This window comes from Poecilia mexicana, unplaced genomic scaffold (assembly GCF_051168715.1).
Source record: "Poecilia mexicana isolate PSO_F unplaced genomic scaffold, ASM5116871v1 scaffold_13, whole genome shotgun sequence".
NCBI lineage: Eukaryota > Metazoa > Chordata > Actinopteri > Cyprinodontiformes > Poeciliidae > Poecilia > Poecilia mexicana.
This window is the reverse complement of record NW_028263382.1, coordinates 14,801,340-14,872,365: the sequence shown is the minus strand read 5'-3', so window position 1 is coordinate 14,872,365 and position 71,026 is coordinate 14,801,340. Positions and strand designations below refer to the sequence as shown.

Here is a 71,026-nt window from a genome sequence, read left to right as displayed (position 1 = left end):
TGGGTTTTGGAAATCTTTCTGGGGGTTTTTTTTCTTCCCCATTTCTGTTCCAACAGCTCAGGAGAAGAAGTCAAGCAGAACTAAAGAAAAATAATAATAATAATAATAAAAAAAGAGCTAAAGTTTAAAACTGAAACCACCAAACACAAGCTCCAAAACAAACATGGGGGAGGAGATTTTCCACTAGCTGTACATGGATTATTATCATCATCCAGCACTATGCAGAAGTTAAATGTGAGCCAGTGGTTTGGCTTTAAAATCTGGGATCACAAGTCAAAAACACTGTCAGAGGGATTTGCTACCAAAGTGGATCTAGTGCTATGTTACTGCAAGCCCTAATTTAGTGCTATTTCTTGTATCTATAAAAATCACTGCTTTAGGCCCTGAAACACTCACACAAAAGGAACTGAGATGATGAACACCAGGGGTTAAAAATACCAATATAATGTGGCATCGAGCTAGCTTTAATACATTTTTGTCAAATCAGAAGAAGAAAACAATGAAGTGAAATGTTTAACTTTTGCCAATCATTATCTCTGCCCTATGTGTAGCACTAAGGTATTGCAGAAAGTGTCCACAAGTTATCTGGAGAAATCCAGAATACACAGAAGCAAAGTTGAAATGTTAACATTTTAAGACGTCAAATAATACACCAACCTATGCATATTTAGCAAAAAATATTAGAGCCACGATGGATAACTGAAATTAGTTTTACAAATATCTTTAGATGACATTTAGCTCCTAATACGTTCTGGGATTTTCTGGGATCATCAACAGATTAGTGTGACAGCTACTAATGCCAAGTTCACATGGCAAGACTCTTATGCTAGTTTCTGTAGACAACATTTGTGGAACAAATTTTTAAGTTTGTACTTTGTCTTTCCTATTATATGTGCAAAAAGTAAATTTTTTCAGACAAACTATGAAACAATAAACACATCATCAGCCCGAAATAATTACCAAATGCTGGTCTTTATTCATACACCTCGGTCAGCCAAATCATATCCTGACATGTAACAGCAAGCCTAGAGACATAATATCACAGGTAAGGAGAAGTCAAAGATGAATACAGTTAGATTAGATCATCATTAAATTATCTTCATGTACGTTGAAGCCATTGTTCTGAGAACTGTTTCCTGCATCCAGAGATTACAGCTGTGTGTTTCAGTTTATTTAATGTGGTGCCGGCCCTGACTTGCCTTCTGTCTAACAAACCAACTGACTGTCTTAATATCTCTGGATAAAGTTGCTGCGTTCAGAAAGAAATTGTGCAAATGGCAAATTCTTGATTGTCATGTTTGTGGAAACTTGCCTTGAAATGGAGGATGTTCTTAGTTTGTGGTTCTTGTTCTGTCTATTCCTAATTTCACTAAAAAGCTTAACTTTAAGCTCAAAATAAGCCTAACCATGTTCACACAGATAGAAATATAACCCTTACATAGTCATCAGAAAGCTCACTTACCTTTTTAATTGGGAAAGTTGAGTGATATTTGGGATTTTATGCTTTTGTCAAGGCCATATTAATTCATTCCTTTATGTTCGGTTATTTGGTGTTCTCTTTCTTGTACATAGGAATTTATTTTTCTTCGATTATTGTCAGCATTTATCTCCCTTTGGTTTCCTGAGTCGGGCTGCACAGTGAAGCAGTTCGAATCCCAGCCTGGGGTTTTCTGCATCGAACCTCACCGTACTAGCATCCGACAGGGTCCTGTTACTTTGTGACAGAGAATAACCAAAGCAGTTATCAATATGTCTATTTTGTCACTCTTTGCATCAGCCAGAGCTCTTTTCAATTTCAGAAGGCAATGACATGGAAGAAATTATTGAAGCGGTTTGATTGAAAGCTTGGTATCTTTGAACGTCTTGAAAAGAATAAGCTTCCCACAGATCTCTACGTCCACTTTTGTCATCCCCACGTTTTCCAAGAGAGCTGCAAGCCAGACAAATATAACGGGAGGCACGAGGTTCACTCACCCCAATGAAACACCTAAAGTTCTTGTCAAGATCCTGACCAAATGTTTCCACCTTTGGTTAGTTCCTTTTAGGACTGTTGTAAACAAATATTTTAGTAATTGAGTAATCCATCGATTATTCTTACGATTGAGTAATTGGATAAAAAAAATTATAAAATAAAACATTGGAAAATCTAACATAACAGCAGTGTTAATATTGGATATAAACATCAGTTCAAATTTTCATAGTTGAGCTTCCCTAACAGTTACTTTTAACCTGTAGCAATATTAGCTAATTTCTAAGTTAACCTTAAGAAAAGTTATACAAAACTCTGAAATTATATTCAAATAAATAAGGAGGCAGGCACACAAATATGCTTGTAAAAACATGTCTATATTCCAGCTATTAGTCAGTTTAATAGATGAACACTCACTTTGCCCAGCCATTTATAGCTTTTGTGTTCATGTTAGCGACTGAATTTGCCATTTTAGCTCGTTACACACAAAAACACATCTACATGTGCTATATAACGTCACAATCCGCTCCGTCACCTATTTGTTGAGACCGGGTTGATAAGAAATTAATTTTCTGGTTCATCCGTAAAGCTGTGCATCTAAAGCACAGCCGCAGTGTTCAGTGTATCCGCTCACCTGTGTAGATAATCCCGCTGCGCTCTTCCCGCCGTTCGCTCTGAACCAGAAGCTCCAGGAGAAACGCTGACGTACTCCAGGCATCGCACCAGTAAATTTAACGATGCTTATTCATTCCCCGAAAAACGACAAAAACCCGGACATTATAATCATCAATCTGGGCAGATAAATTTTCCTCGAGGAATTTTAATAATTGAGGTACTCCAATCACTTGAGGAATCGTTACATTCCCCTTATGTGCTCAGCCCAAGGAGAAAGTGTGCATTGCAATGCAGAAACTGGAGGGATTAATCTGTATTTAGGATCTCCTGTCTCTTTTTGTCAAATTTCTGGTCAAAAGATTTCATCACTGAAGCTCTGCCATTCATTAGACGGATCATGTATTTTTAGCATCAGGTGGTTGTTTCCCTCAGCGTTTTTTAGGCTGATAGAAAGCTTAAAAAGCTTTACATGCAACAGCTAACAGTGTATCTGCATCCTAAGTTGGCAGTAGGGTGAATCCCAGACTCACTGATTTGCCTGTCTCCACTGTGATTTGGGGGCCCAAATACTTCCTGTAATCTTTCATGATACCTACACTGTGAAGGTCATCGCTGCGAAGTGGTGTAGAGGCCAAGCCAATGCTGACGTGGTACACCGGGGTAGAGTTGACATGCTGATTACCTTGCCAGCTGAGCCGTCTTTGATCGTTGTGCAGATCATCCATTTATTTTCTTTGCCTCTCGTCAATGACCAGTGAAGCCAAAAACACTTTTTACAACAATTCCATCCACTGTTGACAGCATCTAGTATTCAGTGGTCAAAAAACTGTTTCCTCGTTCCGGGTGGATCACCTTCCTTCACCAAGAAAGGTTCCTAAAGACCGCTGATGAACCATGTGTCCCAATACCCACTTTTACCCACATAAAGACGTCTTTATGACATCTGTTGTATAATGACCACCATTTTTAGTTTTGATTTCTTCATCTTTCCCGCAGTCAAGTTAAATAATTTTTATTTTTTGTTGCAAAGTCATCTTAACATTTTTGAATCTTTGCGCTGAAAGTTTACAATTAGACAACACATTAGAGAGTTGGGTTTGTAAAAACTTTGATTTGATGTTCGAGGTCCTCTTCCTTATGCGGTAGTCTCCTGTACCAGTTAGACTGGCGACAAAACCTGAGTTCTTGATCTTTGGCAACAAGACCAAGTGTCATTGACATGACATGTGACTTTGGGTCAGAAGATTGAGGTTTCAAGTCCCTTTGTGGTTCCTTAGTATAAAGATGAATGTCTAGATGGCATTTCTTTCTTTGCAAGTTAAAAACTTGTTCAAACTACCCTTCATGACCAAGATGCCTGTCTACACAGTTTTCTATGCTTTTTAAGGGTTGCTGTTGAATTATCAAACATGGTATAAGCATGATTGTCTTGATGTAAATTTATTAAATAAGTGCCACAAACAATGACAAAACAGAGAAGTTTGGAAATACCACCAAAGTAAAGAATAAGCCAAGGAAATAACATACAACACAAATTAAAGAGAAATAATGTTATTGGCAAACATTTATCCCATAAATTTTCTTTTTTGTTATGGTAACGAATGTTCATGTCATTCCACACGTCAGAACACATTCGCTGCTGTACTATTTATGTTAATTTTTCCAGCCTCAAAATAGGTGCTTATTTTGTTTTCTGGGACATTTTAGTCTACAAGACAATCTTTTAATGCTTCTGACTCCTCTCCAAAACCACCTTGGTCATTTGTCATATTCCTCAAACTGTCATATTTCCTGTCCTGGCAGTGATTTCACAGCTGTTGTCCTCCTTTGAGCTTGCTACAAGATCAGGGCACTTTTTAGTTCAAAAACAATGGAAAACGTACCGTTTAGCGATGTCTTCTTAGTCAAATCGATATCTGTCCCTCAGAGATAACTTCCCCATCCAGGTTAGTTTGTCTTTGGGAACACAGCCGTCTTGGCTGTAGTTTCACAGCTATTCTTGTCCTTTAAGCTAGCTTCCTGGCCCAGAGTACTTTTCCATTCGAAAACAATGGAAAAATGGGAAGTGATGGGCTTTCTCAGCGTGGTTCACCTTCAGTTCTTGAACACGATAAAGCGTACTTTCTGGTGATGTCTTCTTTGCCTTAGCGATATCTGTGGTTTCAGAGTCAACTTTTCCTTCCTCAGAGAAAACTTTCCTGTCCGGGATAGTTTTTTTATTTGGGAACACTGGAAAAATTGTTCCTAATGTGGTAATGTGACCTCGGTTTTCCTTTTTTTTGGAGTTCTATCTATGTTTTCTTTTATATTTGTTTTGATTGCTTATATTTTGAAGTTATGTATTTTCTTAGGTTTAGTTGAGTTAAACTTTTGAGTTATATTTTTGCATGTTTTTCTGATTGGTTGTTTTTGAGGTCACGTGCCCGGATACCCAGAGAGGCCCACTGCACCGGCGCAGGTGTTATACATCTGCTTAATTAGCGTGGAGATTGTCGTGACAATTGAAAAGGACACAAGCAGAGAGGACGCACAGAAAAAGGAACGGAGGAGAAGACGGAGCGGCGGCGATTGCGTGGCAGGAGCGGGGAGGCGGTGTATCCAGACAGGCGGATTGTACGGAAAGACTGGTCGCCGTCGAGGAGCGGCGGCTGGGTCGCTGACGGGGTTCGCCAGGAACGGGAGGACTGGATGTGGTGGAGGACCGCGCCCTTCCTTTGCTCAGATAAGGACAAACTATAGACTGGCTTATGGATTGATTGTCATGGACTGTCCGCACCTCCTTCGCTTCTGACATTGTTTTAAAATAAATGTCATTTTTACGGATTTTGTTTCATAACTGTTCACAACTCCTGCAGTTATTTAGTTGGTACACCACTCGGGTGCCACAGAATCTGGCGTTGTTGGCAGGGTAGAGCAGGATTGTGAGCAGTGTTTTAATAGATTTTATTTTTCTTTTTTTTTTTTAGAAAAACGGGATTTTTAAATCTTTTTAAAAATGATGATGCCTATTTATCCTGGTGCCCCATGGATCCCTAAATTTGAAGGGCAAAATGACGATGCCAAGTATAGTGAATGGAAGGAGCAGATACAAGGTCTTTTAGATGCAAATGATTTGGCTGAATCGCACAAAGTAAAGATTTTGATTGGTGCCTTGTCTGGTTTACCCAGACGCCAAATTAATGTGCTCAGTGATGATGAACGTGATAGGGTGACAAAAATATTTTCCATCCTTGATGACTTGTATACAAAGAAGGTTCCTGTGTCTGTTTTACGGTCACAATTTTTTGGTTGTGTGCAGAAACCAGGCGAGTCTGTCCAGGCGTATGGGCTCCGGTTGAGAGAGCTGTACCAAAAATTACAAAAACATGATGAAACAGAAGCACCCACTGATACTCACCTTAGGGACCAATTCCTGCTTGGCCTGGAGGATGGTGCCATACTTCAGATGTTAAAGCGAGTTGTGCGCCTAGACCCTGACACAACCTTTAGAGCTGTGCAACAGGAGGCTCTTCTGTTGGAAGAAGAACAAAGTCCCAGACGGCCTGAAGTAACATGTGCTGCGGTAAGGAACCCTAATACTGTTCAATCTCACCAACAGAGTGACGTGTGGAAACAGGAGCTGAAAAGGGAACTCATGGAGGAGGTGAAGGCTCAGATGAAGGACCTTGCCTGTGAACTAATCAAAGACAAGAGATCGATGGGCCCCATGCGAACCTCAACACGCCCCAGGACCACCGCTCCACATCCCCAGGTGAAACCACACCAGAACCGCCACACCAGTTACCAATGGGATGAAGACGGTAGGCCCATTTGTAGGGTGTGCAAACAACTGGGTCATATCGCCCGATTTTGTACAGCGTCCTCAGTAAACCAGCCAGCTTTAAACTAGTGCACCCTACTGTAGAGGCCCATGCAGTGGGGTTAGGTCAACAAGACCAGAGGGCCACTACTAATTTAGTGGGGAACTGCCCCTATGTGGATGTGTTCGTGGGAGGAATTAAGTTAGAGGGACTTTTGGATACTGGCTCACAAGTGACTCTTATGCAACAGAGCCTTTTTTTCCAACACTTCCCTGACTGTCATGTTAATAATGCTCCTACTTACATCCAGCTTAAGGCAGCGAATGGCCTGAAGATCCCCTGCATAGGCTACGCCCTAATGGACTTTAAGATTGAGGGTGTTGATATTAACCAAAAAGGTGTTTTTGTCGTGACTGATGAATGCTCCACCAGTCCCCTCATCATCGGCATGAATATAATCAGACCATGTTGGCATGTGGTTTTTAATAACCCGGGGAAGCCTTTGTCCTTTTGCTGTCAGAGCCCGCGGTCCCAGCGGGCGTGGCGAGAAGCTTTTTCCCTTTGTCAGAGGACAGCTGTCACCATGGAGGATGAGTTTAAGGGATATGTCTGGCCAGCTCAGCGACGAGGGGTCAAGATCCCCGCAAGAAGTGAGGTGGTGATCTGGGGACGAGCTCGAGCAGGACCAGCAGGGACAAACTACTGCGGCCTGGTGGAAGCCCTGGAGGAGCTCAACACTGTCACAGTGGCCCGCACCCTTGCTATCGTCAGAAATGGTAGGCTCCCTGTTCGTCTAAAAAATTGGAATAATTTTCCAGTTACTCTAGGGCGCTACCAGAAGATTGGCCGCCTCTACCAAGTCGACGACGTGGATGTCCATGGAGGTCGAGATGTGGACCTGGCTGTTGATGACAGTGGTGTATTGCAGGTCGGCCTGGTGGAAGCTGTGGACACCTCAGGGGAGGGCAACGGCTTCAGCCTAGAAAGACTAGTGGAACGACCAGGTTTAACACCTGCTGAAGCTGGTAAGCTGACCACCTTACTGCAAAAATGGGGGAAAGTGTTTTCCAAGCACGACGAGGACTTTGGTCGGACGGATGCCGTCAAGCACACCATTCCAACGGGAGATGCATGCCCTACAAGGGAGAGATTCAGACCACTGCCGCCACTCTTGTATAAAGAAATGAGGTCCCTATTAGCGGATATGTTGGACAAAGGTGTGATAACTGAAAGTTCCAGCCCCTGGGCTGCACCCATTGTTATGGTCAAGAAAAAAGATGGGAGCTGGAGGTTCTGTGTCGATTACAGAAAACTGAACTCTGTTACTCACAAAGATGCTTTCCCTCTCCCTAGGATTGAAGAGACTCTAACCTCCCTTTCCAAGGCAGAGTGGTTTTCCACTTTGGACCTGGCCAGTGGATATTGGCAAGTTGAAGTGGATCCTAAGGATAGAGAAAAGACTGCCTTCACTACACCTTTGGGCCTTTTTGAATTCCAGCGCATGCCGTTTGGTCTTTGCAATGCACCTGCAACGTTTCAGAGACTAATGCAACAATGTCTGAGTGGTCATATTGCTGAGTCCCTGCTGGTATATTTGGATGACATAATTGTCTATTCACCTGATTTTGATACCCACCTGCAGCATCTGGAAGAAGTCTTCATGTGTCTGTGGAAGCATGGCCTGAAGCTGAGACCCGACAAGTGCAACCTGTTCCAGAGAGAGGTGAGATTTCTGGGTCATGTGGTCAACCAGAGGGGAGTTATGCCTGATCCAGACAAGGTGGCTGCAGTTACAGAGTGGGCTGCTCCAAAGTGCATTAAAGAAGTGAGGGCATTCCTGGGCTTGGCAGGCTATTACAGACGTTTCATACAGGGGTTCTCCAAAATTGCACGGCCACTTAATTCTCTTTTAACAGGCATCCCTACTGACAAGAAGCATGGTGCCAAATTAATTGACTGGACATCAGACTGTCAAGCTGCATTTGACAAACTAAAGGAGGCATTAACTCAAGCGCCGATACTAGCTTATGCAGACTATACTCAGCCTTTCAGTCTGTACACTGATGCCAGTTATCATGGATTGGGTGCAGTCCTGGCTCAAAATCAAGAGGGAGAAGAGCGAGTAATCGCTTACGCCAGTCGCAGTCTACACCCTGCAGAGCGAAATGATGCAAACTACAGCTCATTTAAATTGGAGCTCTTGGCACTGAAATGGGCAATCACTGAAAAATTTAAGGATTATTTAACTGGCGCTAAGTTTACAGTGTTTACTGACAATAATCCAGTTGCCCATCTACAGACTGCTAAACTTGGGGCTGTGGAACAAAGGTGGGTTGCACAGTTGGCCTCATTTGATTTTGAGGTGAAGTATCGAGCTGGAAAAGAAAATGTGAATGCAGATGCATTGTCCAGATTCCCCAAGGTTACGACCAATATTGGCTGCGCTGTGGCAGCTGTAATGGATGCAGATGCAGAAGACACAGCTTCACTCAAACTGGGGGAGGACTGGCAGGCCCTACAGGGGGCAGATCCAGACGTACATCAAATACGAGTGTATGTGGAAAAGGGGAAAGCCCCGACTAAGACTGAGCAGGCAGCTCTAAGTGAACCAGCCAAAAAGCTGCTGAAACATTGGAAAAGACTCTGTATACACAAAGGGATTCTCTGCAGACATGTGTTTGATTCCTATGTATGTGAGCCCCGTTTCCAGATTGTGTGCCCAGATTCTAAGCGTCAGGAGGTCTGGAGGAAATGTCATGAAGCTACAGCCCACACAGGAGTGGAGAGGACCCTCACTCACCTGAGGCGCCATTTCTTCTGGCCAGGCATGGAAAAGGGGGTACAGTGTTTTCAGAATGGGTGTGTTGTTTGTAGTCTACAAAAAAATCGTGTAGAACAACGAGCACCTCTTAAGCCGATAGTGGTGTCTTACCCGTTAGAGGTAGTAGCCCTTGATTTTCTCTCGTTGCGCCGACCGAGTGACACTTATCAAAGTATTTTAGTAATGACTGATATGTTCACCCGTTACTCGTGGGCTGTCCCTACACGTGACCAAACTGCTCAAACTACTGTTCGTGCAATTTGGTCTCATGTCATTCAACCGTTTGGCTGCCCAGCACGTTTCCATTCGGATCAGGGACCAAATTTTGAATCGGAACTTATGAAAGAACTGTGTAGCTTGTACGGCGTTTCTAAAAGTCGCACTACCCCATATCACCCAGCAGGTAACGGGAGAGTAGAAAGGATGAATCAAACATTATTAAACATGCTTCGTTCACTTGAGGTTGAAAAGCAGAGTAGGTGGCCAGAGCACTTACCAGAGTTGTTGCATGCTTATAACAATGTTGTTCACAGTGCTACTGGTTTCGCTCCATCTTACCTCATGTTTGGTCGTCATCTTAGACTCCCGGTTGATTTGAGTTTGGGTGTATTAGATACACAACCCCGCAGGGACTTGCAGGGATGGGTTTTAGAACACCATCAGAAGTTGTCTCATGCTTATGAGGTAGCCCGGAATAAGATGAGTAGTGCAGCAAACAATGAAAAACGGTGTTATGATAAGAAAGCCAAAGCCAGTGCGCTTCTCCCTGGGGAACGCGTGTGGGTCCGTGACAGGAACAGACAGGGACAGGGTAAACTACACAGTTGGTGGGACCCAGAGCCATTTGTAGTTGTAGGTGTTGTTGGGGACACAGGTTTGGTCTACCGTGTTAGGCCAGAGAAGGGTGGGAAGGAACGAACCTTGCACAGAAATGCTCTAAGGATCTGTATTGCTCCTTCCACAGAAGTGTTGAGAGAACAACCTCCTGTTGAAACACATGAACCGCCTTTAATGCTCTATTACCCTGTAATTAACCAAGAACCAGAACAAGTACTGCGCCGCTCTACACGCACTACGAGAGGACAATGTCCTTCTCGCTATAGAGAGTAAATATCGGCCGGGACTGGCCTTGTTAAAGTGTGGGGGGGTGTGGTAATGTGACCTCGGTTTTCCTTTTTTTTGGAGTTCTATCTATGTTTTCTTTTATATTTGTTTTGATTGCTTATATTTTGAAGTTATGTATTTTCTTAGGTTTAGTTGAGTTAAACTTTTGAGTTATATTTTTGCATGTTTTTCTGATTGGTTGTTTTTGAGGTCACGTGCCCGGATACCCAGAGAGGCCCACTGCACCGGCGCAGGTGTTATACATCTGCTTAATTAGCGTGGAGATTGTCATGACAATTGAAAAGGACACAAGCAGAGAGGACGCACAGAAAAAGGAACGGAGGAGAAGACGGAGCGGCGGCGATTGCGTGGCAGGAGCGGGGAGGCGGTGTATCCAGACAGGCGGATTGTACGGAAAGACTGGTCGCCGTCGAGGAGCGGCGGCTGGGTCGCTGACGGGGTTCGCCAGGAACGGGAGGACTGGATGTGGTGGAGGACCGCGCCCTTCCTTTGCTCAGATAAGGACAAACTATAGACTGGCTTATGGATTGATTGTCATGGACTGTCCGCACCTCCTTCGCTTCTGACATTGTTTTAAAATAAATGTCATTTTTACAGATTTTGTTTCATAACTGTTCACAACTCCTGCAGTTATTTAGTTGGTACACCACTCGGGTGCCACACTAATGACTGTGCTCTCATCCTGAGTTAGCTTTGACCAAATCATTTTCAGGAAAGTAGGTTTCGAGGATTGTTTTCATTTTTATCATTAGGGTTAAGGATTTGAAAAAACCTTTACTTACTTACCCCTTTAAGATTTAGGTATTTTTCAAGAGATCTCTAAAGCATCTCTAGGTTATACGTGATTCCTGAAATTCTTTTTTCTTAAAAAGGCTCATAAAACATATTTGATATTACTATAGATGTAATAGTTTGATTCGATTACTGTTTTAAATCCTCTTAGACCTACTACCTTTAATACGAATTGTTCACTGGTATGGGTCGCTGAAGACTTGTGTCTGGACCTGTGAGTGTCAAGAGAATCGCTCACACAAGTACATGAAGTTTGCCCTTGTCCCTACCATTAAAGGTGCCGCTGCCACACAAAACGCTTTGGCCAATACGCTCGCTACAGTATCTCTACAGTGACACCATTGTGTTTTCTACACAAGCAAAACACTTTTAGGTTTGCTAGCTCTTCACATAGCAGATCACATACAAGTCGCATGCAGTGGCGCAAAAAGTGGGTATGCAGCGCATGCAACGCATAGGGGCGCTGCACCAGAGGGGGCATCAAAATCCCGTCTGGAGGGGGCGGCGCCCCGATGATGCCTTCACATACACTTCACTGCGCCCTTCCGCTCCTTCACCTCGCGCACATGTAAATGTAAATGTAGCGAGTTCTACCTTTCACGTGTCTTCGTCTGGGGGGTGTTAAACATACGGTCGCTCATACGGATAGAGCGACCGTATGTTTTCTACGCTCCTGCACCCTTACGTACCTTCCTTTGGAGTGGCTGGGGCGGGGGCGATTTATGTTTTCGCATTGACCTGAATAATATGTAGTTGCTCCCCTGGTCGCATGTATTTGGAAATGTGGACAACCACTCAAAATAAATCAGATTTCACAGATAATTAGAATTGAGCATTAAAGCCTGCAGTGTGAATGTAGCCATATTGTTCTTTTGGCACAATTCTCCAACACACCAAATAAATGGTTTGTTTATGCAGAGCTGAGTGACATGCCGATTAGGGAAATCAGCCAGTTGATTCAGGTGTGTTGGTGAAGAGATGCCTCTAAAAGTTGCAGAATAGTAGCTCTTGGTGACTGGATTTGAGAGATCTTGTTTTAGGGGTTCACACCAAGCAGAAATTGTATTTGTTGAATCTGAGAGAATTTTTATTTTGCGGTGTAATGTGAACTGGGTGCTGTTTTGGGACTTTTCCACATTTCCTTCCTCCCTGTGTTTCTGAAAGTGCATATTTCCTAAAATAGCACTACAAAGAGTAGATAATGTGTTAAAACTGTTTAGAGATCTCTATTTCAATGCTATAAACCCGTTCAGCCAAAAATTAGTAATAATAATTAATGCCCATGATTTTCTGAAAATCCAAACCTCACAAGGACAAACCTGGTTAGCTCTGAGTCTGCTGTCAATCACCAAGAAAAGGTCAAAGATGAATTACTCTAAAATTGGATCATTTTCCAGGAAATATATATTTAGCCAGGTCATTCTGCTTCCCGTCATATTTCTTCAAATTTACTGCAGACTGGCAGCAGCCAACAGTGAGACACATTACCCATGGTGTTGTGACTCAAAGTCAATTGTGTGCTTCTCTAGCTTGACAGACTCTGTACCTGCTGGCTTTATTCCCAGAAAACTGACACATTGTTCTGTTCCTGCCTACGTGTTAACATCAGACATCACATTTCACCAGAAAACCTGCCAAAAGCGTCCGACACCCTAAGTTAGTGACATAATAGTTTCACTGGGAATCTGTCTTGTCTAAACTGGCTCGCGGTTTGCAGCCAGGTTATGATGTAATTGACACCTCAGAAGGTGACTTTTAACAAGTTGCATGTGGAGCATGGAGAGGCAGAGCAAAAGAGAAACAATGTGAGGCTTTTGGTGGATATTTTTTTATAAGTGTGTGAAAACTGTGCTATGTTTCCTCATAAAGTACGGTGTTTTGGGAGATATAACTGCAATAAAGCCCACACCAAAAGGGAAGATATTTTATTTGCTGTTGGTGTTGTGTTTCAAACATGTCAGGACATTTAGAACCTTTTACATGCCAATGTTTTTTAAGAATTTGAAAAGGTTAATTAAAGATTATTCTAATAAATCCTTTTGAAGTTAGAAAAGAAATGTCAACATGATCAATCAGTACCAAGTTCAGAAACTGAGCACATATTGGTTGAAAATGTATTATTGCCTACAATCTAAGCTAAGTGGTTTATGCAGGAGTGGAGCTACATGAGGGAGAGGAGAAGGGACTGTCCACTGCTGTAGAGACTTGCCGCTCCCAAATCTTATGTTCTTAAAACCGTACTTATAAAAACCAATTACTTGAAGCTTCGTAAAGCCTTGAAATTAATTAATTTGCCAAAAATGATGTAATTGTACGTGACTGAAAACCATATTTATGTATTTATGACCCTGTGTAGGGTCAAAAATATAGTTTTTCGAGTGGATTCTTAAAAACCACCTTCTGTCTTTTTTAATCTCATGTTGTTGGGAATAAATAACATTTTTTTATCTGTAAAGTCACAGCACACCACCTGGTTGAGAGCATAACTTTAATTCCATCTGATATTTGAATTATGATCAGTTAAATTAGCGTCACATTTTCGATCAATTTTGCACCTAAATTGCACGACTGAAATTAAAATGAGCTTGACGTGAAATGAATCAAACAAACAAAAATAATGTGTCACAGTAACGTGCAGAAAAACAGATCGTCAGTGGCAGCTTTGCTTAAACTAAACCACATGCAGACTGACTCATTTTCATGTTTAGACGTGGAACCGTTTGGCAGTTCACTCTGGCACGGCTCTGCTTTTTGCATGCAGTGCCTGCATCTGTACATGTGTGAGTCTGTGTGTCTGTTTATGGAAGGCAGGCTGAGGGCAGAACAGGCATATTTGTGTTGTGTTTAATGGCTGCACAGATCTCTGAACGTGAACTCTGAGTCCTCTTGTTAATGTTTACGGTTTGCATCACACTATGACTGCACTACTGATGGGAGGATTTAGGAGGAGCTAAAGACTGCAAGCCCCCAACCCTCCTACAGAAATGCACGGGGCCACGGGGTGGATGTCTGTGGAGAAATTAAAGAGTAGTAAGAAGAATGTGGTTTATGTTGGGATCTTTAGCTGTATTGCGTCACCATATTTTTGCCAGCACATCTATAATTAACAGCATAATTAGAAACAACAGAATCAGTAATTACTCTATAGCATGCATTATTCCTTTGCATACAGCTCGGAAATTATTACCAGCTGCAAAGCAAGTTAAACAGCATTAAAATAAATCCCTGGAACAAGAGGCCTCTCAAAGCAAAATAGTTTTAATTTAGCATTTTTATCCTACTTCACAGACTATGAATGTCAACATCTTTTAGCGTTCAGGTTCAGTAAGGTCACATTGAGAAGAAGGAGGACCTCAGACTAGTTTCTGTTGAATCACACCGGTGCATGGTTTTCCTGTAAAGGCCACAACGAGAACAGTATGAGATCTGTCTCACCATCTGAATCTGTCATCTCCTGGTTAAGATTTCTACCCTTGTTTTGACTTAGTGGCATGCACTTGAAGGCAGATATCTCTACCGTAGATCTATGCTTGGCGTGATTACATCTGATTTCTTCCAGTTTAGTTTCACTGTTGCAGTGTTTAACGGCATTCAGAGACGGGCCAGTGAAACACCTTCCATGACAAGTATGTGAAACAGAGCATCACAAAGCTGGGAGTAGCTCGACAACAAGCACGTCGACACTTGGCTCCCGTGAAGCATTAGTAGTGAGAAGTGGTTTAATTTGTTTGGCAATTTGACAGCAATTATTTCCTCATTCATTTGTGTTTAAAAAGTTTTAAATATAATGTGTTTTTTTCACAGAAAGGCTCCTATATACTTCATCCAAAGTGCATAAATTGTGTCATTTTGTACACAGAGACAATTTCCAATTATGGCCCACACTTCATTGTACAGCTGTGGCTTTGGCCTCAAAACACTCCAATGGATGCAATTTTGGCCCAATCTAGGTCATTGTTGAATCATGAACAATGATGTTAACTGAGGCACATTTGCCTACATGTTGTTCTGTTTTCTTTCTGACCTTCCTGATTGCTGTTAATGTGCTGTTAAAATATAACGGTGGTAGAGCGGCCACGCTTCAGAACGTTCCCTACTTCTGCTTCTCCATTTGTGAATAATGGCTTTCAGTGTTGTTCTACACTCTCGCAAAGGGGTAGTTAAATGTCCGATGGGCCAGAGAACGGGGTCAGCCGCTCCAGGATTCTCCCAGCATGCACTGTGCCTCAGTGCATGCTGGGAGAATCAGTTCAGTCGCTGTTCTCCATGTAGAAGGAGTGGTGCCTCAACATGACCAACAGCTAATGTGGAAGTTAGTTAATCTGGAGTGAAAATGTGTAATTTTTTTTTTTCTGGTTTTCATCCAATACAACTTGGGCTGTTTCCATTACAAATATGCGTAAATTTTTGTTAATATTCTGATAATGTCAAAAACAGAATAAAAAAAACAATTAAAAGTGTTAATTAAAAAACATTCCGCACCATGATCCTCCAACTACTTCCCGTCATCTTCTTCTGTGTGGTTTGCACCTGTGCTGATCATGTGACTCGCGGTGCGAAAAGGTGTTTCCATTGCAGTTTTGTGAGATAAATCCTTTTTGATATGACCAAACTTTTTATTGAAAAACTAGTTTCTTCAAAATTGTCATGTTTCCATTCATCAAATTTGTTTTCATAATGTCAAATTGTACAATTATATGGTCAATGGAAAAGCAGCTTTAGATGGTCTTTCTGTATTGACGGAGGAGGTTTGTAAATATGACTGCAATATTGAATTTTGTGAAGATCAGATGAGAAAACGAAGTATCCATCCTCTTAAGTAATCATGGAATGTCTGAAATCTCAACTCTGCATCGAACTGGGTTTGGAAATGTCAAGCCCATTTGCTAATTTTCGAAACAATGAAAAAGCTCAATCTGGGGGGTTATGTGGAAAGCAATATTTATAGCTGTGACTACAGCTGAAGTGGGTTCACTCTGGTTCATAGTGGTCCGACCACATTACATGCTGACTCATTGTTACTGTAAAGCAGTGGTCTCAAACTGCATTCCTCAAGGACCTTAGTTTTGTAACTTGTCCTACACACTTGAATTAAATGGCTAAACTGCCTCACTAGCATGCAGTCAAGCTCTACAGAGCTAGGCTAATGAGCCAATATTGGAGCTAGGTGTGCTAAAGCAGAGACTCATCTAAAACCTACAGGAGACGGGCATGTTTGAGACCCCTGATGTAACTACAGTATGTCTAATAGGGTTCTGACTTGGTCACATTAAGGCCGAAATGCCTGGGCAACTCATAACTGTTGAATTTTGGATTTTAGAAAACGGGAAATTTTGTCAACCAGTGCGACCGTAAGAGCAGGGGGAGGGGGATGATCCAGGATAGGGCAATGAGGGGACTGCTACTCAAGAGGTCTAAGAAATCCCTCTTACATTTTGTGCAAGTGTTTTCTCTGTACATTTCCTTATCTATTTTGTCACCAAACGAGACGACGAGCCAGACTAATATTGTGAGGATTTGGTTTTTTTCTGTATTAAATTAGGTTTCTGTGTTCAGTTGAGTCTCATCCCGCCTACCCCTGGATTGCCCCCAGCTGTCCCTCGTCTCCCCTGATTACCTTCCTTGTGTATTTAATCCCACCTGCGTGGTTGGATCCTTGTCATGTCTATGGAGTCGTCTGTTGTCATTGTTGTCAAGTTGTGTAACCAAGGCTACCAGTATGTTTGAGTTCTTGGCCTCATCGTTCACCTGTGCTGCCTGGATTTCTGTTCACTTCTTCAGCAAACCATCATTTACTCTACAAACCTGGGTCCACCGTGTCTACCTCACCAGCAACAAAACCACTAATCATGATAAATATAGCTTCCATTAAGTATGATATTTCACACTTCTTTCCCAAGTCTGGTGACAATTCTGTCTCTCTCTGCCCCATCAGAACTGGGGAGATTTCCATTAGAAAAAAGTATTTTCCTGGCCTGTGAACTGCTGTATGCATAAGACTTGCACAAAATGGAATAGATGAGGCTTCTTTAACTTTTCCTGAGCCAGGCACCACAGTGGGTTCAGTTTAGTCCAGAATTGTAATACCAAGCAAATTATTTGAGAAAGAAATTCACTCGCATATAGTCATGATCTCCACTGTCAATAAAATTCTCACTGTTGGAGTGAAAGTTAAACCAAATCTGTTTTTATTTACACATCCCCCTCTTAGAGGCACCAGTAATCACAACTGAGCTGGTGCGTTACAGCAGGCAGGGACAATGACTGGGCTAGATCAGAACATTTTTCTAGTAATTATGCCAGTGAGAACCCATTTTATGGACCTCAGTTGACCAATTAAGTTAATATCTCTGGCTTGCATTGTACTTAACCCCCCCATGTGTTTGAAGGAAAGAGATAAATGCACTCATGCAGAGACAACCTCCCCCTGCAAACACACACTTACTGGCACACACACAGATTGTTGACAGTTTTCAGGAGGGCTCAGTGTCAAAGTATTTGCAGGAGTTTGTCAGTAGCGTTGGTACTCACACGCCACTGCCATCTGGTGAGGAATGTTTGCTCTCTTTGGGTCCAATTACGCGTAGAGGGTGGTGGTCCTCCGTTTTCAATCATAACCTTTAAGCACATGATTGTCTAAATAAATAAATTGAGTGTCTATAAATATAAATTTGAACCAGGAGGATAGAACACATCACTCCAGTTTTAAAGTCCTTACTGACTCACCGCAGCTCAGAATAGACTTTAAAATACTTTTATTAGTTATAAATCACTGATAGGCTTAGCACCAAAATACATTAAAAGATTAGTTGTTGTTGTATCGACCTTCCAGACCATTTAGTTGTCCTGGGCCTTATCTACTCTGCACACCCAGAACCAGAACCCAACAGGGAGAAGCAGCATTCAGCTCTTACACACCACAAATCTGGAACAAACTTCCATAAAACTGCAAAACAGCTGAAACTCTGAGCTACTTTAAATCAAGGGTAAAGGCCCTCTTGTTTAGAGTTAGTAGCAAATGGCACATTGATCAACATATTTGATATGCATTGATGATTTCGAAGATGGCATTTGATACATGAAACATCATGATGTTTTCATCATGGAAATCACTTTGAACTGCCTTGTCACTGAAATGTGCTTTAACTTGACTTCAAATTCACACAAAATGTTTGATTTTAATGCCATTACGAAAGACTTTTGGGTCCTCTTTCATTATTCATTGCATAAGTTTTATTCCTTTTGTATTTTATTTTATGTAACTAGAAAGGGACAAGTAGAACCAGAGAGAGAAAGTTGTTCTTTCTCCCCCGTCTCGTCACATTAACTACTCTTTCCAGTGAGGCTCTCCACTCTGACACGCCCTCTTCCCTGATACCTCCCTTTCTCCTCCCTCCTCCGGGCCAGAAGAGAGGAGTGCTCAACCTGAGAGAGCCGGCAAAGCGCAGCAGAGCTCAGCGAACACACTCCAGGACACATTCACACAGCTGTTCAAAGAAACCCTCCGGATCGGAGCTGGGGTAGGCTTCCCTGCAGCTGAACATGACCTCACCACAGAGCTTTGTTGCAACATTGAAAACCTCTCTTGCCTGATGAGATGTTTAATGAGATTCTCTCGCTGTCTTGTAATGTCTTTAAACTGAATTCAGTATTTCTTTACGTTTAGACTGACATCATTTAGGGATTTTAGAGGACTTGCCTAAGCGTTTTCCTGCTGAATGAATGTTGCATGTTCTAATCTTTCGTCTCCTTTTTGCAGTATGAGACGTTGATTCTTGAAAAGCAGAGCTTGAGAAAGAAGATAGACATCAGGAAGCCTCATATCAGGACAGAGCTGGAGGAGTGGGTATAACACAGTCCAGACCTTTGGCCCACCCCACCCCATCCTTCTAGGTTTCACCTCTCAACCCTGGTGAGCATCAATCCCTACTCCCTCAGCAGACTGACTGAGGAGTGTCTCCAGGGGCCAGTAAGCTCAGTCTCAGACGTTAACTCAAACACGGTGAGGCTTTTTTCCATAGCTGTCACCAGCAGCAGCAGCTGGGCTGATGCAGGCTCAAACCCTGGCTCAGATGGAAGACTTATGTCACCACCGTTCTCCCTCTCCAGAGGGGGAAACCGTGTGCTCAGCTCTAACTCGTTACGAGAATACCTTGCAGGATGCGATCAGAGAGATCCATGCAGAGGTCAGCAACTTTAAGCTCGATATAGAGAGGCGTTGTGATGAGACCGCCAACCTGAGCGGTCCGCTTGGACAGGCCGTGCTTCAGCTCCAGCAGGAGAACCGTCAGCTCAGGATCCAGCTGGAAGCTCTCACAAGGCAAGTGGAGCTCCTGAACGGCCTCACGTGTGAGCGGAACATAACGACCAACAACCACAGTCACAAGAACGAGCTGCACGACATACAGGAGAACCATCAGGATGTGAAGGAGGTGATCTACGGAAGAGGCCAAGCCAGCACCCAGAACTTCACTTTGGAAAACCAAACGCAATCCTACAGCAGTCCATCAAGCCTTTCATCGACCCGTGCCAACCTCACCTCCTCCCCCACAAGCTCCAGCAGTCCTCCTGCTGGCTCCAGAGGCTCCTCCATGATGATGAGCCCAGGGACGAGCAGCAGCCCCTCCATCACACGCTTCTCCAGCCGAGCTACCTTTGCTGTTTCCAGCAAGACCAACGTGAGTACTGCAAAGTTAGATTCTTTACATTTTTCCTGTGTTGGTTGTGTTGTATGACCCTCTAAGTGGGAGATGCTATGTATTTTCTAGCCACATTGTGTCATTTTACAACACAATCAAGTGTTCAGTTGTTGTAAAAATGCGGCCTATATTAAAAGTAACTTAAAAAAATAAATTTGACTTTGCAATTTGGTCCATAAAACCAGAGATGCAAGTCACTATCTCTGATTTAGACGCCCTTGAATTTCTGCCATAGGAGAAATTCAATTAGTTCATGCATGAACCAGATTACATGAACCAATCAAAGCAACACTCCAGGCATGTTATTGATGAGGGAATAACTTTGGAGCATAATATAGAGCTAAAGAACAACAAAATTTTACATGATACTTCCGCTTTAAAATATTTTAACATTATGTAACTATTATAAAAGAGACAACTTTTCAATTACTGCCACTTTCACTGACATTTATTTATTTATTTATTTATTTAAAAAAAAACCTCCGCTCATCTGTTATTTATCTGTTCCATACATTGATTGGTGACTTTCAGTAATTTAACAGTTAATATGCAACATCAGTGTGATTGAGCCATTATCAGGTGCTGCTGACAGGAGAACAAAACAATAATCTGGTAGCTGGCGCCTTAGAGTGGTCTTTCCGGTTTGTTGGAAGTGGAAAATAGCAGCTGATCAGTGACGTTCTTTGTTTCCGCTAAGCTAAATATTAATTTTAATTGATGCAACATCCGCCTTCCAGGTTCTGCTTCTAAATAATACTGATGGAAACTAGAACTATGTGGTCTTGAAAATTATCGTTAATGACGTGCATAACTTTAACTAAGTTCAATTAGGTACTTGCAATAATTAAAGTTCAGTTCTTTTATGTCTTGGCTTTAAGCTGTGCTATAATGTGGGGTAAATTAAGCGTCCACCACCCAGTTTGCATCTTTATTTTATGGACCACCATTATATCATTCATGCTGCCTACCTCTCTCTACTCACTCCAAATTTAAAGTATGTTGCTTATGAAAACATACAATCCAACATAACTCTGTAAGTGGCTTTACCGGAGGAAGCAAAATATATTTTCCATCATGGATGATGAGTCATCCATGTGGTAGCGTTCAAAAATGACTTCCTGTTTATTTGAAACACCTTTTACCTTTAATTCCTACTTCGTGTCACACAAATCATGCATTATGTTGAGAGTTGTTTGCACCTTCTTCAATATGTTCCCAGGATTCATTGTGGGTTGCTAATCATTTGACTTTAGCTATAATCTTTTTCTAGCCTATTTGGACAATTTGTTTATCTCTTAGCTTACTTCTCAGAATGTTTTAAAAATTATTCAACATTTTTAATCACCATATTTTTACCACCATTTATATAACACTTAGAAGTAGCATTTCTATGTGGCCTACGGTTTCAGAGATGCTTAGTGTTTTGGCTTTAGTTAGCGCTTTTCTTCTTAATGTTAGTATTTTGCAGATAAATGTGTAGTTTTTTGTTGTTTTCACTGCTTTTAGATTTCTCATATTTCTGTTGACTAGGCTGCTCTACACATACTGTTTAGTGCATATGAGCTTGGGCCAATATACACACATCTTTGTGAACTATTCTAGCATCTTTCACATCATGTCAGGATTATTCTGTGCCATCATTGCCATACATCTCCCAAACAGCTGAGACTTCAACTTTTAAAGACCCTCGTCGATGCAAATGTTTTTAGTCTATGCCCCCTTAGCCGGTAATTATTCTGAACCTCTACCTTACATTTAAATGCCAAACACTTTGTGTAACAATGGATGGAAAGTTAAGATACAAAAGCAGAAAGGGATGCTTCAGCATGTGGTGAAGAGAAACTTTACCACATGCTGGTGGTTTGACTGAAGCCCTCTTGCGTTGTGGCTGTGTGGATGTGTCATAGGAGACACTGGCTGTGTCGCTGTGGTTGCACAATAGCGTTCTGCCAGGATCCTTAAGGATTTATGAAGTGCAGTAATATGAGCCGAGCAGGCTCTTGGGAGGTGAGGTTAGTGCGGTTGAGGGGTTTTTCAGACCTGAAACAAATATCTGAAATCAACGTTGTGAAATGCAGGCCCTGGTTAGTCATTGTTGGGTTTGACCTGCCTGAACCAGTGGTTGTTTTAAAGGGAGGTATTATGCAAAATCTACATTTTTGAGCTTTAAATCATGTTAGAATGTTATTGCCTCATCAAAAACTTACCTGGGGTGTTGACCTGACTCTTTCATGCATGTTTGAGGAATCTCTGTATCTCTGTGGCGGCCATTCAAGGGTGCCTTAATACTAACTACTAGTGTCTCCGTGCCTCACCCTCTCTGCTCCTACAGACTAGCGGCAGCAGCAATTAGCAAACACCTGGTGAAGGTGTGAGTTTGCTGAACTCACCATTCAACATGCATCTTGCTGTCATGGCGTGCCAAAAACGGGAGTGTCAGAAAAAGTAGAAGCTTCTTAAAGAGACAGAGACCCAATTTCAAGGCATCAAATTGTGAAGTCAAATTTCGTTTATGTCCTGTTTAATATATACAGCATTTTTATAACAACTGAATGTAATATAGTTGCTATATTGTGATATAAGATGGTACGCGGAAACACATAATACTCCCTATTTAAGCATTAGTAATGGCATGGTTCTGGATTCAAACTAAAATTTCTCTGGTTTTCAGAGGATTGTTCTTAAATCCACTGATTCATTCTAAGAAGAACAGATGAATGAAACTAAAAACCAGCAAATTCTTCTTCTGGCTGATTTTTCTCTTGATACTAGCATAATCTAAAAGTTTTTTTTTTTTTATGATCCAAGTCTGCATTAGATCATAGTTCTTCACAACATCAGTGATGACCAAAAGCTCCAGTCAGAGCTTTATTGCTGTGTGGTTTGGAGTTGCTATCATAAAGAGCTTCACTGTCGTTCTGAGATGCTCTGGAATTAGACTCATCTGAAAGTCTCTCAAAGTCCTATCATTTATTTTTCTTTTATTCTGGTTTTAAATTATTTTCCTAGGCTTGATTTGCTTTAAACTAAACCAAAAAAAAAAAAAAAATCTCCTGGTTTCTTCATCACTTCATCAGTTGATGATGAACAAGCTGTTTTTCCTCCTGATCAGAAATATATGAGTTGTTTATCACAGAATGGAAACTATGTTCAGTGTTTCTAAATATTTTGATGAAATACAAGCTGAGGAACAGCTGGATTATTCAAAGTTATTCTATTGCCAGACAAGTGATTTTAAGGTATTTGTTAGGCTTTTATGGATTTGCAATGGCGAACATGACTGTAAGTTTTATTTTATGATCCATAAAATGGTAGTTTTAACACCTCTTTTCCATACAGTAAAAAAAAAAAAAAAAAACTTAAGGCATTTTGATATTATTTAGTCAACTCAGTAAACTGGCTATTCTTTTTTTAAAATAATAATTCTTGTAGTTTTGTCCTATGAGCCTGAATAACATTTTCAAAAACTTTAGCTCTAGACTTTGACTTGACCATTCCGACATTCAGTTGGCTGTAAGTTTAAGTTCACTGTCTAAATGCCAAGTCTTTTGCAAGGCTCTTCTTCTTGGAATGGCTTTTATTTATCTGTCCATGAACTCTGACCGGCTTTTCTGTCCCTGCTGAAGGAAAACATTCATAATGTAGCTTGGAATGATGTTGCTACTACAATATTCCTTAGTGGGGATAATGTGATCAGGGTGATGTTAAAGCATCAAGGTGTAGTTGATAATTGTCTAGAGATAACATGGGCCTCTTGGCGCCTTCTCTTATCTGAGAAAGATAAGAGACAAAGATTATTCACATTATATATTTTGTGTAAGGCCTTTTTGCCTTAGATTTGTTGCCATGCTCAGGATGTACAATTAATATCAGTTAAGGTTAACTTTGCTGTGAATTTCCAGTTTTATTTTGAAAGTTACTTCCTGTTGAGTCGAATGCAGGTCAGAAAAACACGGAGACTGCAGAAGGATTGCAGCAGCACGGACCAAAAGAGTTTTTGACTGTGTTTGTTGGAAATAAGGAAAATGAATTGTAATGAGAGACTTTGGGTCTTCATTTTTTGTATTTTTAGTTAAATTCATGATTTTGCATGAATCCTTTGCGTTTCTAAGAATGCTTGACGAATGACACAGAGCCTGGATCTGTTGCCATAACACTCTTCCTGTTCTGCCTGTCAGTTCAGGTAGATGGACATGTCTTGGTAGGTTTGCTGTTTATTTCCTGATGATGGATTAACACAGAACTTTGTGAGGAGTTCAAAGCTTGTTATGTTGTTTTAAAACCACCACACCTTCATCCCTGACCTCTCAGCTATGTTTCTTGATGCTGTTTGCTCTGCAGCTGGATTTACACTCAGATTAAATTACAGACAGATTTTACCACATAGGCTCTGAAGGCAACTGGTTGCACTGAATTACTTTAGGAGTTTCAGATTAGAAGAGACTCATATTTTTATTTGCCAAATTGTATCACTTAGGTGTTTGCGATATGGACTTAAAGTTTCATCTCAATATTTTGTGGTAATATTGTGTTAATAAAAGTGATGATGCTTTTCTTTTAAGGTAATTATATTGTGCAGCAGTCACAGCCTCACAAACACAAATACTGCTCTTTAAAAACATATCTATTTCAGATGTTTCTTAAGGACATCAGTCACAAAAAGAAATGTGCTTTGAACCAATAAGCTGCAAATTAATTGCTGTTTATTGATACTCTCATTGAACAAACAGTGGACAAAATTGTACAACTAACAATCCTGACAAAAGGGACAGTTTTAGGAGAGTTAAGCATCATTAATTTGAATTTATTGTGACAACGATAAAATTCTTATCATGCTATGAAATGTATTATGATGAACGATAATACATTAAACGCCCAGACTTAGTGTCACTCTAAAAAAGGTCAAGGCACTTCAACATATAGTTGTAGCTCCTTTAACTCATTCTGCATTCACACTACAGACGACACAAGCTTGTATCCAAAATATACAACAAATAATACACACAAAAATAATTTGCAAATGGATGCTCCCTCTTGTCTCTGTAATTTCCAAAGTATGCGGCAGATAGCGCCGAGGAATGTTATCTTCTGTGAAATCAGGTGATGGGAGCCAAATCGACACAAGGCCACCTTTGTTTCTGTGTGTCTCTGTTGTGGGAGATCCCCTGTTGTCAACTTAGCACAACACACAACATCACACTTCAGATGTATTCTGCTGCGTTACATCTGCGGACAAAGGTCAGCCAGTACTACTTCACTGTCATACTTAATTTTTTTGTTGGAAAATTAGTACCTTTGTATTTAAAACCCCAATTACGCCTGGCTCTCCGCGCCACGTCCTTGTCTGCCTGCCAGCGAGAGATGAGGTAGATCCAGTTCATAAAGTTCAGCTCGCTGTTCAAACAGGTCTGTTGACATAACATGGAGGCCTTTTCCTAACAGATACAGTAAAAAGCTGGAAGTTGGAGATGTGCAGAGGCGTGTATGTCCTGCAGCCTGCTCTCCAGCTGTTACCGTACAGCGTCATGGTGACTTGCCAAGTTATCGTAAAAAGCCACACACACACGCACACGCAGGCGATTCCAGCTCCTTTCAGTACCGCACACCTGCGCCACGCACCCGTGTGACTGCTGATCACTTTCTACGATAAATGAAGCCTTTCCTTTGAAGCCCAGGATATACGGCATGTTATTTAGTTTTTCTCCAACAGGTTTTTGTGAAACGTTTTCACAGTTTGCTGCATGTTTCTGATTCTCTACAGCAGAATTCACATAAAAATTCTTGTATGAAAACCCAGCCATCTGTGAGATTGTGATTGTATTTGTGCGCTTCCATCTGGAAGGTCTGGGGTTCTGATGGGAAGCAGCTTTAGCATCCTCTGATGGTTCTCTGGAGCAAGAATTAGGCTGAGGTCAGAACGAGGACAAAGATCTAAAACCTGTCCCCCAGCTTCCTCTTCCTCTGTTTCTGTTTCTGAACCCGTTCCACGCTTCACAATCTGCAGCACACATAAAACATTTCTGCAGACAACTCCACTGTTGCCAGTGCAGCTGGCCCAGCGGACCATTGTGTGCATTCTCGTGCTTCATTGAGAGTATGTGGCGTGTGGAGGGATTACAACATGGACCCTCCTCCTCATCACTCCTTACATTCCTGTTCTCGACTACAATCCTTATCTCACATCAACAAATATCTTCTGGAAGCAAAAGCTCCTTGTTTCTTACCTTGCCATTTAAAAAAAGAGAAGATAATCTGAATTCAGTTGTTTTATTCGGGTTGTCCCACAGCCAACCTCGGCCCATTCCTCAGTACATGACGAACCTGTCAATCAGCTGTTTCCTCTCGGTCAGCTCAGACGCCTCAGAGTAGAGCGTGTTTGTCTGCCTCCTCCTCCTGCGGCTCTCCACCCCAGCTCTTCTTTGTCTCATTTAATCAACTCATCTTTCATTGATTCTTTTGATTCATTTCAGTTTGTGTAGCGCCAATTCATAACCAGTTTCTTCTCAATTCACCTTGCAAAACGTAGCTTCAGTTCAGCCACATACATTCCAACTGATCCAAGCTGTCAAACAAGAGAGCGAGCTCAGTTAAATATTCAAATTAGTTACGCTTTTTTTTTCTATTTATGGAAACCCACAAATACCAGGAGTCAATGAATTGCATCAAGTCAATGACTTTCATCAAGTCATTGACTCCTGGCGTGACGAAGTGGCAGTAAATCACTTGCGTTGTGTTAACTTTACAGTAATTCCTCATACCAAACATGCATGCAACGACAGTGGAGAGGAAAAACAAACAGTACAAGTCACCATCTGCCATGACCTAAACAAATGTATCTCCCCCTTTAATGTTTTATTGCTTTTACAAATCAATCAAGATCAACAAAATGTGCCTTTTCAGACAAAAACATTTACAAAAAAAACTTTATATTACATGAAAATATATATCATTAAATAAAAGAGTTTTCTGATAGGTTTCTTAATAATTTGTTGTCAAAATATTTGATTTCATTTCCGAATCCTGAAGGCAGAGCGTCGGAAAGAGCAGGAGCTTCTTAAAGAGACAGATACCCAGTTTCAAGACATCAGATTCTGAAGTCAGATTTCCTTGAAGTCATGTTTCATACAAGTGGCGTTTTTATAACACAATTTTGTAATAACATAGCTACTTGATTGTGCTATAAAACTTAACTGTTACTGGGAAATGCATGTTCATGTTTCTTTCATCTTTCTTCTTTGCACAAGATTGTGTTGTTTCATTGGATATAATCCTCAGAAAATACATCGAAGATCAAAGCAAACAAAATGCTTAAGGGGTATGAATACTTTTGCCGTACTGCAGAAGATTTCGGGAGGTGCATTAGTTTCATCCTTCTTCCCCTTCAAATATTTTCTGCAACCACACCTTTACAAATAAAGACCGCAGTGCACTGGGCACATTCCGACGCTGCTGCTTGTGTTAATTAGCAGATGTACAGAGCAGATTAGATGTGGCAGGTCAGAGGGCCGACTTACGCTCAACATCAACACTGAGAGTCTTGATTTATGGCTCAGTGCACCGCTCACGTCACACATTGGGGGCTCTTCAGAAGAGTTTAGAAACATTTGTAGATGCTAAAGGCTGTAAAGTCAAACAAGCTTTCACTCTGCAGCACAAAAGCAGCAAATTAAACACAGGTAAATCATCACCAGGCACACTTTGTGGCCTTCTCTCTGTCAGCCGTCTGCTACAAAATTCAGTGAAGGCTATTATTGGGGGTGGCAGACAAAGGAAGGAATGAAAGGCAAAAGCATTTTCAAAAGACTCGAGCAGCAAGCAGCCAGATTTATGGGAAATGTGGTTCTAATTCTGATGAACATCTGCACTTTCACTACCTCTCCTGAAAGCCTGAAGCTGACTGTTTTCTCAAGCTTTGTCTAATCTCTGCAAGAAACATTACACATACTCACAAAAGGATCTTAGCGTAATCTCATGGTGATGTTAGAAGTTTATTTGAGTTTTAAGCTCCCAAATTGCACAAAGTCAGCATAAATGTTAACGTTTGTCTCAGCAACCAGAGCTCAGCAGCCATCACTTCCACCTTCCAGAAACATTACTCAACGCGAACCTGATGTTATCTCTGCCTTAACCTTTACATGTGCTCATGTGAGCACCAGGCCGCTGCAGCACTTTTTCCTCTTTGCTGTTTTAGATTAGTCGGGTTATGATATCAGGTTGATGAACAGATTGTGTTTTTGGAGAAATTCAGTGTCGTGATCGTTATCCAAACTGAATTCCACCACTCTTACTCGTTTGCACGGAGGCTTTTAGGCTGTTCTCACACATGACAGTCCAGTGGACTTGGTTCGATTGGAGAGCAAAATGGCAACATTTGTTTCATTTCCAGCTGGTGTGGTTTGCTTTCACATTGTGTTGTGTGAAATGAACCAAACCCTTAGAAAAACCTGTGGCAGTTTTAGCAGTTGTATGATTCCTCTTTTGTCTTTGAGCCATTTCTCCATTTGTTTTTATTTGTATTTATCCAGGAAGTCATGTGCTACATTCTGTTTCCTGCTTTTGGAGCGGGCTTCAGTCCGCTTGGCTTTCACATTTGTATCTGAGAATTAACAGTTTTGATCCGCATCAATTGCTCAATTGTGCTTTTGTTCTTCTCCAAAACAAACTTTACTTTCTAGGAAAATAAACAAGATATGTTTGTTTTTAATCAAAATTCATATATCAACAAACAAAATACACATTTTCAATTCAAAAACCTTTTTGGCTGCCAAAGTATTGAATGATGTAGCAGCAAAAGAGCAAAGATAATTGTTTTTAATATGTTATTCAGGTTATTCAACCATCACATTAGTGAAAAGTGCTGTTATAATCCTTCAGCTTTGAATTGTTTCAGGAAAACCTGATCTCTCATGTAACTTCCTTTGAAAAATACTTGTTCAGAATGTGGACTGAACGCTGTATTGGGGACATCTGTGCTTGCTGCAACATGTTTTGCACTGTGATGGTATTTTTGGTGACAAGCTCATTTTTTGCACAACTTCCACACAAGTCTTTTCCAACGTCTCATCAGATGATCTTTTGAAGCAAAAATGAGACTGAGGTGGACTAAGAGAAGCAGCTTCATCATCCAATGCTTTATTTTGCAGATGTCGCTTGTGCTTCAAATTTAAAGGGCGTACCAGAAACAAGAAACCAAGGTTCCGGCTCGTGATTAATTGCACTTAAATTTTTTAATTGATCTAATTAATTAAAGTCTTGGCACTACTGAAAACCAAAAGTACTTCCTTGTAGTTATCTGGGTTATCTGTTCTGCAAAAGATGTGCTCATAAAAAAGGAGAGATGTAAAAGCTAGATGAAGTAAAACTTTCCTAGGAGATAAAGTGAAGGAAAGTAGATGCAGGTGGGTACAGTGGGGCTTATTTCCATGAAACAGGTATCTGAAAGTTTTCCGTCTGTTTCTGATAACTATGACAAACAAATCCTAATCTGACCTCCATTCCTCCGTACGCTCTGTGGCCCAGGACTCACTTCCAAACCCCCTCCCCCAGCGCAGCTCCCCCTCAGAGCAAGAAAAGCTCTGAGACCAATTCCTGGAATCTATCTGCTTGGTGGTTGTCATTACAGTCACGAGTGAGGCAGAAAATACAGTTTTATGACTCATAATGGAGACTTACGCAAACAGTGTGAACCCATCTGTGATCCCAACCTGATCTGAATGTGCATCACTTCACCGCGTACTATTAAGTTATCTCACGACTCCACTTGGCCAGTTTGGTTTGGCAGCTCAAGCTGCTTATCAGGGTCTTTTTTTAAATACCTTTTCCAGTAAAGCACATTATTAGATTTTAAAATGGATGTGTAATGACATGAAAAAGATGAGTAGAAGTTTAAGTGGAGCACCGTTGTAACCAGGGTTTGTGTGTGTACATGTTGGGGGTTTAACAGAGGTATGCAACCACTCCCTGGCTACCCCTGGCTCTCTTAATGACTTCCAGACAATAGGCCATGTTCCCGTCATCATCTCTGTGGAAACAGGTTAATAATAAGTGACCGACCAGTGGGACAGCTCAACCTCGCTGCCCCTGCAGGACCAGGGAGACTTACTGGCACTCAGTTTGAGGAGATGATAGATTTTAAGGTCGCCTCCTTGACAACGTCAGATAATCCACCCTGGGAACTCTTGGATTTCATTTCCTTGTTCTCCAGCTGCAGTGTTTTGGAGTCATGCCCAGAGGGTACTTTGAGGAAAATGTGTTGTGGGAGGTGGGTGCACATTGTGAAAAGGTTGGTGGTTGGGAAGAAGGTTTTTGACTTTACATAGATGGCAAAAAAGATGGCAGTGACATAACACCTACATTTACATAGAGCTGGACAAGTAAATCTATAAATATTTTGATAGACACGTGATCAATATCAATAGATAATACATCTGATAGAATATTCAATATATAAAGTATTCATTCTGGCAGATGTAGGCAGATGAAAAGCTTTAGTTACTCAGCCTCTCATAGGGTGCGTTCACACTGCAGCCTAAAGTGATGCAATTTTTTGGCAATTCCGATTTTTTTGCCGGAGCCGTTCACACTGCCAGTAAATGCGATCTGTATGCGTTCTGCAGTGTAAACGGGCAAACGACCTGAAAGTGTCCCGCATGCGCAGTAGAGGGCGCAATAGCGTCAGCGTTCTCAGTGTTCTGCCAACCGCCATAAAAAGAAGAAGTGCTCAGTGTTTGCGGAAGTAAACATGGAGGCTCACGGTGGAGCTTAGCTTACATATTTGAAGCTGTTGTCTGGCCAGAGCAGCATATTAACAACCTAATCCTCATATTGTCCGTCATGGTTGTTGTTTTTCTTCCCGCTTGCGCGCATCAGGACGCAGAATAGTGAGATTTGTTGAGAATCAGTGACGTTCAGTTCGGATGAAGGCGACCTGAACGTTAAGTCGCATTTGAATCGGATACGTATCGGATATGGGTCACATTCGAAAAAGAATCCGACCTGTGCTGTTCACACTGCCATGAAAAGATCGGATACAGGTTGCATTACGTCAAAAAAAATCGGAAATGGGTCACTTCAGGCTGCAGAGTGAACACACCAATAGAGAGCTAAGCAAAGTTAGTGGCATCAATTAACCTAGTTACCTAGCAACTCACTCAGTTTTTGGTTCCCTAGCAACAACCTGCTCAGTAACTTGTGCAGCACTATTTTAAAGTTTCTCCACCATATTTAAAAATAAAAACATTGTGGATAAAACAGAAAAGGTCATTCGACCAGTTTTGATTTCAGATATTTAAAACAAAAAACAAATCAATGATTATCATCATCAACAATTATCAATATCTAATGATAAGAATCTTCTGCGCATGCAGATTTATTTTGGTTGATGAACCGTTCACACAAAAGTCTGACTGCAGTCGCATTTAATATCTGCTTAGTAGCATGAATGACCATACAGAAAAAAAATAAAAATGAAAAAAAATATATATTTTTTTGTGTAGCTTAGCAAATTTGGTAAATATATTTTTGGTTTTAATTGTCCTGATTTACTTCTTTAATTAGAAAATAATTAACTTCTTTAGTTAGTAAAGAAGTGTTCTTGACTAAAATAGCGTATTTTAGAGAATAAGCACAGCAAAGAATAACATACAGGAACAAAATGCCATGTATTTGAATTTTATTAAGAATTATAGGTGGAATCAATTCTGATTTAACAGTATAGTTAAATATTTTAAAAAGCACTATCAACACAACAGAAATATGTTACCTTGTTGCTGACAAATGGAGTTTCTGCTTATTGCAAATACATGTAGAGAGAAAATTTGTCTTTTTTCCCCTTCTGTCATAAGGACAAATTTATCTAAGCCTTATTTTTCTTCAAGCGTCCCAAAAACGCTTGAAGAAAAAAATAAAATAAATCAGACTAAATCAACAACAGATTGGGAGTGGATGTACAGCATGGCATTTTATGAAGTGTTAGCCAATATATTTTACCACTTAAGCTCTAGAGAGGTTGAACTGCCCTGTAAATCTGAAATGCATTTATAAAAGTACTTGGCTGGCTGTGCATCTAGCACCGAGTTTCCCTACCGCCTTTTTCTTTGTTGTTGTTTTTTAATTCATTTTCCAGTGAGAACCAAGATGTTGGCTTATGTCCAAACTAAAAGAAAAAAAAAGCAGAAATCCGGCTTTCACCACTTCTTTTTAAGTGGTAATTTCCAAAAAAATGTCTGAAGTTATAACTTGTTTATAAGTTTATAAGGCACAATGTTCTCTGTACGGTGACTCTCACCTGCAATTACCGTTTTATATTTGCTCACTTCAAAGACTGTAATTGTTTCTTTCCACTCCTGACCCAGATCGGGATTCCCTGAGATCATTTCTGGAGACCAAATTGCAGGCTGCGTGAATGTTCTTGAGGAACAGGTGGTTTTAATGAGTTTCTCTTCCTCTGAGAGGATTCCACCTCCCCAACAGGAAACTATGCCACACCAGTCCTTGGTCACCAAAGGTTTCTTCTCATAGCTTCACAGTAGCCGGGATGCATAGTACACTGTAAAAAATTTGGTTTAACTTGAAAATGAAAGTCCACCTGCTACCTTCAAAATGCAATTCAAGTCAACAAGAAAATTGTTTTGGTTTTAACTCGGAAATTAAAGTTCATGAACAGACAAGTTGTCTAAACATCGTTTTTTCTCTTAAGTTCATTCATCTTGAATTGTGAGTTTTAACTTAATGCTGCAATTTAAGCCAAATAATTATTTCACAAGAAACAATTATGTGCTAGTTAAACAGCACATAATTCTCTATTATTTTACTCACAATATCAAGTTAAGTTACTACTTATTTTACTTTAGAATAATTTTCGATTTAAGGAAATAAAGGCTCGAAATATTTCCATCTATCTAGACGTAAAGAATCTACATAAGAGATTTTTACAACCATTTACTCGAAACTTTGTTCTTTATATTTGGTTTCTAATGACGTCCAGGGATGTTATGGGGACATAAATGTTAGACAGAGAACCATAAAATACAAAATAATGGAAATCAGAGAAACATAATAACAGCACATCACAACAGACAGACCAGTAGTAGACAGCAGTATTTGAATAATTATATACCAAACAGCTTCGAGCATCAAAATACACCATGATTTTAATTTTCAATTTTTGCATAAATGAACTTCCTTCTTTCCCCTTCTGTTTTTTCCTGTTCCTGCTCTTATATGCTGGGCTTTTCTTTAGACCCACTTTCTGTCTCTGTCTGTATTTTGTTTGCATGTTTTACAATTTCCTATTAATACACGTGTGACGCAAATTCAGATAGAAGTTGATTTGTTGCTTTGCAAATACAGAAAAAGGGATCTTATTCTGTTGCGTCTCTAAAACAGGTATGAGTCTGTAATAGAAGGTGAACTTTGCATATGTGGGTTTATATTCTACATATTACAGAAATGTCTGAGCTTTTAGAAGGTCAGACTAGGCAGGTGGAGTATTCCCTCTGCACCTTGATAATGTTAGGTCCACGTTTAAAAATAACAAAATTAAGATTAGGATGAAAATGAACTAAAAAAAATGGTTCCCCTGAGTCCATCATATGTTTCCTATCTCTGTACCATCTTGCCACACTGCATCCCATTTCCTCCTTACTAAGAGGAAAGTAAAAAAAAGTCTAAATTAAATTTGGAGTTGCAAATTTATTTCTGCTTACTATTAGATGGATCTCACGGCTCACAGATATTATTTTGTCCGACTTTGTCTTCATGATTGTTCACCATTGTCTTCTAACTAACTTTTGAGGCCTTCACAGGACAGCTGCATTTATACTGAGAACATATTACATACAGAAATGCAAAACTTTTCAGATCCTTAAAGGTTTTGGTAATTATATGACATAATATGAGAAACTTTAAAGCCCAATTCTGTAAGTTTGATTGTTTTTGTCTGGAATAAATTCTTAAAAGTAGATTGCGATGAAAAATTATAACATGGATTAGATTATATAGATTCTCATTAAAATCACACAAATAATGTCTGAAACGCATCTTAAATATCTATTTTCCCTCTTCGCAATCAACCCTAGTGTGAAGCAGCTGCATATTTATCTTGGGTTTCAGTGTCTGCACAGGTTATATGTCACATTTTCACTGTAGAAATGTGACACAGCTGCTAACCTCAGCATCGACCTTTAAGAGCATCTCTTTGGTTATTTCCTGGCCTTCATGGTTGGAAGAAAATGAGGTAAATTCCTTTTTATAATTCCCACCTGAATGTACATTGACGTTCACACAGCTGGAGTCCAATCGTTACTAAGGAATGGTTCAGACCTTTAAGGTTTAAAATACGCTAAGCAGACATTCAGTTGATTAATAAAACCTGGAACCATTAAAAAAGATTTCTTCAGATGTTCCAAAGTAGACCAGCTTTATTTAAAGTAATTCTGCTAATGTGTCACACACCTTTGAACAACTGCTTTCATAATAAGCGCTGGATGTCCTTCACCTTCTGCTCAGCCTTGACCGTTGTGGAGTTGTTGTATGAAGAACAAAGCAAAAGTCAGTGTGTTCTGCCAGCAAGCTGGACCTTGAGATACCAGAGAGTTTACAGAATCTTAGTGTGTCGGCTATCATGTTTCCTCCCTCTGAACCAAAAACAACGGCTGGCATCTGAGTGTTTCAGCTGAGGGAGCTCCCAGTCCCAAAGCCACGCAACAATTTGTCTCCCTGGACAGCCAGCTGTTTCCACCTCGCGATTCCAGCTCTCTGCCCCTTTAGATTATTTCCAATCTTGCAGCATAAAATGACTCCACTGCACTTTTCCTTTGCATATCGTATAGTCTGCAGAAATGTGCTCCTTTCCCCTCATTAAGTGGGCTCACTGCACTTTATGAAACCTCTCACCACCAGTGTACGTGCACAGAACCACACACACAGCGTCTCTTCTTGCGTTATTTTAACACTCATGACCTACCAGCATTCCTGCATGATGAGATAAACCAAAGAGACGCACATTTACACTAGGAGCAATTTCCTCAAGTTTCTCACACCATGAGCCGAATGTTAAATTTTTCCATGTGGGCAGAGGAGCTGCTGTTGTCATTTCATTTTCATGATGAATAGTTAGGTCTAAAAGTATTAAATTGGCCCCAAATGTAGGTCTGATTTTTAGTCTTTAACTTTACATGTCTGAGCTGTTGGTGCTCAGACCTGGTCAAGAAGGTCAAGAAGACCTGGGAGGTCTGGAAGGTTGGTACAACAACAGTAGAGCTTTAATGTATTTTAGTGCTGAGCTGTTCAGTGAGGTCAAACTCATTTTTGTTTTGGGCCAAATCAAGATCATGTACGCTCTTAAAGGGCCGGTTGTGCCAGAACATATTGATGATATTTTAAGAGTTTGTGAACAGGTTTTATTAATTCTTAAATTCTTAAAATTAAATATTATTCTTGAGCATCTTTTCTGTCCCTTCAGGATTTTTGTGATATGTTTTGTGAGTTTTTCTATAAAAATCAAAGTGTTTGTGTTACTAATTTGGGAATATTTGCTATATTTGTGCTTATTTATGATGGTAAATGCGACTTTTTATTACTCGCTGTGTAGATCATGGACTATAATCTGTCATCAGTTAAGGCTGAGGCAGTTTGGTACAAGTAAGTAAGTTTTTGACAAATTATGAGAAAAATCTGCAATAAACTCCCAATTATTAGTGCAAAAAAAGTGCAGGGATTTGTTGATTCTGTGTAAATTTCCATGACAATTCTCAAGAAACCAGCTTCTCTGGCTGAAGAGCTTCTGCAGCCAGAAGCTCTCCCTTCTGGCTGCAGAAAGAAGAGCTGGCCTCCTGATTCTGGATTTGTTATGCTGTGATCCAACAAATGTACTAAGTGGTTTCTGCTTTGGAGCTGAGCTTAAAGAAACGTGCGCTGCTATCACCAGCGCACTCTTGACCTCAGTGGTGTTGTTCTGTACTAGATGAGCTGGTTATCAACACTCTAAGCTCTGTGTATCTGTGACAGGACTGCATGGAAAGTGACGGCTCATCCCTCTGTGAATCAGCAGCTCTGTGTGTGCACCGTGTTTGAGACTGAAGCGTCTCCTCTGGATTGTGATGGCTGTTTTTTAGCCGAATGTTTTGAGTAGAAAGAGGAAAGAGATAAAATCCAAACTTAATTTTTGCTATAAAATGTTGGTCTCTCAGCAGGACATCAGAGATGGTGTTGCCTGACTTTAATCTTCTCGGGTCTTATCTGGAGAGGTGGAGGTTGAAACGCAACAGAACACCATGGAGCTTTCCTGTAAAACACCTTCTTTGATATCCTGAGATATGCCGCTTTATTCGTTTCTTCTGTTCTGTCTGATCCAACGCTGATCCAGTGCCTAATTTAGCTGTGAGTGCTGTAAACACATCATTCCTTGTGGTCGATGCAGGATTAAGTGTCTTGGCTCTGGAGTTAGTGGCTTTCCAACTTTGTGTTCCAGCTTGTTGCTCCCCGCTGTGGAAAAACAACTCCACCTCCGATCACCGAGGGTCAAACATGACTTCATATCCCATTTAAATCAATGAAAGGCTGCTTGTGTGTTCCTAATCATAACTCCATGTGTGTTTCAGAGCATCGAGCGGGAAGAGCCAATAGAAGTCGACCCAGTGCCTGCACACGCTGGACAGGAGAACGGACATGCTAACGCATCAGGTGATTGAATGTCCAACAGGGACGTCACATTAAAGAACTGCTTGGTTCTACATGACGGATGAAGGAGGGTTTCTTCTGTCATTACAGTTGTGAAATGTATCCAGTGAGGTAATTATTCTGGATTATTTATGAGTTGGTTTGCTGCTTCTACCTGTTCTTTATTCGGAGGAGTTGTAAAGATGTCATCACCTTTAATCTGTTATGAAATACTTTGATAGTCGGACATTAATGACCCCTAATCCTGCTGAAGTGGATTGTATGAGGATGTAGTCATTGTTTGTGCTTTACATCATGTCAAAAGATATACCTGAAGTTTGTTTTTGATGCTTTGAGAGGAACTTTGAGTCGGGTGAATTTATCATACAAACTACTTCTCAGTTCAACACTCCTACGGTTGTAAACGGCATCAAGGAGGAGCACTGCTGTGATGAAGTGGTGAAGGTGGGGTATCGGAAAGAGCAGGAACTTCTTAAAGAGACAGAGCCCCAATTTACATGCATTAAATTGTGAGGTCAACCTTCTTTTACGTTATGTTTGATATACAGGTCTGGAAAAAATGAATCGTTCACTGCACTGGACCGCATTGAAAACCTCCTGGTTATTACAGCAAACATTGATTTCTGAACTCTTCCTGAGTTAAAGCATTAATATTATTGTTTCTAAATGAACATGAATTTGTTTTCTTTGCTGTATTTGAAGTCTGAAAGCGTTGCATCTTTTTTTTGCTATTTTGACCATTTCTCATTTTCTGCAAATAAATACTAAATTTTTGCTTGGATTTTTAGAGACATGTCGTCAGTAATTCATAGAATAAAAGAACAATGTAAAATCAAAGAACTGATCATTTTGCAGTGGTAGCATTTTTCTGACAACTGAAGGTAACGTCGTAACTTGATTGTGCTATAAAATACATAACACTGCCCCTCTAAAGAAAACTTACTGAGTAAATATATTTTTTGCTTCCCCTAGTGTGCATAGCAGGTTGAATCATCAGTATTTGATGATTTAGTGAGCTTTGAGTCTAATCTGATCTGTTATCTTCTTCCAACAGAGCATTCGGTGTTGGTGCAGGGAAAGGTCTCCCCACCAGCAGACGGCCCTCTTGAACACGCGGCGCCCGTCACGTTGCGGATGCCCCACCTTCCCATCACAGCCACAACGAAGACAGCTGAAATCAAGGCTTCCACCAATTCTCCCAGCAGCCCTGTTGGTTCCATGTCCTCCCCATCCTCCGAGGCTTCACCCAGCGTCTCTCGTCCACAGCCGGCAGAGAGTTCTGCTCTTCAACCAGGTGTGTGAGATTAAACATGCTTTGAATATCCTGTTGAAAAATCTTCTGGCCCAAAATGACTTTGGCCTCCCTGCTGCCAGCACCGATTGCCAAGACGTGGACCCCCACACCTGTCCGAACTCTGGGATCTCCACATCACCAGGGTGAGTGGTTAACAGTGTTTATAAACGTTTATGAAAATATATCTTCTTACATATGTGTTAATTTGTCTCTATTGTATGTGATTGATAATCGAGCTCCTCTACCTTCTCCCAGAGCTAAGTAGAAGCAACCAATCAGAGCCAGGAGGCGGGTCTTAGCGCTGCCAAATCATCCCCATTCCTCCTCTTGCTCTCTGCTACTACACAGTTTCTTCTTTCAGCAGAGTCTGTCTCGAATGCTAAGGCTAGGGAGGAGGTGGAGGAGTTCGATCTTTTCACAGATTATCTGTCTCACATTATAATTTAACAACATGGTGACAGTTACAAACATATATTTTTAGAAGAGTTACATTCTGCACCTTTACCATGCACTAAAAAGCGCCTGAGCTGATTTTCTGTTTGATGGATCTCTTCACCAGACAAGGCAAACTCAGCTCCTTCTAAGTCTGTGACCTACTCCGGGCTGCAGCACAATGACAGGTGAGTTGTGGTGAAGCAAAAACTCTGAGGACAAATGACAATTGTGTTACTTGATGTGACTTCAACGCATCTTGCAGAGACGAAGACAAAAACAACAACTGCGGTCAGGTAGGAGAGAGGAGGCGAGAGCTGGTGAGGTCACAGACTCTCCCCCGTAACGCTCAGGCTCGGAGATCTATATTCGAGAGATTAGACTCTGAAGTCAGTCACAGGTGAGTACAAAGCAGATCTGTGATGGTTTGTCTTTGAAACTTCTGTACTTGGACATCTCTCTCTTATGCGTCTTTTTTTTGTGTGTCCCTTGTGCGCAGTCGTCCTAAACCAGCGGGGCTCAAGCGCTCTCAGAGTTTTGGTGTGTCGACCGCCAGCAGCATCAAGCAGATTCTCCTTGAATGGTGTCGTTCCAAGACCATAGGCTACCAGGTGAAACATCTTAGTTTTTGTGATGGTGTGGGATCTTTAGTTTAGTTTTAGTTTAGTTTAGTTTATTTCAGACAAACCTTTCACCGACAGTGTAAACAACACCAAAAAAAAACAATAAAAAAAAAAAAAAAAAACACATCACATCGGTGATTATGAGTCTGAAAAGGAGTATGATGAAGTATAACTTATGTAATCATACCCCGTTTCCAGCTGTAATTTGTCACAGTATTTTCAATATCCAGTATCCTTTCTGACAAAGGAAATAATAAGTGTAATAAAATTTCCTCAGCTAGATGAAAATAGTGCATACATACACATACACATCTGTACACATACATATATACATATTTATCTTCTGTGGTGATTTGAGGTTAGATTTAAGATGCTTGGAATCCAGTAATTTATTTTATGTCCTGATTCATTTCTGGACTCTTCGAGTCGGACCTCATGCCAGCTCCTCCATGTGGTTTTGCTTTTGGTCACAGAAGTGTGGCAAAGCCCCGGCTCTCGCAGAGATTTAGCCACCGCTGAGAGACGCCGGTTTGATTGCTCGACGTCTTACGCTTTGATTTAAGCCAAACTCCAGACGAATAAAGTGCAGCCTTTGCATGGAACGATTTCAAACTCTTGAGAGTGTCTGAGAGCAGTGAGGGAGAGGAACGTCTGTTTAACCCATCATCATTATGGGCGAGACAGTGAGCGATGAGACGGGCTTTATGAAGCTACAACTGGCCGCCTGCTAGTTTTACAAGCTGGATAATTTTACTTTTAAATATTTGAGCGTTACTCTGTCATGCTTAGATCTCCGTCTTCTTCCTGTTTGTTTCTCCGCAGAATATCGACATCCAGAACTTCTCGTCCAGTTGGAGCGATGGAATGGCTTTCTGCGCCCTCGTCCACTCCTTCTTTCCCACCGAGTTCGACTACAACGCTTTATCACCAGCCAATCGCAAACACAACTTTGAGCTGGCCTTTGGGACTGCAGAGTGAGTATGAAACTAAAATGCTTGTCTAACCTGACAGGAAATAGATGTATTCAAATCTACAGTTAGTGTACTTGGTTCTGTTTTCCGTCACTGCGGACAAAAAAAAGACGGATGGGTTTGATAGGGGCCGAGGTTTAGAAGCAGAGGATGAAGAATTTCATTAAGTTTGAGTAAAGATGAAAAGATTTAACTTTAATCTGAACACCGAATCCTCAGAGATAAATAAATATTGTTAGAATACTGCCTTCATTTGTCATGGCGCTTGCTTTGGAGCAAGAGGAGTTTGTGGGGCATCACAGCTTTACAGTCACTGATTAATATGGAAACTGCTGACATTTTAATTCTATACATTTCCATTTAAGGACAGAATAAAAAACTTACCTACATTCCTAGATGAAAGCAGGAGTATCCTACTAAAGCCAGCCACGGTTTGATCTGCACTTTGGAACAATTTGTGTTTCTTAGGGTTATTGTCTTCATTGTCTTCACATGATTAAATATGAAACAAGTCTTACAGCAGACCTTACTATGCAAAATTCACTTCTTCCCACGTTTTTATACTGCCATTTACGTCTCTATTGTTTCTGAAAACAGTCCAAGCACAGCCAGTAGAGGGAGACTCTGTGTAATGAAGTGATTTAAATCCAGACGGGATTGTTTTTCCACCATGAATGACTGCAGCTGTTTAAAAACAACTTTTTCCTGCACCTTTTGAAGGATGGTTAGTTTGGACACAGGCCTAACATTTTAAGGCAGGTTTTTGCAGCAAAGGTTGTGCAGCAGCATGTTTAAAGTGCTGCTAGAAGTTAAACAGCTGTTGATAACCGAGAAAGCCGAGAACTGAGAAAAAGTGTCTGACTTTACATTGTGTCGAACAACCCTTCCCAGATTAACAGGGGGCAAAAACTAGATATTAAATATTTAAACAGGTAAAGCTGTTTATAACATTTAACTTTTAACTTTACTCTCAAAATTTGCCCCTGCAGGATATTTAGTTTGGAGCAGCAATTATTATGCATGTCATGCAATCAGTCTTAAAAAAAAACATTCAAAGAACAAAGGCATCTCAATTTTGCTGTACAATTATAAAATGCTATCAAATCTAAACATCAGAGTAGAAGAATTTAAGTTTTATTTATTTATTTTACATCTTGATGACGGCATAAAAGTCTCTTCTTTGTGTTTGATATCATTTTTTCTTCTTATATCTGGCAAAAGGTGTGCATTCCTTCTGTCTGACTCCATGACATCTTAAATCCCTGCTTATTGTGGCAGCACACAAACATGCTGCAAGCTGTAGATCTGACATCACACAGCCTGCAGCACAATCAGACATATAGATCAGGTCTTAGAGGCACCACTATCAATAATGGGAATTATATATTCTTCGACTGCTGCTGAATTCATAAAACATTTCCCTGTTCGTTCGTGTTGCAGCCTTGAACTTTAATGTGCTATATTGAGATTATGTGGCAGGCCAATATAAAGTAGTTATGAAGTGAATTTGAAAAGCCCAGCCAGCTTCTATACCAGGGTCTGCAGCTTTTACAACCTCAAAAGCCATTTTTACTCCCAGACCAGCCAAATAAAACTTGTTTCGAGCCACAAATGTCATACGTTTTGAAAAAAAGAAAAAGGCCTCTTATAATTTTAGGTCAATCTCTACTCTTGGAAATTTGTTGTCATATTTTTTTTTTAATAACCACCATTTTATTTCTGTTTTCATGATTTCAAATAAAAATAAACAAACAATTCAGCAAAACAGGATACATTTTTATTCTGTGGGATGGGAAATTATTTAAAACAAAAAAAAGCACAGTGTCAAGGAAAAAAACTGAGTGTAGTTACTTTTGCTTAATGCCATTAAAATTCTGTACTTTTATTTTGGTAACGGAAGCTATGGTTACAGAGCGCAGTTCTACCTGAAAAAGTTAACAGCAGTGAATGTAAAAGGTTACCAGCAAGGCTGAAAAACTAATAAAAGACACCTTAGTTTATCTTCAGTCAGTTGAGAAGGCTGGAACTGATGGTATAACGATTATTATTGCCAGGCTTGAATCTCATCAAACACCGTAAGAGTTAAACAAGAAAAATAAAAATTACAACCGTTTCACCATTCAAATAAACTTAAATCTCTGTTATTGACCTTGTTCCCCGTTTCACTGAAGCTAACTTAAGATGTCTGTTATCCGTTTTTCAGCCTTGCTGGCAACCTTTTACATTCACTGCTGTTAACCTTCTCAGGTAGAACTGCGCTCTGTTCCCATAGCTACCGTTACCAAACAGAATTTTAACAGCATTAAGCAAAAGTAACTGAGTTGTAACTGCACTCAGTCGGCCTTTACACTGCATTCACACTACAGCCTGAAGTGACCCAATTCCGATTTTTTTGACGTAATGCGACTTGTATCTGATCTTTTCATGACAGTCTGAACAGTCGCCTATGTATATGCCAAAAAAATCCGATTTGGCAAGAAATCTGAATTGGATCACTTCAGGCTGCAGTGTGAACGTAGCCTTACTGACAAGAAAACGTGATTTAAGCACATTACTAGTACTTTTAGAGTGTTTCTTTGTGGAAATTCAATGCAAATATTGCAGGAATATGATAAAAAAAACTTTATATGTAGTTTTAGATGGCGCTTTTTAATTTTTAGACAAAGTTATCAAGAGCCATTGTGGAGAATCCAAAGAACCGCTTGTGGTTTGAAGCTGCATGCTGCAGATCCCTGGTCTAGACCAGAGTACAGCAGGGTTATGTTAGAAACAGAATAACAAGTTTTGAACATTTCACAGAGTATTGTTCAATACGCCATCTGAAACACCTGCAGACCTAAATGGATGTCAGGAGAGCATTAATTAATCAGAGACTCTGGAGGAGAGACGGAGATCCACAGCTCAGCTGGGAGAATCTGTCAACTGGCCACATATTACTTATTTCTTCTACAAAACAGGCCTCTATGGAGGAGAAAAACGAAAAGAAGAGAAGAAGAGAAAGCCATTGTTGAAAGGAAAGCTATAATGAGCCCTGTTTAAGGTTGACCACAAACCACAACAAACACAAGAAAGAAGGTGTTCTGGTCAGAAGAGCCTAAAATGTATGCTCCTCATGCAAAACCATGTGTGCTTGAGAGATTGCAAGCCACGTCATCGTGAACTCATTACTCCCATGATGGGAAGATGGATTCAGCCAAATACAGGAAAAACCTGAAAGAGTTGTCAGTGAGAGTGGGGAAGAGGTTTACTTCCAACAGGAAAACCGACCAAAACATACAGCAGGAACTGCTGGTTTGGATCATATTCAGATGTTCATACGGCCCAGTTAAAGTCCAGATTCAGAATCCAATTCAGTCCTGAAAAACAGGCCATATTTATCCAGACAGAGCCGTTTTAAAAGTAACATTAATAATCAATAATAGTACATTCTGGTCTCCAGATGTGCAAAATTAGGAGAAACATTCACCCTGCAAAGTCAGGCTCTTGGTTGCATTTTAGTTTCCTGTCTATTCCTCTGTTATGACTCGTCTTCATCTGTCCCCGTCCTCAGAACCAAGGCGGGCTGTGACCGGCTGATCGAGGTGGAGGACATGATGATCATGGGTCGCAAGCCAGACCCCATGTGTGTCTTCACTTACGTCCAGTCGCTCTACAACCACCTGCGCAAGTTCGAGTGAAACTTGGGATTTTCTTTAGCCACTTGGCTTGAAATCAGCCATGAAACGCAGAGTTCAGGGGTTCCCAACGCCATATTGGAAAGGCTGGATCGCCCTCTAGTGGTGAACTGTTGTACTGTTCCCTCTTCGGCACAAAGGAAGCTGCTGCTGACTGTAAAAGCTGAACTCTTGGTACACATTTGAGAGATTTATTGTTGCTGGATATGATCAGCAACAACAAAGATGAACCTGCACACAGATGTCAGTGCTGATTTTCAGTTGTTAGGTTTTTTATTGACTTAGTGTGTGGGTGTGTTTGTTTGCATGCCTGAAGATGTTGAAAGTGAGTTTTTTTTCCCATCAGCAGAAATATGCTTTGTCTTATAAAATGACTAAAATCACCAGGTGTCTGCGATGCTCAGACCTGCTGCTTTAACGTCTGACACAATGTTAACCAAGAATACATGTGATGAGCTGCTGAGTGATATTTCCATCCTGATGTGGGTTGTTGTGTTGTTAGGATGCTAAAAAAAAAAAGAAAGAACTGAAATAAAAATGATTCAATAAGGAAATAAAAGTTGTGAGAGTGGTAACATGCAGCACCATGCAGAAAGGTTTACAGTCATCTCTTTGATTCCAGGTAAACTTTTTATGACAAAACAGGCATAAAAATATGGAAACAATTTTTTAAAATATGAAAATGTTACATCTCTGAATGGGTTTGGAGAAAATATTTAATGTGGTAAAGATGAAAAAATATAAAGTTTTAAAAGATGTATCACACAAATCTAAAGATTAAAAACTGCATCGTCAATTTAAATGTGCCTCAATCAAGTTCAAAGATCTTGAGAATGTTATGATACTTGATATATACTCTGCAACAAGGTATACTTATATGATGGCATGATGCCATGTTGATCCCAAAGATTATCAGGAGTCTTAATCTGGGACTTGTTTGTGGGGAAATGGGGGTGTTCAGAGTTTACTAGATTAAAAAACCCCATGACCTATTTGGAGAAAAATACTCAACATTTGGTAAAAATAAAGATTTTTCTTTAGAATCAAACTGAATTTTTTGGGTCAACAAAAAGGGAATAATATTGGGTTTAACAACATCCATTCTTTTAACCAAATTCCCTGATATTAGCTTATATCAGCTCTGCAGCTACAAAGCTGCAGAGCTGTGTAACTATGACGGAAACAGCTGAAGACATCTCGATGCGATATGAAAACCTGCCTGTCAATAACCGAGGATTATCGAGGTCCATGGAACACCTTCATCTGCAGAGCCCCGTCTAATCTGGAGCGGGATTTAACAAGCTCCAAACTCCTCCTCATCGTCAGCCTGTGCGGACGCGGCGCGGCAGAAGTTTGCGTCTCTGCGCGGGTGAAGAAGCGATGGCCGGGTATTTGGACTCTGAGTTCCCTCTGATCAAGCAGAAGCAGCAGAAGGAGCTGGTGGATCCGAAGATGCTGTTTGGAGATCAGGAGGCCTGCAGAGGTGAGAGGAGATGATGCTTGCAGTTTGCTGACCGCAGTTAGATTACTGCAACAAAACCGTCAAGGTTAATCATCTGCAGGTGAAAACTGTTTCAAATTGAAAAAAGAAAAATACAAGAAATATTTTTATTACTACTACTACTGCTAATAAGGGTTAGATGTGGCTCAGTGTGAAGGAGTAGTTGATTCTATGGTTGCAACTAATAATTATTTTAATAATTGATTATTCTGACAATTAAATGATTAAACAAATGGCTCATTCTGGAGATTATTCATTTAACCACTTAAGCTTATTTTGTACAGTTAAAAATACCCTAAAACTGCAATTTACTTTTTTAAATAAAAACATTTTTTGTGCATAAAATGCAATAACATTGCTTTCCTTCAGTGTACCCTTGATCGTTTGAAGCAAAAATCGTGTCAAGTTTATTTCTACAAGATTATCTCAGCAATAAGGGAGTTCAAAGTGCTTTTCATGATAAAAACATAATACAGTAACCAATCACGAAACAAGAAGCAAACATTACACTTTGTCAAATGTCATCATCAGGAATAATTATCAAATATATTAATCAATGTTTTTAATCAAAGGCAACACGGAACATGTGGTTTCTAACCTTGATTTAAAGGAACTCAGCATTTCGGCTGTGTTGCAGGTTTCTGGATGTTTGGTCATAAAAAGGATGAATCTGCAGCTTAAAAAATATCTAATGTCAGCATGTGAAAAGCTCAGTAATTTCTGCTTGATTTAACGTCAATATATTGTAGAGAATGATTATTTTTCGACAGATCTGAGTGGAACATATTTACAAAGAAAGAAGCTTTTAGTAAAATATGTATATAGTTTGTACAGTTTTAGCTTAACTGCTGTGATTTCAGTGTTTTTTTCAGTCAATAGCCTTTTTTGAGTCTGTATGTTCCGGTAAATAATTAATTGGTTACATTAGTTGACAATTACTCCAATAATTGATTCGTCACAATTAATCAGATTAATTGTTTCAGTCGCTTCCAGGCACTTAGCCTCAAGTTTTCTGCTGATGTATTGATGTATGAATGTGTGTAATATAGAGTTTTAATGAATAGAAAAGCACCAAATAAATTCAGTCCATTTACGATTATTACTGTTCTTACTACTTACAGACAGATAGATGCCACCTTTAATAATAAAAACTGTAAAATGGATGTATCTGTGGGAGGAAAATCAAAAGGCCTGGCTCAAGAAATAAATACATTTTTAAATATCATAACATAAACATAAATTCTACTTGTACAGACTTTGACTTATGTGTCCTAAATCCTTCGTCCACCAAAACAGTCCCCCATTCATTCCTGTTTGTTTCCTAACACATGATGTAAATATTGTAGTGTATTTACTTTCCTCAGTTTTCTGTGTGATTTGTTGCTCTAAGATGGTCGTAGTGAGAGCACTGCGTCCTATCAGGAGCCGGACAGATGCCCCGCTTTGATGGAGGGCCAGAGGAAGAGGAAGAGGACCATATTTAGCCGAGCCCAGCTGTCTGAGCTGGAGCAGGCCTTCGCTGTGACTCCGTACCCGGACATCACCCTCAGGGAGAGGCTGGCTGCACACACACACCTGCCAGAGAGCAAGATACAGGTGGGATTCAGTCTCCAACTTTAACAAATCAGAATATTGTACACCAGCTGTTAGTGAGGAGATAAAACGTTCATTACTCTCTAAAAAGTCTATTTGGGTTGTAATTTGTGTTATGGATTTATTTACATTAATCCTACTCGATTCTTTTAGTTTTGTGAGGACAACTTACAATTAAATTCAATACTTTGTTTGTATCCTAAGTCTGACGTCATGACGCAGGCTCCACCAGGGACAGATACACCGATCGGGGTGGTGCAGGGGTAAAGCACAACTCTCATAAGGAGACTTTAGTACTCGATGCAACCGCTACAGGTTCAATTACCTCAGTCTTCCCTCTCTTTCATTACCCAATTTCTTGTCTAACTACTCTCAAATAAAGGCTGCCTGAGCCAAAATAACCCTATAAAAATATCCTTTGTTAGTTTACTAAATGATTTGAGTAAGACTGACTTAAATTTGTCAAGTTAAACCAACTTAAATTAAGTTGGATAAACCTCATTTAATTACTTGTTACCGATTTAAGCAATTCACTTAAGTTGGTTCAACTATTTTCTTTTTTCACTGTATTTCCATTTAGTTTTAGTTTATCTGTGTATAGTTATGTGGATAAATTGGGAGGAATTAGGAAGTAATATCAAGAAAAACTTTTACAAAATGGAGTTAATATTTTTCACCATACATATATATATATATATATATATATATATATATATATATATATATATATATATATATATATATATATATATAATTAAAGACCTCATTGGGGTGTTCAGTTGACCCCATCAAGGTGTTTCATTTTTTTCACCAATTAATATCAAATATCATCTTGAGTTACTTTAAAACAAACTACCCACATTAATATTCAACCGTAGAAAAGCCTATAAAGTCCAATTTAAAGTCACGTTAACCCGATGATCAGCCTCATTTTCTCCCTACCAGGTCTGGTTTCAGAACAGAAGAGCCAGAAGTATCAAAACAGGCAGACTCAGCAGACCCACCAAGTCCGACGGGGGAGGACGGGGTTTCCTGGAGCCCCCTGCTGGACATGGGGCCTCCGCTTACCCAGCCACAACCAGCCTGGCGGATATATTCAGACAGGATCAGAGCCACTCCTGTGAGGAGGTGCCTCCGCTTTACTCCGACTGGATCCAGATTTACAGCAACCAGGCGTCGTCCACGCCTCCTCCGTGTCCGTCCCTTCCTCAGCAGCTCCAGAGCTGTTCCAAAGCGCCAGACGGTCACCGCTGGGAGGAAGAGCAGCAGCTTGGCTCGAGATTCAGCAGCTTCATTACTGGCTCATTTCCGCAGCCAATCAGCAGGCAGAGTCATCACCATCCCTCCACGCGCTCGTACCAGGCGTTTACGAACTTCAAACCTCAGAGCCTGGCTCCGCCTCTGACCCATCAACACATGTATGGAGGCAACGCTGGAGCTGGAGGACACAGCTCAGTGGACCAGGTTGTCCCTTCACACCCTCAACCAATGTACTGGGAGGTCCCTCAAGGTCAAGGTCACCGCCATCATCATCATCATCATCATCATCATCATCCGCAAATAGGACCTCAGACTTCCATGGGATACATCTCAGATCTGATCTACAATGCTGCCATTGTGACCAATTTTCTTGAGTTCTGATGACCAATGAACATATTTGGACCCATTCCTGTTCAATTTAGTAATAGATTAATCGTTAACTGGAGTATACAGATTTAAAAGGGTAATTTTGCTGAAAGAGCAACACAGATATTAAGCCATAACTGTACAAAAAATATACACATTTTGCATTTAACCCCCCCCTCCCTGCCCCCCGCCACCTTTGTCTGTGAATACCCTAAACTCCTCGAGTGGCACAGCTTCACATGGGCTCAAATTCTGTATAAAAAAAATCCATCTGGTACCTAATTATTAGATCAGCTCTACACTGTAATAATGTTAAGACGAAATATTTTTCAGATGCAGATGCATCCTTTGCTACAAATGATCACACATGCACTAAATGAAAATACACTTATTTTATTGCATTTTAGGCAATAAAATGTTTATTGTCTTATTTAAAAAAGGAATAGATTCATGTTTATTTGCATCTTTCTATGTATTTCTAAAATTGCTTAAAGACTTGAGTGGTTAAGTGAATTTTTTTTATCTGATTAATTGATTCAACGTCAAAGAAAAAGACAGAATAGTTACTAAATTAATACTTACAGTCCTACCTCCAAGTTATTTTTTGTTCCTATCCTTCTTACTTGCTGAATTTATACCAGATTGTTAAATAGTACTGCTGTTGTTGTCTGTCAGTTTTGTAATGCTGTTTTGTAATCAATATAAAAAAATATTAGGACATTATCTGACACCTGCATTGTAATAATGTTTGTCTGAAAGCTAAGTATTTTTGGTTTTACACATGTAGTAATTCATTAAACCAGGTTTGAGCCTTACTGAACTTTTTTGACTCCAGAATTCATGCGCATAGCACGGATGAGCTACATTTCACATCAGACCAAGTCAACCACAGTATGGTTATCTTGTTTGTGACAAAGTAAATCCCACCTTTATCAAATCGGGTTTGAGTTAGTTCGATAACTGGCTAACTAACAGGCTAACAATTTGACTATTTTTGGTTAACTGTTTGGCTAACTGCTTGGTTATTATTTGATGAACTAGCCAGCTAGCTAACCTGCTAATTATCTAACTGACCATCCAGTTTTATTTTTGGAAAGCTGAGTTTAGCTCTTGTAGAGTTAGTGAATAATTTAATGTAAAATCTGTCTGGTAACATAAAGTAGAGTATAAAATGTCAAAAGCAACACCTCATGTTCAAATCTGACAAATATCACGGTCTTGTAGCACACCAGTGTTTTTGTTTTCAACTACCAATTGAAAAAAGTTGGATAGAATTTCTGACTATTGCATTAAATTAGATTGGATTAGAAGAGATTTATTTCAAACATGTCAGAAAACACAAAACATCTTTAATCCTTTTTGTCAAAATTTAATGAATTTTGTGCCAACAGCTCAACATCATAAGAAAAATAAATACGTACATTTTACATGTGGCTTACAGCTCAGTAACACATTATTTGAGTAGCATTATTCTGGTTAAATGTTAATGTCCTATTGGTGTAGCTGATGAATCTGTAACTGCTTTAAGCTCAGTAACATAATAGTACATAGTAAAATGTATAATGGCTTAAAATAAGTATGAAGATTTTTAAACTATTTTCAGCTGATAAAAAAAGGCCTTCAACCAGAACTAATTTACACAATAACTCAAGACTGTTTTCTTTTTTTATATACTTCTGAATATCAATAAATATGCCATATTAATTAAATGGCCAATTTTACTTTATGAAAAAAGTAATTCTCAGTCATCCACAGTATACAGGAACTTAAAAAAAAGTTTAGGTAACATTAAACTAATCCAAAAAATACACTGGGTTAGGGATCTTTTTTTGTACATCTTTGCTAGTCTTTAAATGTGGAGGTGGGCTAATTAAAAGCAACAAGCAGCAAACAAACATAAATCTGTTTATTCTAAATATTTATTTGTAAATTTAGAAGATATAAAACCATTTGATCCACCTTCAAGTGAACCGTAAGCGAAGTTTTGTCCTCCCAGATGCAGGCTTGTGTTTTCCTGCATGACATGTTTAACTGCTGTGACCCATGAGTATTATCCTTCCAAAGTAATACCGATTAAAATGATTACTTGGGGTAAGATATGATGACGGGAATAATTATTTTCCTATATCAAAATATTTTCCATAACTCTGTATTCTAAGAATCAGGGGGTTTAGATGGACAAGAGGAAATGAAAAAAATAAATAAGAAAAATAAGAACTAAATTAAAGCCAGAGCTCAAGGTCTATCAGCTTACAGGCCGAATAATTCGGCATGGATTTAAGTTTTGAAATATTACATGAGAGGGGTATAATACTGAGGCAAACATGACAGACAGGAGAGCTGGACACAGATCGCTCTATATCATAATCATCTTTAATACCAAATAATCTTTCAATAAACCTTTAATCCGGGTGTCAAATCGCAGATCTTAGGAGGATACTTTATTGTATTCCAGATGTGGTTACATCTTTTAATCCATCCACTGATGTATCAGGACTTGACAAGAGTGGTGTGGTTTACAAAAACATGAATTCATATCTGGGGAAGAGATCAGGGAAAAACTGATCAGATTTTAAATTAGATGTGTGTTGTTGATCATTGAGGTATAAGAATCAGATATTGCAGCCAGTTAATGATTTGTTTTTGTTGCTTTTTGTCTAGGTTGATTCCCAAACATGAACCTGAATAAAAGAAAATAAAATACTTTACATCTCTTTTCAACTTTTTCTGCAGGTGGAAAAAAAATCACTTCTAGTTTTATTGAGTCTTAATGAAAAAAAGATTAGATATTGTTGCATTTGAAAACAACCGAATAAAAACATCAACAGGATAGAAAAACAAAAAGTTTAGAATAACAAACAAGTGAAGAATATAAGTAACATGTCAAAACTTACAATCATGTTTGACTGGAGAAAGTTCAACAAATTTATTTAAAATAAATAGAATTAATAAAAAACAAAAATCTAAACATCTGTAGGTAATTGATTTTTTTTTTACAGTTGCTATGGTTCCCCTAGTTCTCCCTCCATGGTCCGGACCAGGACATAGAGCTCAGCCAGTCCAACTACAGATGCAGCAATCACAGCTGATATCACCCTCTGAAACAAACAATAGTTAACAGAAGCCTGTGAGGGACAAATTTAACTCGGTAACAAAAGTACATGACTAAATACAGTGCCTAGTAAATACGGCTGAAATGTTTTGTTAAACCGAGGAAGTTTTAGCATGAAGGTTGAGCCTGATTGAGCTATTCACATGTAAATATTTCACAATATGTCAAATTGCAAAAACAAACTTAAATTTATTTCAATTTAATGTGACAGACCAACACAAAAATTAAATAATTGTGAATTTGAAGGAAAAATAAACTATTTTTGCCAGGTTCAGTCAAGCAAAAGGTTTACTTTTTCACATGTTGATGTTAGAAATATTTCTTAACTCCAGATGCATCCTTTGAAACAAATGATCAAGCTTACACTAAGTGAATGCTATGCTTTTGCATTTTAAGCAATTTTGCGTTTTCTTTTTTAAAAAGGGAATTGAAACCTAGAGAAACTCCTTCTAGTTTACAAATTCTAGAACATAGAAAGTACCATCAACTTTATAGATCTAACAGAGAACCAAAATCTAGTTTTTATCAGAACAAGAATCCAGAGAAACCCCAACTAGTTTATAAATTATGGACTACTTATTCTTATTAAACATGGGGAACCAATATGTAGTTTTATACTTTTACCTTTTTGTCTCTCTTTTGATTTGTTTCATTTGTTTTTTCTTCTTATTCATGCAAAGCACTTTGAACTGCCTTGTTGCTGAAAATGTGCTAAATAAATAAAATTACCTGACCTTGAAAAATTTGTTTATGTGCATAGTTCAACATGCACACCACAATTTCCAGAATTTTCTTTTTTTGTTAAAAATTATTTGAATCTACAAAACAAGGCAGTAGCTGGAATAGATTATAATTCATGTATGACTGAATGTTCCCTTACCGTTGCGGTTTCAGTAAATAAATACTGGCTTCCCATGTAAGAGCAAGCAAAAGCAGCAACTAAAGTCACCAGGAAGTTGAAAACAGTCACCACCACTGCTTTTACCGAGCGCACTGAGGAGAAAAGGTAATAAAACCACTTCAAGTCACACAGTTTAAAGCCTGTTGCCAACATGAACAAGAAAGAAGACATCACACACTGACCTTGTTGACCAAAATCTGCAAGTGTGCCATTTCGGTTCATTTCCTAACAATAAAAACAGAAATATTTTTGATAAGAACATGGATGCAGGTTTAGTTAGTTCAGCATTGTGTTTTCTCATCCATACAGTTTTAACATGCACCTGAGTGTTGACATTACGCGTCATCCTGTTGTATTCCTCATTAGCCAGTTTCGCTTTGATCTTTTCAAGACGTGCCACTAACTCAGGATTCTGAAACAAGAACCAAAAGTCAGACTTTAAATTCATTAAGACAATAATGAGACTATTTTTTTTTAATTAGGGTCTTTGTGCTTTAATTTACATCTTGATTTGGCCTTATCTTATTGCCGTATTTGATACAATTTATTATAGTATACTGAACGATAGTCTAGAAAAGCAGTTAGGATTTATTGATGCTGTGGTGAAATAGTTTAAATTTACTTGGCAGGCTGCAGTTGTTTGTGCCAACTGTAAATATGAGCAAACAAAGATCAAATATGGAGCTCCTCAGGGCTTTGTTCTTGGTGACTATGTTGTGGTTAACAATATTCACCCCAATGTTAGTGATTTACAAAATAAAAAAAATTGGTTAGGCTTAAAGAACCTCCTGCAGCTACGCCACGTTTTATTTGTTTATGTCATTGGTTCTTAGATGTGAAATGTATGTAACACATAAGTCTATATTTTAATGCAACTTATTTCAATATAATTATTTTTTCTGTACTTTTAATCATCTTGTAAGGCCCATTGAGACGTGCATGGCCTTACCCTTTGAAAGTGAGGTGCTAAAATGTTATTGGTTTAAGATGTGGAATATGAGCTACATGTTAGCCACTGCTACATCTGCCATCAATGTGTGGTCTTGAAGCCATAAAATAATAATTTAAAAAAATACTGAATAATATTCCAACAAATGTTAATTATGTAGTGTTGGCCAGGCGTAGTTAATGTTATGTAGAGTAATGCTCTTACTCTGGGAGGCTTAACGACTTCAGGCAGGTGCAATGAGCCGTCTTCCAGTAATTGATGAAGATAGAAAGGATGGCCTTAGAAAACACAATAAGGAGTTACTTTATGTGCACTAAAGGATGTAATATTATTACTGAGCACCACAGTCGTGTTTCCGTTCACCTTTATCCTGAAGGTGTTTCTTCAGCTTCCTTGCTGTGCTGAAAGGCAGGACTGTTGGCTCTGGTTTTTCCAGGATTTCCATCAGTTCTTCTTTAAGTCCTTCAGGCAGGGATGAGTCCGGGGTTCCCAGCAACTCTGTCACCCGACATCTGAATTTGTCTCCAACAACAAATGAAGATGCCATAATGTCGATGAAGCTAATAAAGACCAAGAAAACTGTCGCTAAACGACACAGCTGTGTAAATCCTCAGTCCTGCTCTGAATTACGCACAAAGTGCCTGGAAACACGCAGTTTGTATTAATAATTGAGGTCATACAATGTTGGCTTTTAACAAATACTAGGAGCTCGATGTTATAAAAATATACGCGGCCATGTTTGTCTTGTGACATATGTTGCGTTCCAGTTACCTCGGAAGTTTGAACTCCAACCTGGGTTTGACGTCAGTTAAAGCGGAATTTCAACGTTGCTACCACCATAAACATTTACAGTACCTCTTACAAATCCAGTTTATAGTTGTGGATGCTACATATAACATTGTTTTTAGACACACTCTTACATGCGGGCTTTGTAAAGTAATCGTGTTTCCACCATGCCTTACTACTGCTGATGCGAGAAGCGGCCATATTAAAACGTGATGTCTGTCTTACAAGTCCTAATTGGGGATAGCAGGAGTTACTCCCAATTTATACGTGGGAAATCTGACTTCTGAAGGCGTTCGAGATGATTTTTCCCACTGGGAAGTCGGAATCTCCAAGTTCCGAGTATAACTGGAACGCAGCAACACTCAGACCCACGTGACAAGTCTTATATATATATATATATATATATATATATATATATATATATATATATATATATATATATATATATATATATATATATATATATATATATATATATATATATATAAAAAGAGTTTTACCTGAAACTCCTTTCTGACAAGTTTGTGCATAATTACGTAAATCCATATATATATATATATATATATATATATATATATATATATATATATATATATATATATATATATATATATATATATATATATATATATATATATATATTATTTTATTTATTTATTTTTTTTAATATTGAACCTTATCGGGTTTTGGAAATAAACCTTTTTGCTGTGTGTTGGTAATAATGCCAAAATTTATCACCACGAATTTTGTTCGTTACGTTACACGTTAACATTGTTGGTGTATTCATGGTTCGCTCGTTTACCTGAAACTCCTTTCTGACAAGTTTGTGCATAATTACGTAAATCCATACAACCCAGCCAGTTTTTCTTCAGCATATCAACATGAACAATTTACAACTGCACCAATCAGCAAAATTAATAATAATAAATATGTGGAATGCAGAGTTTAGCGGCCAGAATCTCTGCCACTTTATGAACGTTCCGTGAAGGCAGCATCCCGGTTTGTGTGTGCGTACGATCGCTCAGACAGAAAGGAAAGATGGCCGCCTGTGCACTACGTAGAGGGTTGCTTAGTGGTGTCAGCAAATACAGCAGAAAACACTCCCATAGAATACTGAGTGTCACTGACATTAACAGCAGCTTTGAGGTGTACAAGCCACGGTTACAATGCCGAGCCTGCGGGTTGCTCGGCGGTGTTCAACAAAAGAGGTTTATGTCGTCACGGTAAGAGACAGAGCGTCCTTCTGTCAAGCTAACACATACACACGAGAGGCTGTAGCTAGGTCCGTCATGCTTACTTATTTGGCCCCGGAAAAGCAAAGCTTTGGTCATTCTCGCAGAGCAGACTTCTGGATATTGTGTACGCTAGGTGTGCTATAAGGGATTATATTATGTGTTAGAAAACGAGACATCTGCTGATCGTCCAGTTCATGCTAGCTAGCCAAGAAGCCAGCATGGGTTGAGCAACAACTGCCTGATCCAAACGCCTCCAGCCTGCTCAAGTCAAATCGTTGAATGCTGGATAACATGAACAACACATGTTTTATGAAGCCATGTTTTATAGAAAAGTTGTGAGTTGAATGCAGTCTGTAAGTAAAAAGCTGCAGATGAAATCTGCTAAACTTAATTGTTAAGCGGAGTCCGGATTGCAAATCCACTGCTGTTTTCTTATCTGAAAACAACAAAACACGTTTAATATGATTATAATAATTCACTGTTACACTTGTGCAAACTTTCTTTCAACTTTCCACAGTGTTGTTGTTGCATATTTACTTTAAAAACATTCAGTTAGTTGTTTCTCTGTTTAACTTTGGCAAACACACCGTTTCCACATTGAGACAATGTCGTCAGTGGCCACTTGATTAGCTTAGCCTCTAAGAAGCTTTTCTGGATCCTTAATAATATCCTAAATCTATTTAGTAAAGGCCAATTAATTGTAATGGGAAGAAAACTGTTATAGATATGTAAATAATGCCTTTTGTATTTTGGTGATGTTTGCTTTTGTACAGGCAAGTTTATTTTTAAATACGTTAGCAATGATGTATTTTAAAAACAAACAAAGCAGCAACCATAATTGCTACCTTGTCAAGATTAATTTAAATCTCTGCTTCCCTTATAATCTATTTTATAGTAAATTATGACTAGCCAATGTGTCCATCATGACTTCACAAATACCAGTGAAATGCCTGTTAATGTTTGCCAGTATTTTTCCTTGTTGAGACTTGTGCATTCTGGCAAAACGCAGAACTTTGAGTGATCATTCACTACTGGACAGATAAACAACCGACTTAAATACCCCTGAAACATCAAATATGGCCAGTCACCAGGCACTACCTTGTTATCAATGCAACTCAAGTTGTTTTTGGGATGTTACTTAGAGAGAAAGTCACTGTATTATTTTTTTTTGTATTCAGGACTAAAATCCATCATGTGTCACGAATCGAGAGATAAGAGCCAATTTAATCGGAACAGGGTGTGATTTAATATCATGTTTTGAAAACAAAGTTTGGGATACAAAATAGTGAATGGATTAAATGCTGAAATGGCCATCATCAGACACAGTCAGCTCCAGAAACAATAAAGCAAACGTTACACTGCAGAGGACATCCTGTTGTCATCCACTGATAATCCTCACAACACACCAGCTATCCTCGTTATGGCAGCTGTAAAAGCTTTCAAAGTAACATTAGTGCTTATTTTGGATAGATTGTTTTCTGAGTGCTAATCTAATGCTGATAAAAGTATCTGCAAACTGTTTTAAGTTCATTCACATTCAGGCCAGAATGGGAGTCTGTGCTTTTCTTGGTCAAACGTTTGTCTACGAGATGCTGTAAATAAACATTTAAATTAATGTATCTAAATGAAACTTCTTATCACTTTGATTTTCTCAGTTTTTCTTTTTTCGTCAGTGATAAAGTCTGAGAAGACATTAGTGATTTGCAGAAGAGATGCAACGAACTGTTGCCTCTCTGAGTTGTGTAATTAAACCACAGATATTTAACACAGACCTGCTTTGTTATGAAACATGTTGAAGTCTGCTTGCTTGTGCAAAAGTTCTCAAGATCAGATTTCAGTTTGAGGTTTCCCTACAAAAAGGAAATATTTTGCCTTGAAGAGATTTTAGGAAGAGAGCTAAAGGAAATGTTGAGCTGTAGAAATCGAGTTTGACGTTCTTGACCCTGTTCATGTTGATTTAAAACACAATTGCCTTTAAAAGTTAGAAAAAATGTTGCTTATTTGTGTAAAAGCTCCTCCACAGCGGGAACTGTGCTCGTATCAGCCACAGTTAGTGTTTTATCTTGAACTTTAATCTTGTGTGTTTGTGTTGTTTTGACCAGAGAACACATGAAGCTATCCTAACAAACCATGATCCAGCACATTTTTGTGTCTTTTGCCTCTCTTAATCCGGTCATGTGATCCAGGCTTACAAACTATTAATAGAAACGTTTGCACACTCATTTTGACTTTGACCGTTTTGCTTCCTGAACAGGTTTTGATGGGCTTGGCGCCGCTTCTGGGAGCTCAGGGCTGCAGCTGTGACTTGTTAGTTTAAGGAAGTCGGTGTCTTTCTCAGAGAAGTGGGAGTCGGTGTAGCCAGAAACGATTCGAACGAAGAGGGATCCTGTTAACCTTAAACATCACCAGCAGATGTGGGTGGGCTTGAGCCCCCTCTGATTCTGCAACAGCAACAGTTCTCCAGTTTTTAGTTACCCTTTACTGCTGTCATATTTTTGTTAGCTTAGAAAGTGAATTCATGGGGGTTAGTGAATTGGCATTTGTTATTTAAAATATGGGATGTGTTTCAGTGTATCAGTTCATTCCAGCGCATTTTGCATCGGTTATCGGATCTGTTAATTGTTGCTAAACCTTAAGCTTTATAATAATAAATTATTGTTTCTTGTTTAAAAGTTCACAGCTTTGCCAGACTCTTCATTGGTTATTGTTTACATGCAGTAAATAGCAGTTGGTGTTTAGTTTTGCACGTCACTAAAAGGTTTAGCAGCTGACCTTCAGCCTAGAGAAACGTAAATATAGCAACAGGATGTTTGTGGCTCTCAGGGCTGAGACTGTGTTCAACAAACACATTAATACACACGTTACAACCACAAACTTTATCGTATTATATGTGGACAAAGTTTTCAAAACATCTAACATCAACGTGTGAAAAGCTCAGCCGGTTCTGCTGGACTTAAAATCGATGCAGTGTTGATTATTTTAAGATTTAAAAATTGGATGGCAAATATGCTTAGAGGATTTTTTTTTTTTACAGAATTTGAAACAAAAGCTGTGCCACTTTAGGAGTTGTAGGTTGAACATATTTACAGACAGAAAACATTTTTTGTTGTTGTTTTTTTTTAATATATTTTATTTAAACATCCAACAACAACAGAGCATTGACCACAGGGACAAGAAAAAGTTCTTTTAATCTGAAATGCAAAATTAAATTTTTTGTACAGCTTTGGTTTAATTACTGCTCAGAATATGTTGTTCTTGGCTTCTTTTGAGACCGTACACTCCTGTTAACAATTAATTGATTTCTGGATTAATTACTTTAATAATTAATTAATTAAAGTTGATTCAATCAATTGTGTAAGACCTTCCACCTACCCAGAAAAAATTGTTTGTTTGAAATGTCCTTTTTTTGTTGTACTCCTCTCTAAAATCTTAAAACAGTAATACATATTATAATATATTTTCAGGCAGTATTTCATGTCAGTGCTTTCATTTAAGATTAAAATCCTTGGTTTGGACCATGGCTCGTTTTTATAACCATATTTCTCACAGCGAAATCCAGTTACCTTGCGGTGATTGTTTTTGCAAAAGTCAAAAGCCAAAACCTGAAACCAACTTACTGTGCGATATTAAATCCTCTGGTCCACATATACCAATCATTAATCCGCCCCTTCATCTGTGCTGTGAAGATTAGCTTTCACAAGTGTGAGTGTTATTCACTCGAAGTGACCAGCTGTTGTCGTCATCATCGCCAGTCGAGCGTTGTGTATTGAAGAGAGACGCTCTGGTGTTTCTGTCAGGGCTGGAGTTCGGATTGGGCCTTTTTTCTTTACGGATCAGTGGTTGTTTTTACCACACCTTGTGTTTTGTGATTAGTACCGACTGACTCGTAGCTGCGTGTTTGTGTGCGTAACTGTGTTGCCTGTATTTTGGCAGGAACAGGCCTGAAGGAAAGATTTTGGAGCCTGTCGGTGTGTTTGAAGCAGTGAAGCAGCATGGGAAATACGAAACAGGACAGGTAAGGCTTTCTGATGAACCTGCAGCAGAGCACGCCGTAGCTTGACATGGCGGCCATTAGCGGCTGGATTTACAGCACTAAATAGTTAAAACTTGTGCACACATGGTTATTGATGTGCAAATCCATGTTTAAAGTGCAAAGGTACTTTTAAAAGTGCTTTTAAGTAAAGATGGTACCAGTAATGAAGATCTCTTCTTTACACTAATTTTTTTTTTTCATATAAATAAATCTCAGTGTTGTTTTTGCATGTGTAATCCCATCTAATCTGTGCTGTATCTCAGGGATTGATCTATTTTCTCTTTCCTTGTTGTTGTTGTCTTCTCAGCTTTTTCTCCACAGTGTGTTTGGCTACAGAGGCATCGTCTTGTTTCCGTGGCACGCCCGCCTCTATGACCGGGACATCACCCCTCCGGTGTCCGACAGGTAACCCCGCATCTCAGACTTGCTCTTAAAGTTTAGTAGCTTTGCTGGAGGGGTTATTGAAATAAAATTTTCTCCCGCAGCAAACCCGAGCCACCCGGAGCCCACGGCTCTAAGGAGGTGAAGGGGAAGACTCACACCTACTACCAGGTCCTCATTGACACCAGGGACTGCCCTCACATAGTAAGTAGCAGCCACTTTGTTCAGCCTGAAGCTGCTGCTGTTTGTTTTCAAGTAAAACTTTGCTTATTGAATGTCCAGACAAAAAATGTCAGATTGTTCTGGGTAAAGACACCAAGCATTCTTTGGTCATTTCTCTAAGACAATAAAAATATCATCAAGGAAAATTGGTTCTTTTAGTTTACTTAAATAAATATTCTTTGTTGATCTACATTTGAATAATGATCCAGAGGTATGTCTTTCAGTGCTTACGCAAAATAAGCGAACACAACGGATCTTACTTCAGGTTAAAACACTAAGGATTTCCTCCACATGCATTCAGTGCATCTTTAAAATATTAACACATAATGTAAATTAGCTGCAACTATGCATAAGGACATTAATAATACTGGTGCCTTTCTTACTGCTGCTTAACTGCAGAATCTTATTGATAAGTTTACAGCTAGAAGATGTTTGGACGAATGATGGTCGTCAGTTGAAATAGATATTTCTTTATGCATTTTAATAGAGATTCAGTGAGTAACCTCAAATTAATAACCATCATTTAAATGATTTTTATTATTGTTCTGAAAGTGAAGCCACATTAGACGAGTCAAAGCTTTATCTTTGTAGCTGTGACACGTTGCTGTTGTGCGTTAGATTTAATGTTATTGTGCGAATTTGTTCTGTGTTCGACAGTCTCAGAGATCTCAGACTGAGGCAGTGACATTTCTGGCCAACCATGACGACAGCAGAGCCTTGTACGCCATCCCAGGTAACCAGCAATACTGACACTCAGGGATCTGACTTACATATTTCTAATATAATGTTTTAAACAGGGTTGAAAAGGGTAGGATTTGTTTTTCTATGCATAAACTGTTTGATTGTCTCTTCATCAAAACGACAAAATTCTTTAAGCGCCTTGTAAATACTGTCCTTTTGACATCATTTTCTTTCATTTGCCCACTTGCACATTTCATTTAATATTTGTATATGTTTTATTTTGGTTTTTACTTGCTGAATATTACTAAAAAAAATGTAACTAATTTAAAAAGTCAAACCATTTTACTCCCTGTTTCGTCTGTATATTAGATAAAGTTAAACTGTGGTCCTTAAATTGGGTCTAGTCAACAAAAATAAAGATACCAAAGTTCATAAACTTCTTTAAATTATAAATATTTAATCTTATAAGTTCTGATACAAAAAAAACAGTGGCGTAGCCAATCCACTTTGCAAATCAAAGGCCAAAATTAGCACTGTGCTGTTTTTCATTTTTTTCAGGAAATGGGTGTCAAGACTGATATCGAAGCAGTTTAAAGGCTAAACGTTAAATTGTCCCAGAAATTATTGGGATAAACGATAATATTGTTGTTTTGTGACCATTTTCAAGCAATGTAATGGTAATGACATAATAATGCAAGAACACATTCTTAAAGATAAATAAACTTTAAATTCTAACTAATCTAAAATTTAACGCTGGAACTGGAAGACATGCTAAATATGCAAAATAAATAAACAAAAACAGGGGGAAAAAATCAATTATGAATCTCTGTAAACAAAATTATCCTTCAAAAAAAAAAGGTTTAGTTGAGACCAAAACTCCAGATTGAAGAATTTTGTCATCCAGTTTTTGGTAAAAAGAGAAAATGATAAATGACGCTGATACAGATTATTGAGCTCGCTTTAATCTACCATTGATTTATTGTTTATTGTGTCAGGCATAATAATATCTAGAAATTTGAGTCTGGAAAATCAGAGGCGTCATAAAAACTCTTCCTATGTTCAGAGTTTTCATTGCTGGAGTTGAATAACAAACGAGAGGCGGTATTTCTAGGAAAGTGAAGGGGAGTTGGACTGAATCTGTGATTTGATGTAATCGTGTAATTGTTTAAACGGAGCTCTGAAGTTCAGGCTTCATGCTGTTGTGTGTGGCTGTCATGTGACCGTGTGTGTGCGTGTTTGTTCCTCCTCCAGGTCTGGACTATGTGAGCCATGAAGACATCCTGCCTTATAACTCAGCAGAGCAGGTCCCAATCCAGCATGAACTGTTTGAGCGCTTCCTCATGTACAACCCGGCAAAATGTAAACACTCACTGTCTTCTTCTGCTTTCAGCATTTCTCTCACGTTCACATTGCATGCTAATAAACTGCGACAGCTTTGAGCTGAATCAGAACAGGGAAGCGGACGTAAAGGTGTTTTCTCTTTGACGGGGGTCTTTGGACCTTCCACACTTTCTCATCATAAATTTGATGAAAAGAAATAAACAACTGACTAATGTAGTTAAGTAAAGATGTGATAACAAATGCAGGTTTTAGCAGTTTTTCAGATTTTTTTTAATGGAATGATTGCACTATGAAGAATGACTCCAAAACAACCAGTAATATTTGTAGGTGTTTGTTTTTGTCAATAGGTTGAAAATTATGTGCTTTTTCAGAATAATCTTTTAAAATTTTGACTTTGATATTAGACACCAGGTGTAAATATAGAAACTTTGGTTTTATGACATTTTCAAAATATTCAAATAAAATGTGTCCACCCACTTTACTGCATAAAGTGTGCATCTGTTTTTGTTTTAAAAGCTAAAATAAGAAATGAAACGATGGTTTTTAAGCGTGACAACACATTTTCTACAGTAGATGTTTATCAAAAATGATAAGCAGACTTTATTTCAAAAGATTGTGTAACATTTGACTGAAGGCAAAATGGCTCTTTTTGTAGATTCCTGCTCTAGAAAACTGATGGCTGCCTCCTTGTTCATTTTAGTGATTTAGAATCTATGCATGTAGGTGTTATAAACTAAAATAAATTTCAATAGGTTAATGGTAAATTTGTGCTTTTGTCGTTGTTTTCACACCTCAGCTCCCCCATTTACACCCAGAGACACCCTGAAGGCCTGGCAGGAGAAGAACCACCCCTGGTTGGAGCTGTCTGACGTCCACAGGGAGACCACAGAGAACATCAGGGTCACCGTTATCCCCTTCTACATGGGAATGAGGGTGGGTTCATCTGCTCAGAGTTCCTCAGTATGTCAGTCTCACCAAGGTGCTGCGATCGCAACTGTTAAAACAAACTCACCGTTCACTAATCTTACAGTTTTCATCGTGACTTCTCTGCTAATCTGACTGTAATGTTTTCTGTATTTCCTTCTTTTCTGACCAACTCAGCTGAATTTTGACCAATCCTCATATCCTGCTTCTAATTTAACTTCCTGTTTCACGTCTCCTGAAAACCAAACCTGCAAGTTAAAAACATGTAACATTTACTTTTTTCCCCCCTTTCTTTTGGCAAACTCTGTTTCATTTTGGACCTTATCAAGATTGTGAATGTTTTAAAAAAGCCGGTTGTGGCAGAAAGTATTGATAAAACCCATCAACAGACTCTTAATATATTAATAAAAAGCTGTTTCTGCTTTCAGTGAGTAATTAAAGTTAAATAATAGTTCACATTTTTTCACACTGATGTAGTTCTGCAGTGCATAGATGAAAACTGCTTTGATTAATTTGATGAAATAATATTAAAACACAACTCTTACCTTTAAGGATCTATTTATGGGACTTTCTAGAGTCTAGGTACATGTAAAAAGCTATTTTGGGCCAGATTTGGCCCCCAGGCCTTCAGTTTGACACGTTCAGTTAATTTTTTTTTGCACTTTAACTCCTCCTCAGGACTTGAGTTTATTTGTAGTAAGGCATCTATTTCAAAAAGGTACCTGAAAATGATACTTATACATTAAATATTAACTTTGTTTACTTTGGCAAAAAATGTTCAACTTTGCCCACAACGTTTTGAAAACGGTGCCACGACATCAGTAACTTTATGCCTTAGCAATCACAAGGAAACATGGCAACATGTGGGAGGAACTGACCTTTTGTCTTCTTTCCACTGAAAATCTGATGATTTGTTTTTCTGGTTCTCAGGAGGCCCAGAACTCCCACGTGTACTGGGTGAGTAACATGCATTTTTGGAAACGACAGCGGCTTCAAGCGAACAGTTTGAACATGTGTTGCCTTCCTGCAGTGGCGCTACTGTATCCGCCTGGAGAATCTGGGCAGCGAGGTGGTTCAGCTGAGAGAGCGGCACTGGAGGATCTTCAGCCTGTCGGGAACCCTGGAGACGGTCCGGGGCCGAGGCGTCGTAGGCAGGGTGAGTGTCAGAGCAGCATGCTTTTATTTTGAAGGGGTAGGTGTATCTGACCTAAAAGTCTCTTTAAAAGCAAAACGGTGTCGGAATAAACAGAAAATCAACAATTACGGCTTTCCTACTGCTGATTACCAAGAAGAAAACTCATTGGTAATGCAGGTATAAAAATGTTATGACATTTATTCATATTGATTCTGAATCATAAGTTGACACAAAACTACAAAATAAACACTCATTACATTTGTTTTCTACTGCTTCTCATGCAGAATATTATACACAGACCGTTTTATGGCGCAACCCTGATCTGTCCTGTGAATTTTGTGTCTGGTTTTTTTTTTTTTTTGTGCCATCTTAGGTCAAATGATTAAATTTAGCTATTGTGCTAATTTCTACATATTTTTTTTACATTGCTTTAAAATGTGGTAATGTTGATTAATGTGCTCTGTTCTAATCAAATAGTTAAATTAAAACAAGTGTAAGTTGATATTAGCTAAAATATTAACTCTGTTGTATCTGCTCTGACAGCCTTTTAATGAACAGGAAGCTCATATCCTGCAAACAGAAGTTTTAAAACAGCCCTGCCTTCATGCAGCTACACCTAAAAAAATTAGAACATTTTGAAAAACATCAGGGTTTTTTCACTTATTTCAGAAGGTGAAACTTGTATATAGATTCATCACATAGTGAAATATTTCAAGCCTTTGTTTCTTGTAATTTTGATTATTAAAACGGGTTTAAAGCAAGTAGGAGTGTTCAGTTTAGACCCAGAGGTTAACCTGTTAACTGTTACCACTTTTATTTCCTTCAAGATCAGAATAAAGAAATCATTTAACGCCAGCTGTTTTTTTTTTATTCTGAACCTCATATTGTACAGCTGTTATTTACACATGCTTTATTGGATAAAAATTATTTTTTGGATAAAAATAAAGCGTGCGTGCGCGTGTCTTCATCGTTTCCTGTTTACAGTTTCTGTGTTTGTGCTTACAGGAGCCTGTGTTATCTAAAGAGCAGCCAGCCTTCCAGTACAGCAGCCATGTGTCTCTACAAGCTCCCAGTGGTCATATGTGGTGAGAACGATGCTCCACACGCTGCATATGCAGTCCCAGCAGTCAGAAGTTTACATACACATTCATTGTCCTGTTTGTTTTCAAGTTTCGACCATCCGACCAAAACGAACACACTCGGATAAAAGGAAATTAAATTTGGCCACTAGGACTAGTTTTAAAAGCTGAGTCCATGCCACAAAAACCATCTTATTTAGATGATCTCTACTGGTTTTCATGGGTTGATTGGTCATATGTCCAGCCAGAATGATGCCACCAGCTAGTTGATGACATGTTGAGTTGCAACTTAGTAAAGGACATTTATCCAAATATCAGAAGGGATGTTTATGTATTTTGTGCTGTGTGGGTTGGAAGAAATACAAACTTTTTAAACAGTTTATCTGTTTAAAAAAATGACTGCCCCACAGTCAGAGGCTGTAGTCCTTGATGTGGTTCGATCTCTGGTTTCAGGCGCTTTGCTGCATGTATTCCTGTTCTCCTGTCTCTCTACCAACAGGTAATATAGAGGTTCAGTAAAGGCCCCTAGTGTCAAAAAAAAGTCTATTTATTGTCTTAACATTGTGTTTTTTTGTGCAGTACATTAAACAAGTTTAATTAGAAGGTAAAAATTAAAGGCCATAGTTATTTATTTAAACCTGTTTTGTTTATACAAGTCATCTAGTTCAATCAATTTATCAAGTTTATTTGCATAGCGCATTTCAACAGTTTGCTTTACATCGTAAAAACACAAAAGTACAATCATAGAAGACAGAGTCAACAATAGAAACATAACATTTTGTCGAGTGGCATTATTAAACATCAGACTATTTATCAATGTTTCATTTATAATGTTTCAAAAGCAGATGTGTTTTAAGTCTGGATCTAAAGGAACTCGGTGTTTCAGCTGTTTTGCAGTTTTCAGGAAAGTTATTCCAGATTTGTGGTGCATAGAAGCTGAATTCTGTTTCTATGCAGATCCAAGGTCTCATTTACAAGAGATTCATGTTTTGATTAAACAAAATTACAAACACAGGAACATAAAAATCAATTTGACCCATTTAAATGGACTGATAAAATATGAGCTAAAAACAAGAGTAATGTAGCATTCATGTCATTGGCAATAATTGTTTCCATGTGTCTGACCAAAATTATAGATTGTCTATAAATATGTTATAAACAAAGCGTTTTGATTCTGTAGCCATTCACTCCTGTTGTTTTTCTCCAGGGGAACGTTTCGTATTGAGAGAACCGACGGCTCCCACTTCGACGTCAGGATTCCCCCCTTCTCTCTGGAGAGCAACAAAGACGACAAAGCGCCCCCTGCTGGCTACACATTCTAACTGGCACTGGCTGTCCACCACGCCAGTTCCTGACTGGGTCATCTCTGCAGTTGTCCTTCCTCTGCGGCCCTGCCTCAGCATTTAGTCAATTTCAGTCACAAAGAGACTTTAGGAGTGTCGATATAATCCAAACTCTGGCCGTCAGGCTGCACCCAGCAGCAGAGTGGGATCGATTAAATGACGGAGTGGAAATTCACTCTGCTGTTCTGTGCATTCTTGAGACACGGACACTTGGGTCAAACGTAGAATTACTGCAGATTTGGTTCTGACGGGCAATTACTGAAACACTGACCCGACTATTTGTAAGTGGGAGGGTTTCCTGCTGAGCTTCTGGTTTGAGAAAACGGAGAGGGACTCAAATTGAACCAGTAAGTTATTTCTTATTTGCCAGCTGAAAACTGTTCATCCCTCTGTTAGCATCTGTTTTGGGGTTATAACATTTATTTTACCTGGATCCTTTTCTTCTCCTCATGCTTTATAAGCATCAGACTACCTGGTTCGGAGTTGTGTAAGAGTGACACAACAGTGAAGCACAGTGGACATCACTACTTCCTACTAAACAAGCATAAAAATAATGAAATGCACTGCATGTAACTTGATCTATCATTCCTGTACCAGCAGAAACCTAACACAGTAACTTCTGGTAATTGAACTCAACGTACATATTTAATATTTTCTAGTAACTTTCACACAGTTGGAATGCAACTACCAACAGGGTTTGTGTTGCACAGCCATGTTATTTCCTTTAAAAACATTAATTATATTCTTGATTGTTTTGATTTTCATGAGTTGATATTGGAGTTAAAATGTGGCTTCAAGTTTCTAATAACAGCCATTAAATAAATTGTTTTGCAACTGTTGTTGCTGCCTTTACGTGACTTTGGAAGGTCCTCTCTGTTTTTAGTTTCCGCTCACAGCTATTTTATTCTCTCCTTCTTGTTTGTCTAACATTAGACACACAACAGAAGAAATATTTAGCTGTAATATTTGAATTGGGCTGATCTAAACACCATCTGTTGGAAGGTGGTTATTATCATTAAATTAGAAAAATGAAGATGTCCACTGTGGTTTAGTGTTATCGAGCTCTAGTATTGAGTCCACTGTGTGCGTTGACAGCCAAATGTAACACCCCCTCCTGCTCAAGGCCAGGATTTATAGTCTTGGAATAACAGAAATCGCACCACAAAAGCTTGAGAAGCAGCGTCAGAGGGGGGGAGGTTTGAACTTTTGTGTTTTAAGAGACGTGTCTACCATTTGATGGATGTTTTTGGCCGTTTTTAACTTTGAGTGGGAACGCGGGATGAGCCTCACACTTCCCCTTTAAAGTGAAGATAGAAGCTAACATTGCTGCTTTAGTGAGCGATTTGAAGCAACTCTGACGTTTGAAATACTGTAAATAGAGATGTAATTAAAAGTAAAGGAAATAAACCTTTTCAAAAATGTCTGGATCTGTAGTGAGTTTTTGTTTTCTGTGATTAGGCTTCTGCTCATGTAGAAAATAAGGATACGATATAAAGTTTTTCAATTTAAAAGATAAAAACATGAATTGTAAATGTTGAACTTCTGCTAGCAGTAGTTTTATTCTTCATTACCACCAGAGGTCAGTAGAGTCCACAGGTAAAGTGTTTCCATGTTTTTATGAACCTCAAGAGATGTATGCTTATTTTTAGGTACCTTAATAGATTTAAACCTCGTTAAAACGTAAAGGAAGATGTTTACCAAGACTTAATTTTAACTTTATATTCAGGGAGGAATATTATAGATGGACATTAGAGGAGACTAAATGGGCTAATTAAAACTCTGTTAAAGCATTCTTGTGCTGTAGTGGGCTCCATTTCTCTAAAATCAGCGCCAACTCGGGTATAGGTAAACTTTTACACGTTTTTTTTTTTTTTTTTACTTTTGTTTGGGCTTTAACTGCTTCTACTTTAAAAAAAAAAAAACTGCTGATAAGTTGATGTTTTCTAAGTGTCTGGAAACTAGTCTGTTTCAAAAACCTGATCAGCGGCCACTGCCCGTTACCTAGCAACCCACTTAGCAGTTTGGTCAGTGGGTTTTACGGCATTATTCGCTGGACAAGACAAATGCTCTGTTAGCATACCATTCAAGAACCGCTGAAAAATTTAGTTAACTTCTTAAGTGTGAGGTTTGACAATATTATATGCACTATATAATTTTTAATTTTTTTTCCCCAGAGATGACATTAGAAATTGACTGACAAACAACGTTACCGTAGCATGGTTAGCTTAATCGGCCAGTTGGAAGCTCAAATATTAGTTTCTAAATTTACTTAACACCAAAATAGCCTATCAATAGACTATGCCAGGTCACATTGGCAATAACACTGATGAGGAAGTTACGGCAGTGTTTCCAGATTGAATCGGTACCAGATTGAGTTGGAAAAAATAAGCTTCGGGTGTGTTTATAAAAATTTGGGCTCCTTTTCATAGCATTTGGTGAGTTTTTAGAAAGGACAATTCTGCTAAAGTAGTTGTTATTGTGTGGCAGAACAGTAAATAACTTTTACATTTTGATAAAATGCTATGTCTTTGCTCTTTTATTTTTCTTTTGTAGCTCATTTATTTTGTAATGTTTAGAATATGTTTCTATGCAATTTGCTTGACTGAGGCTGATTCATTTAACTGATCAACTTAAAAACGTGTGCTGTGTGTAAAAAAAGCAATGTTAAGTTTAAATTTTATATTACGTTAGATTAATTTAATTTCGCTTTGGGATCAACAAAGTAATTTTGAATTTGAATTTACAATTTATGTCGACAGGCTATTCATAACTATTTTGCAGTTGCTATGACAACATGTTAGGGAAAGGGATTTTTGTGTGTAGATTATTTGGTTGCCTGATTTGCATATTTTGTGGGGAGCTTGTATGTGCAACCTTTTATTTTACTTGAGTGCGGTTGTGTGCTAGTGGTGTGTTCTTTGTTATGCGTGCAATTGTTCTGAATCTTTATTCAACAACACGTTTCAACAAAGATTGAGATTTGGGCTGGTTTTGATCAAGTTTGGATGTTTTTTACATTTTTTTGGGCTTGCAACCCTGACTGAGGGAACCAGACTCAGTTTATTTGGCTATAGAGACAGTGACACTTTCAATAGGTAGTATGAAGGCTGAGCTAAGTAAATAAACAAAAGTTTGATCCCAGAAAAGAAAAGTAGAAATAGTTAAAAAAAAAAAAAAAAGAAGGTCAAATGGCATACGTTAATTTCGTCCAATCAGGTCCTTGAGAAACACCATTTAGAAATGCCAATTTCATCTGGCCAAAAATAGAAAGTCATAAGACTGTTGGTTACTGATTGAGTAGGGGATCACTAGTTACAGTAATCCGACCCTCCATTCATAACAAAAAAGTTATGGAACATGGCTAAGGGATTTGGAATGCCAGCCATGCTAACCACTCTGTTACAATATGCTAATGGTTGATTAAAATACCAACCCTATAGTCATTTATTAGTTAATTTGATTTTGCTGTTCTCTATTTCTGATTGACTTAGACCACAAAATAGGCCTAATGTGTGTCTGTTGTTAAACTACAAGGAGATGTCCAGTGTTGGAGAGTTTTTTTTTTTTTTTTTTTCTCAAATAGCTCATATAGTAGGTCGTACTGATACTGGTTGCATCTGTACGACCTTTGAAATTTTTTGGTACACTATTGAGAAATTAGGCCACATTTGTGACCAAATTGATCACACACAAGAACTCTGAATAAAGTAAAATTAGCATCATATTTGTCAAATATACATTCTTTTCCATTAATTTACTTCATCTGCAAAACATGTGAAGTGCTAGATGAAGTGGGAAAACTCTTCAAAAGTTCCAACATGGTCAATATAAAAAGCATGTCAGCTGGTGGGCACAACCGGAAGTGGGCCCACCAATAACATTCTACTTGAGGCCTCTTACAACCTTGGGTCGGCCCTGTGACACTTTCGTTCCTCGATGTTTGTCGGTTTAACTTGAAGACTGCAAAAGGATTTCAGCTATGTGACTCATGCTTGCAGTACACACGGCACTGCTAATGTACAGCACAACAACAAAAACGCTGCTTTCAGTGGAAATCGGAGGAGAGACTCCCAGAAACCGCCAGCTCGACCGTGTTGCAGCTCCCTCTGCTTCCTCTCTCCATCTCCTGGCCGTGTTGCTGCTCCCTCCGCTCCTCCTGCTCCCTCTCTCCATCTCCGTGTGTTTAAAGGAGTTGAGCTCATGTACAGTCGCCCCCCTCTCAGCCGAACAGAGGCTGCGATGCATAATTCACTTCCAGCCCGGGGACACCACAGACTCGCCCCTACAGTAGAGCCGAGCCTCCGGAGCTGCAGCCGCCGCGCAGCCCGCGGACCGAGGCGCTGATGCGGCCGCGTCCAGCTCGCTGCTCCAGCACGGATGGCGATTCAACCTTGGAGGAGGGCGAGCGCCGCGTGTGATGCAGGTACCGCATGACTTCCTGCGACCGAACCGAAGAAGGACGATGCTGATCTGCAGTGTAAACATTGCCATGCCCTGCCTCATGCAGCACCTCCTCCGACTCTGTGTCTGCTGCTCCTCCGCCAGCCCAGGACACCGGGTTCTGTTTTAGGGGATCGCCGCTCTCGGAGTTAAATATTTTTGGAGTTGTGTTCGGGACAGGGAGGCCACACTCTGCTCTGTAGCCTACTTTAGTGATCGGACACCCTGACTTTGTTGGGGTCATGTTGA

At 39.3% G+C, this 71,026-nt stretch overlaps 4 protein-coding genes across 9 annotated transcripts; 3 read left to right on the top strand and 1 right to left on the bottom strand.

Moving 5' to 3' along the window:
* Positions 1–18,508: 18,508 nt before the first annotated feature.
* On the top strand, positions 18,509–44,054 carry smtnl2 (smoothelin like 2). Its single transcript, XM_014981100.2, has 10 exons — positions 18,509–18,642; positions 18,882–19,800; positions 36,423–36,504; positions 37,556–37,795; positions 37,876–37,938; positions 38,355–38,415; positions 38,493–38,627; positions 38,727–38,838; positions 39,673–39,824; positions 43,372–44,054. Exons 2-10 carry the CDS (start codon positions 19,171–19,173, stop codon positions 43,496–43,498), a joined length of 1,602 nt encoding a protein of 533 aa, XP_014836586.1. The 5' UTR covers positions 18,509–18,642; positions 18,882–19,170; the 3' UTR covers positions 43,499–44,054.
* Positions 44,055–44,200: 146 nt separating this feature from the next.
* On the top strand, positions 44,201–49,035 carry sebox (SEBOX homeobox). Its single transcript, XM_014981101.2, has 3 exons — positions 44,201–44,978; positions 46,387–46,592; positions 47,535–49,035. Exons 1-3 carry the CDS (start codon positions 44,876–44,878, stop codon positions 48,228–48,230), a joined length of 1,005 nt encoding a protein of 334 aa, XP_014836587.1. The 5' UTR covers positions 44,201–44,875; the 3' UTR covers positions 48,231–49,035.
* A 1,531-nt stretch (positions 49,036–50,566) lies between these two features.
* Positions 50,567–58,937, bottom strand: vma12 (vacuolar ATPase assembly factor VMA12). 5 transcript variants are annotated; one of them, XM_014981102.2, is made up of 8 exons: positions 58,816–58,932; positions 53,541–53,737; positions 53,382–53,455; positions 52,551–52,640; positions 52,411–52,453; positions 52,208–52,320; positions 51,213–51,313; positions 50,567–50,896 (listed from the first exon to the last, which is right to left on the bottom strand). In XM_014981102.2, exons 1-7 carry the CDS (start codon positions 58,869–58,871, stop codon positions 51,218–51,220), a joined length of 669 nt encoding a protein of 222 aa, XP_014836588.2. In that variant the 5' UTR covers positions 58,872–58,932; the 3' UTR covers positions 50,567–50,896; positions 51,213–51,217. The 5 variants fall into 5 exon arrangements, with proteins under 5 accessions (XP_014836588.2, XP_087867871.1, XP_087867873.1 ...); XM_088011745.1 differs by having other exon boundaries at positions 50,567–50,753; XM_088011747.1 differs by having other exon boundaries at positions 50,567–51,313; positions 53,541–53,699; positions 58,816–58,937.
* poldip2 (polymerase (DNA-directed), delta interacting protein 2) lies at positions 54,958–67,756 on the top strand. 2 transcript variants are annotated; one of them, XM_014981104.2, is made up of 11 exons: positions 54,958–55,186; positions 59,138–59,213; positions 59,539–59,636; positions 59,717–59,816; positions 60,492–60,567; positions 61,767–61,874; positions 62,653–62,789; positions 63,711–63,737; positions 63,811–63,936; positions 64,921–65,000; positions 66,202–67,756. In XM_014981104.2, exons 1-11 carry the CDS (start codon positions 55,002–55,004, stop codon positions 66,314–66,316), a joined length of 1,128 nt encoding a protein of 375 aa, XP_014836590.1. In that variant the 5' UTR covers positions 54,958–55,001; the 3' UTR covers positions 66,317–67,756. The 2 variants fall into 2 exon arrangements, with proteins under 2 accessions (XP_014836590.1, XP_014836589.1); XM_014981103.2 differs by having other exon boundaries at positions 54,959–55,186; positions 59,132–59,213.
* The last annotated feature ends 3,270 nt before the right edge of the window (positions 67,757–71,026 follow it).

Bases quoted from the DNA above. Each gene is read 5' to 3' on its own strand.
- sebox (XM_014981101.2), top strand. From the start codon at position 44,876: ATGGCCGGGTATTTGGACTCTGAGTTCCCTCTGATCAAGCAGAAGCAG. The intron at 44,979-46,386 runs GTGAGAGGAGAT...TGTTGCTCTAAG, and splicing joins AGATCAGGAGGCCTGCAGAG to ATGGTCGTAGTGAGAGCACT. The intron at 46,593-47,534 runs GTGGGATTCAGT...TCTCCCTACCAG, and splicing joins TGCCAGAGAGCAAGATACAG to GTCTGGTTTCAGAACAGAAG.
- poldip2 (XM_014981103.2), top strand. From the start codon at position 55,002: ATGGCCGCCTGTGCACTACGTAGAGGGTTGCTTAGTGGTGTCAGCAAA. The intron at 60,568-61,766 runs GTAACCAGCAAT...TTCCTCCTCCAG, and splicing joins AGCCTTGTACGCCATCCCAG to GTCTGGACTATGTGAGCCAT. The intron at 65,001-66,201 runs GTGAGAACGATG...GTTTTTCTCCAG, and splicing joins GCTCCCAGTGGTCATATGTG to GGGAACGTTTCGTATTGAGA.
- vma12 (XM_014981102.2), bottom strand. From the start codon at position 58,871: ATGAAGGGGCGGATTAATGATTGGTATATGTGGACCAGAGGATTTAAT. The intron at 53,738-58,815 runs GTAAGTTGGTTT...GGTCTTTATTAG, and splicing joins AGAGGATTTAATATCGCACA to CTTCATCGACATTATGGCAT. The intron at 52,454-52,550 runs GTGCATGTTAAA...TTTTATTGTTAG, and splicing joins CGCGTAATGTCAACACTCAG to GAAATGAACCGAAATGGCAC.
- smtnl2 (XM_014981100.2), top strand. From the start codon at position 19,171: ATGCAGGCTCAAACCCTGGCTCAGATGGAAGACTTATGTCACCACCGT. The intron at 36,505-37,555 runs GTGATTGAATGT...TTCTTCCAACAG, and splicing joins CGGACATGCTAACGCATCAG to AGCATTCGGTGTTGGTGCAG. The intron at 39,825-43,371 runs GTGAGTATGAAA...CCCCGTCCTCAG, and splicing joins CTGGCCTTTGGGACTGCAGA to AACCAAGGCGGGCTGTGACC.